Genomic DNA, 59,755 nt, shown 5'->3' with positions numbered 1-59,755 from the left:
ATTGTAGCCTCCACTTCTTTAATCCCTAAATGAACCGTATGACCACATGCAAACATAGATATCTATAAAATTATTTGTCTATCTGTCTATCTATTTATCAGTCTATCTGTCTATCTGTCTATCTGTTTATCTGTCTATCTGTCTATCTTTCTATCTGGCTATCTGTCTATCTGTATATCTATATATCTGTATATTTGCCTATCTACCTATCTATTTGTCTATCTGTTTATATCTATCTATCTACCTATCTATCTGTCCAACTGTTTATATCTATCTATCTATCTATCAGTATATGATAATGTTTCTGATCTAATTCATCTTTTGTTAAATACTTTCTAATTTCTTTACGTTCCATAATCCTAAACTTCCTCCTTTCACTTTCTTTATTTTTTCCTATCTTTCCTTTCATTTTCTTCATTTTTTCCTTACTTCTCTTTCACATTTTTCATTTTTTCCTTTCTTCCCTGTCACTTTCTTCATTTTTTCCTTTCTTTCCTGTCACTTTCTTCATTTTTTTCTTCCCTTTTCCTTTCTCTGTTCACTTGTCTCTCCTATTTTCTTTCCCTTTATCTTATCGATTAATTAATTCCATTTCCTTTTTTATAAATATTCTTGCTTTCTTTCCTTTTTTTACGTAAAACTTACATAACAGAATATTTTCATTCATATTTTGTTCTCTCATTTTAAATCTTGAAAAGAGACATTATATGTTTAGATATTTCAAATACAGAGCCCAGCAAAAAAAGTGTAAAACAGCACAAAAAGGTTGACTTTTAATAATCAGGACCTCTAATTTATTCCCATCTCTAAATCTGGTTTAATCTTTATTCTTTCTTCTCCTTATTCTTATTTTTTTCAGTTTTGCCTTTTCTTCATTCAAATAATAATTTCTAATTTCAGAAATGGTTTTCATAAAATGTCGACAATGACGATTAGGAAGCTGCAGCGACGTAAACGAAAATGAAGAATCGTTGAAAAATGAAAACTTGAACAAATCCTAAATGTCTTCCAGTTAGTAAAACACAGTTCCAAGATGGGGCAGTGTCTTTTAATAACCCTAATAATCCTACCCCACCTTTCAGGAGGTTTAGGGGCTCCTTCAGGGACCCCAATACAGGGAATAGGGGTCCCTACTGTAGACAATAAAGGGGCCTTTTGTGATAAAGATATTCAAAGAAAATACTGTGATGCATGGTAAGAAAGAAAAGAAATATTTTAATTTTGTAAAAATCTACGAACATTTTTATTTAGGTATGGCGGGGATTACCATTCCGCCTGCCAGTTCTGCGGGGTTGGAGGCCAATGCCCTAGCGGTCAAATAGAGGCCAGGGGTATACCTCCAGATTTCAGGTATACAAAACTTCATATGGAGGACGGGGTTGAGAACGTTAAAGGGACTGTAGACGTAATTTCAAGTTATCCTTTACAGTCCCTTTAAATTTAAGCTTTTGTCTGCACTGTAGTTGTGTTCTTTTTCAACTTGTACATTTTTGTAAGCATACATTAGGAGAACCGTTGTTCGTAAAATTCAATAAAAATTAAACTTTTGTAAACAATTTTGAACATTCATGTATCAAACCTGCTTTCTAGTTGAATCTCCTGAAGTTTTGAGCAGTCAAATCTAATATTACGAATGATTCAAATAAAATATTAGATATTTTTTTAGAAATGAAATCTTGTCTCGGCATAATCATTACAGATTAGACGCGAGTAGAGCGAGTAGTACAGTTCCTAATAAACAGGTAATTTGTTGCGGCATTCTGCTGTACATTGCTAAATGTCGTCTTTTTGGTTATTGTTAAAAGAATTTACAGTTTGTGAATAGTTTAGAATGTCTTTATCCATAATTTGTTATGATGTGTGGTACCTAAGACAAAATAAAAATATTAAGTAATTGGAGTCAGATTATGGTAAAGTTTATTTCAAGTGAAAATATACTTGAGCAAAGGGATTTTTCAAGGAAATAAACTGCAAAACGCCTTTAATATTTAATACAGTATATGGAAGGCGACATTCATACCTATTTATCAACTGTCATGTTTCGTGGGATACCCTGTATAATAATTTTTATAAACTGTTTTAAATCTATTAATTAATTCTTAATTTTATTCTAAACCTATCTTTTATGTTCATTGTCTATATTTTCAAAATATTCGCAAGAATTTGTTTGATAACACATAATTTAAAATGTTGAACATAAAGATGTAAAGTTTTTGTTGGAATTTTAAGTTTAGAACCTTTGGCCAAATATTAATTGATCAGCCTAAGGGCATACTTTTGCAAAGAGAAAATGTTTAAAAAATTTGCATTTACTCCCCCCTCTTTTTCCATTCTCCCCCTCATAGTTTCATGGGTTTATTACATATAACCCCCCCCCCCTACCGATCTCGTTTATCGTTTCATCTTCTAGATTAATTTGTCAGCAGAATCGTTCTAGAATCCACGAAAAATTTATCAATCTGACAAATCTCAATATTTCAATAGGACAAATACGTGATCCCAAACCCCCCCACCCCCCATTCCGACCCATAAGATTTTTGGGTCAATTCTTGATCTTTCCATTAGAAAACCACGAATGATGAAAATTATAAAAATAATAATAAATATTTTCATAATATTTCCTATATTTCAGCGTGCTTGTCTTCCACCGCTAGAATGGGACACAGAACTAGCGGAAACAGCTCAGGTAAGTGGAAATTTACAAAAGATTTTTTTTCTTCAAAAATCTTGATTTTTTTCTTGTTTCTCAGGTTTGGGCTGATCAGTGTGCCATGATAGTTTATAAAGATGGAGTTTATCCCAAAATATTTCATGAAAAATCTTTCCAACGTTCAACTAGCAGGTATTTAATGATAGATAAAAAATAATAATAATAATAATAATAATAATAATATTAATAATAACTATAATAATAAGAAAAATAGTAATAATGATAATAATAATAATAATCATAACTATGATGATAATATTAATCAAAATAACAAAACTGATAACACTAAAAACAACAATAACGATAATAAATGGATATAAAGAATTCAGTTTGTTCATATATTGTACATTTATAAATTTAAGTTTGATCTTTATGTCTTTTTATCAAATAGATATAGGTCGTAACTAAAATATAACTTTTTGTGGATAAATCTGAAATGGATGAATTAAATATTCATCAGGGGCATCCTCTAGGTACTAATATTCTTCCTAAATATACCCCCCTTGTCCTTAGGTTTAATTCTGCCCCAGGAGTAGGACAGAACATAGCCTGGGCCCTCACACAGGAGTTAAACCTTACTCAGATCATTGATGATCTCTGGTATAAAGATATCAGGTAAAATATTAAAAAAAATTTAACAATTTATTTTTTATCATTTTTTTCAAAATATAAGTCATCATTTCATCCTTCTCATCTTAAAATCACTTGTCAAGTTGTCACATATTGTGAGAATAAACAAAATGGAATATTTAACTTCTTTAAAATACGTATTTTTTATAAACAATCTAATTTCTATATCTTTCCGACCTTTGATAGATTATTTGATATAACAGAGTTAATACTTAGAAATATTTAAGATCTACAACATTGGGTTGCGAAGATTTACGTGAACTTTTTAGTATGTTTAGTATGTTGCGTATTTGAGACAAATTTTAGAAAAAAAAACTGAATAAATTTTTATCAATAATCTTTTTTATCTTAATCGTCAATAAGTTCGAAGCAAAGAATTATGAAAATTATGTAATTTTTTCCTGATTTATTCAATTTTATTTCTTCTTTTGATCAAAATAATATTAATTCTGAATGTGTATGCACTTAATATTAGATAAACTTGATTTTAGTTCAGTATTGAATTTTATGGTTTGTATTGATTACGAATTAATGAAATATGTAAAAGTATAATATATTCTCAAATAATTCAAGTTTCAGAATATAATCTTCTGTATCGCATGCTTGACAACATTTATTTAAATTTTAATATATTTATCAAATTTTTAAGTCTTATCTTAAGTGCTTACAATACATCATGCAAGGATTTCAAATATAACAATTATTAAAAATGTTAAGTTTTTTGATATTCATATCATACATTCATATTTATGAATATTGGATATTTGTTAACTATCAACTATCGCCATTTTTAATGAATTTTTGTGAATTATTGTGAATTATCTTACTATTTTCTGATTTATTCAAAAACCATCCTCAACAATTTTTCCGGAAAACTTTTCGATTTTGTTTGTTCATTTGTGTCTTCTGTGTATATATATTTATATCAATTTATTATTCAATCAAAAAACAGATAAACATCCTCATATATATATGTACATTGTGTTATACTTTCAATTAAACGCTTATTTTAAAAGAATAGCCTTTGTAGTCTTGAACAAATTTTTGTTGTTTGTAGTAAGTTGACCCCTGAACAGCTGGAGGATTTCCAGCCGGGTCAACTTGACCCTGACTCTCTTCTTGTTACGCAGATGCTCTGGGGACAAACTACGCACATAGGTAACATTAGCCATTGACGCATTATGACGTACTGAGATATGAACAAAACTGAAAGTTATATATCAAATACATATTTGTAGCCCTAGACATATGCATTTAAAAAAAGGATTGCGTTTGTTTCTAGGTGAGTTGAATAGGAGTAATTGAGAAAATACTGCTCGATTTTTGCGTGAGAGTTTACACATCTTGGTTTACAGTGCAGCCAAGAACTCCTTTAAAACTGAAGCTAGAAACAAGCTTGTTTAAGCCTAGAAATCTTCATATTTAAAGTTTTAAGTCGGTTCTATCTCATTAGTTGATGAATAATTGTTAAAGCTGTTCAGATTGATATCAAACATCAAATTTTCCTCTAAATTAAAGGACCATGAATTTATATAAACCTCATTTAAAAGGAGTGTTCACGAAGAATAAAAGGGGGTATAGGCTTACGGCGAAAAAAGGGACTGTCTTTATAATTTCAAGTAACCATTCTTTTAAAAAAGGGGCATGCCCGATTCCCAACGGTAACCTTTCAACCTTTATCTGAAAATCAATTACGCAGAGATATCACAACTGTAAATGATCAACTTCCAGATAGAAAAACATGAATATCTTTATCATTCTTGATCAGACTAAAGTTTACAGGGTACAGCTTTGAATTAGGCAACTCCATCTTTGAATGGAGGGTTACTTACAATTATATCGTACTCGTCCCTTGAGTATTTTAAAAGCATAATTAGATATTATTATTTAACATGAATTCAAATATTTCTAAAATTACTCTGTTGAATTTCATGAATTTGTGAATCTTGGAGTATAAATATTGAATATTGAATATAAACGATATTTTGATAAAATTACAGAGTTTAAATATAATTGTTGCAGGGTGTGGCTGGCTGCAGATTGAAGTTACAGAAAACAGGTAAATAAATAGCAGCTAAATTTGGCACACCCAATATACTATTGTTCGCCATTATTCTTAAATCTATACAAACAAATTTTATTTGAAAAAATATTTAAAAGATGAATTCACATTAATACACAAAGATGATACGAAGAATGAATTCTTTATTTATTTATTCGAACTTTTAAATGTAAGTGATCGACATGAAATTGCATGTACATGGTACATAAACATACATCGTCAGAATAAAAATGGAAGACGAATTTCAAGAAATAAGAAAAATTCCAAATGCATTTCTTTGATTTTTAAAATATACAATTCATATAGACAGGAAAATTCATAGAATTAATTAACAAAAAATATAGGAAAATTCACTTGTAGAGTTTTCTTAGATAATCCATTTCATAGACAAGACATTTTTAACAATTTCAAAACCTTTTTATTAGGCTAGCAGACAACTTTATTATATGTCTCGGAAAACCCTGTTCTCTCTGATTTATAAAATGTCCTGTCTATGAAATCTAAAATCTCTAAAATTTCCCATCTATGAAATAAAAAACAAAATATGACAATATTCCATCTTCTAAAAGTTCGATGTGGATTTGAAATGTCTATCCACTATTACAATGGAATGTCTATCCACTATTACAATGAAATGTCTATTCACTATTACAATGAAATGTCTATCCACTCTTACAATGAAATGTCTCTTCAGTATTACAATGAAATTTCTGTTCACTATTACAATGAAATGTCTATCCACTATTACAATGAAATGTCTATCCACTATTACAATGATGTTTATTCACTATTGCAATGAAATGTCTATTCACTATTACAATGAAATGTCTATCCACTATTACAATGAAATGTTTATTCACTATTGCAATGAAATGTCTATTCACTATAACAATGAAATGTCTATTCACTATTGCGATGAAATGTCTATTTACTATTACAATGAAATGTCTATTCACTATTACAATGAAATGTCTATTCACTATTACAATGAAATGTCTATTCAGTATTACAATGAAATGTCTATTCACTATTACAATGAAATGTCTATTCAATATTGCAATGAAATGTCTATTCACAATTACAATGAAATGTTTATCCACTATTACAGTGAAATGTCTATTCACAATTACAATGAAATGTCTATCCACTATTACAATGAAATGTCTATCCACTATTACAATGAAATGTCTATCCACTATTACAATGAAATGTTTATTCACTATTGCAATGAAATGTCTATTCACTATAACAATGAAATGTCTCTTCACTATTGCGATGAAATGTCTATTTACTATTACAATGAAATGTCTATTCACTATTACAATGAAATGTCTATTCACTATTGCAATGAAATGTCTATTCACAATTACAATGAAATGTCTATTCACTATTACATTGATGGAATGACGAATTCGAAAAAAACGAATATTTTGTTCAAAATTATTAACATAATGTTAAAGTGATATTTTCCAAATTTTTATAAATTTCTGCAATTTCGAAAAAAACGTTCATAATTTCGATATGCCATGTTTATTTGTTGCCCAGGTATGCTGATGTGTATGCCATGTTTATTTGTTGCCCAGGTATGCTGATGTGTATGACGGGAGATATGAGAATATATTCGTCTGTAACTACGGTATTGGAGGCAATGTTGTCGGTCAACCCGTATTCGAACACAATGATTGTTTAACAGGTAAATAGGGAAAGGTGTTAAAGGGATAAATTTATAAATATTTTCTTTCGAATCTTTTAAACCCTTAACAAAAACAACTGTTTAAAATTGATTATTGCCTTTACTGTCAGCCGAAAATACACAACTTTTCGTAATTTTGATGTAAAAAATATTGTATTTTTAGAACTGCCGACATATACTCCTTCTCCTCCTTCTCCTATTCTGAAATCCGGAGAACAAGCTAGTCCAGGTAGGCTTTAGAGCCCAGGTTCATGTCCGTCTAATGCTTCGTTCATGTCGATTTCATGCATCTTTCATGTGCATTTCATGCGTCTTTCATGTCAATTTCATGCATCTTTCATGTCGATTTCATGCATCTTTCATGTGCATTTCATGCGTCTTTCATGTCAATTTCATGCGTCTTTCATGTCAATTTCATGCATTTATCATGTCAATTTCATGCATCTTTATGTTAATTTCATGCATCTTTCATGTCAATTTCATGCATTTTTCATGTCAATTTCATGCATCTTTATGTCAATTTCATGCATCTTTCATGTCAATTTCATGCATTTTTCATGTCAATTTCATGCATCTTTATGTCAATTTCATGCATGCTTTATGTTATTTTCAGTGATATCATATCTACAGTGATAACCATAAAACTCTGGAATAGTCTGGAATAGTTAAACTCAGTTATGACTTTAAATAGTCCAATCAACTTGAGGCACACAAATTGAGCTGTGTAAACAGACCCATTCACTCAATAAGTAATTTGATAATAGTAATTTACTAGTAAAGCTATTTGTTTTGTAACAACATCAAATACAATTCAGTATGGCTGAAATGTCGTCTTACTATTTTACTGTTTTCTGGTTATCACTGTATTTTATTTAGTGCTGGTTTAATGTCAGTATTATGCCATATTAAATTCTGTTTTTGATTTTTCTTTCTCGCGTTTGCCACAAATTTGCATTGTCCTCCCTTTTTCTTAATAAAAAAAAAAAAGGACTTTATGGCACCATGGTAAAAATCTTTTTCGCTACACTTTTCATTTGGTGACAATTTTTTCATGTCTCGTTATCTCGTACATATATTTTTATTGTCTTTTTGCGACCGGTAAATAATGCATATTTGAATATATAAGTAATAAGTATACACTTGATCCATGCGTATTGCGTCCCTAACTGTCTGAGAGGATGGGCGTAAAAGAACCTAAAAAAAACTTGAATATTCATGTTTTTTTGACACTTTTTGTTACCGGGAGAGAAAACCTAAAACGCCTGAAGGAGAAGATACTAAAGTATATATTCAAATATCATGACACTAGACATTGTTGACATTTACATAGAAAACCAGACATGCAGAAATGTAGACATTTACATAGACAACCAGACATGCAGAAATGTAGACATTTACATAGACAACCAGACATGCAGAAATGTAGACATTCAAACATGCAGAATGTAGAAATGAAGGCACGATACAGACTGAATCATAGATAAATTTATGAACAGGCAGATACAAATAGCCTTCATTAAAGATAAAAAACAGATAATTATAAAAACAGATAACAGGTAAACAGATAACAGATAAACAGATAAATAGATTTACAGATAAACAAATCTATAGATTTACAGATAAACAGATTTACAGATAAACAGATACACAGATACACAGATACACAGATATACAGATATACAGATACACAGATACACAGATATACAGATATACAATATAAACAGATTTACAGATTTTCAGATAAACAAATTTACAGATAACCATATTTACAGATAAAATAATTTAAAAATAAACAGATTTAAAGATAAACAGATAATCAAATAAAAAAGATAAAAATATTAACAGATAAACTTCAGATTTTATCGGGCCATTGTTTCATTGTGAAAACTGAAGAGGTATCAAAGGTTAGGGGGGTCAATCTTTAAAGAATTAGGAAAACTCAGAAAAGACAAATTTAATAGATGTAAGGTGTGGCGGATAGAATTTGTGTACATTGTTTCGTATTTGGACTGCTCAGGAACTGGATGAAAGTAAACAATACTTTCTACCTTCCCCAAGAGAATTTAGAACTTTGTTTACAATATATTTGTTTCAATTAAACTAGCCTCTCCCGGCCATATTACTTCACATTAAATGTGTTTAAGAACCCTATCCCCCTAACCTTTAGTAAACTTATATTGGGGTATGGGTAAGCAGGAACAGTACAAAAGGCAGATTCTTACTTTTGTCAAAATAATTTTATAAACGAGTAAGAGATTGAGGGACTGCAGGGGAGAGCTGGGGAGAAGGTGTAAGAGAGAAGATTGAAGAGTGTCAAAGTTCAGATCTAAAATTATACACAGTGTCTACACTGTCTAGTATAATAGACAAACAACGGGTACCATAACTTGGCTTTCTCAGTATTATTTAGTTGTTTTTATTCCTACCACACAGGCGGAGTGTTTTCATTCATACCACACAGACGGAGTGTTTTCATTCATACCACACAGACAGAGTGTTTTCATTCATACCGAACAGACAAGGTGTTTTCATTCATACCACACAGACGGTTTTTTCCTTCATACCACACGGACGAAGTGTTTTCATTCATACCACACAGGCGGAGTGTTTTCCTTCAAATCAAAGTAAACAAAACCTGTATTTAGTTGACCGGAGCCGCCTAGCGAGCTGCCTAGACGCTATTCTCTGCCTGGAGGCTCCAAAGCTCTTGTCGGAGATTTCAACGGAGATTATGACGGTCGAAGTTAATCCAGAGACTGAAGAAAGTTGCCGAAAATATGCAGATCTTTGCTTTTATCCTTTAAATACTCCATCAGGTTAGATGAACACTTGAGTTCTGCACAGCTAGGGTGATCTTGAACTAAACTAAACACTGTGTCGATTTTTCACAATTATTTGTTGTTTTATGTTACGTTAAAATTATTTTGTTTCTAAGACTTATATATAAACTTGTCTTTCAAAATTTTCCTAATTTTTATTTTTAATTTTTTCATTAGCAATGTGATTAATAGCTTTGTTTAGTCCAGGCTTTCGTAGATGTTTTATTCAGGGTTTAGTAGATATGTGTTTGTGTTTTATTCAGGGTTTAGTAGATATGTGTTTGTTATTTTGTGTTTTATTCAGGGTTTAGTAGATATGTGTTTGATATTTTGTGTTTTATTCAGGGTTTAGTAGATATGTGTTTGATATGTTGTGTTTTATTCAGGGTTTAGTAGATATGTGTTTGATATTTGTGTTTTATTCAGTGTTTAGTAGATATGTGTTTGATATGTTGTGTTTTATTCAGGGTTTAGTAGATATGTGTTTGATATTTGTGTTTTATTCAGTGTTTAGTAGATGTGTGTTTGATATGTTGTGTTTTATTCAGGGTTTAGTAGATATGGGTTTGATATTTTGTGTTTTATTCAGGGTTTCGAAGATATGTGTTTGATATTTTGTGTTTTATTCAGGGTTTAGTAGATATGTGTTTGATATGTTGTGTTTTATTCAGGGTTTAGTAGATATGTGTTTGATATTTGTGTTTTATTCAGTGTTTAGTAGATGTGTGTTTGATATGTTGTGTTTTATTCACGGTTTAGTAGAAATGTGTTTTATACTTTGTGCTTTATTCAGGGTTCAGTAGAAGTGTGTTTGAATGTCGGATTGAGAGTATATTGTGTTCTCAAAACACCACCTGGGGAGATTGTAACACCAATCTTCAGGTAAATAAAGAAAAAAAAACTAAATTCGACTCTTTATCTTAAAAGGTGATTGTTAACAAAATATGAAGGGATCAAGTGATATCATGTCTCACAATATGAAAAACAATGACGTCTTTGAACTGAAACGGGATGAATTTTCTTGACCTGGAGGATTCAACACGTTTTTTTCGAGAAAAAAAACGATAGATAGAAAACTGAAAATATCTTATTTTATAATATTAAAATTTCTCTAGATAACGTTGGGAATCATTTCTCATTGGCTGTGTCCTGTCTAATTAAACTGAAATATAAAGTTTTAATTATAATCATGATTTTCTGTAATATAAGAATTTGGCTCTTTATGCAAAGCACTCTAAAAAGATCTAAGAGAGCTTTGCAAAAAACTAGAAATTCGTGTGAGACAACAAAATGGAAATTTAAAAATGTTCTTGCATGATACTGAGACACCTTGACAGGGTATGCAGCGTCTTTCAGATTCTTTATTATATTTCTAAACTGTACATTTTTCATTACCCTCCCCCCCTCCCCCAACCTGTCCCCCTGTTCTCCCACTACCACATACTATCGCATAACAACTATCCTACCATCTTCTACCAAGCAATAAACATGACATTGACCCAACCCAACTCACATAATCTAAAATACTTCCCTCAGGCCTCATAACCCTACCGGGGTTCTATTTTAAAGCAATAAATTACATTTGATTTGTTTGCAACCTAAACCCCAATCTGAATGTCCATGGAAACACGTTTTTATTAGTTGTTATGCTTTCATGGATATCATCTATCCACTGTCCAGGCTCAACCTAGTAAGTCTAGTCGAAAGTCTGACTTTGATTAAACCTTTCGTGATAAAAGTGAAAAACAACAATATGCATAGGAATACAAATATGGTTATGCATCAAATTCTTATTCCAGGATTGCATTCAAGCCTCTGAGAAAACTGTCGAGGGTTCAACAAAACCAACAGGTCAGCTCATCTTTATACAGGAGGGGTGTTAAATGTTGATCTTATTGTGCATGTCTTTCCAAGATTCATAAAAGACTTTCATTTACCTTTTCTCTTTGTTTCTTTTTTCTCTTTTTTTACTTTTTTTTTTTAATTAATTCTTTTTTATTTTCATGTTATTTACATTATTTATTCTCGAATACCACACCCATTAACTGAGTAAGCACCTTCTGTAGAGTTTTTCATTTCAAGTTTATCTTAGTAAATAATGGAGGTGTTTACATTTCACTTTAAAGCTCCGTTAAACCCATCCAGTAAGTAAATAAGATGACTTTTTGGTGCAAATGTTTAACCTGTTGAAAAATGCTGGTAGTGTCTACCTGGCTTTTAAACAAACACGCTTTTTGTTTATCTAGACAACTGTACAGTTGAATTATTATTCCGTTTGCAATTCTGCACCGCGGCAAAAATAATTATGTTGCGCATTTTGTCGGGGAAAGTTGATTGATGAATTTTCATCTGGTTGCAGGCTTGGAGTTTAGCGAGTTGGGCAGTGAAACATATACTCAAGAGGGGAGACAGACAACAACAGCTAGTTACCTTGTAACAGACAGGGTCACAGCTGTAACTGATAAAACTCTGTCAGGAAAAACATTCTTCATTTTTCAAGTTATCAATTATTTCTGAACTTAACTGATTTTAATTGGATTTAAGAAACATCACTAAATATTATGATTGAGTTTGAATGCTTTATTTCACTGCTTTCTTTTATTAACATGAAAATGAGTAACTTTTAGACCCTGTTCCCACAATTTCATCTTCAGCCTTTGAAGCTGTCTCTACCACGTTTAAATCTCCAGGCGTTGAAATAACCACAACAAATCCACTTTTTGCATCTAAAACTCAGCAAAATTCAGAAAGTTCAACAAACGGGTATGAAGTCACAACATGGGAATATTCCACGAGTGGCCTTGAGGCAACAAATTATGAAACTTCAATATCAGAAATTGCATCACCTGAAATTCCAACATCAGAATCTACATTGTCAGACACTTCATCAACAGACCCTCAATTCTTGGAAACAACTACAACAAAGTCCAATTCAGCTGAAGATGTACCATCAGACATTTCTCCCTTGGAAAACCCTGAACCTGAGATAACTACTATTTCCAGAGAACCATCTACCTCCAGAACTACTTCTATCTATGACACAGCTACTGAAACTGACAGTGTGACAAGAGCTCTGACTACTCCAAAAGTCAGTAACATATTAATTGATTCTAACAAAGATACTACCCATGACATTATCACTGGAAATGATAAAACTGAAGACGTATCAATAACAAGTCCAACTTATTCTTATGAATTTAATGATGATATCAGTACCTCTGTAAAATTGAAAACCCCCAGCTTAGATTTAGGTGACACTGTGTCTGAGGGATTTGATGAAGATACAACTACTTTTAATTCTGATGAACTTGATGGTTTTGATATCAGCAGCTCTGTATCATTGAAAATCCCAGTCATAGATTTAGCTGACACTGTATCTGAAGATTTTGACAAAGAGACAACTACAGATATGCCATCTAGTGTTGACTCCATTGAAGATATAAAACCTTTTATTACTGTCAAAGTTCCAGATATTGATATGGAAAACCTAACAACAGATTTGTCAAATGATGAAGAGTTGTATTTGGAAAATGTATCTACTGGCACTGAAACTGTTATTGGCACTGAAACTGTTACTGGCACTGAAACTGTTACTGGCACTGAAACTGTTACTGGCACTGAAATTATCACTATGATTCCAATAGAAGCTGAAACTGCTACTGCGAATACTTCGTACATCAATGATAACAATGATCCACTCAACTCTTCTGACTCTACTTTCCAATCTTTTGGGGATGACATCAGTAGTTTAGTAAATGTTAAGATTCCAGATATAATCTTGGATGATTCTGGAGAAGAGACTTTTGATGAGTTGGTGACTACTGTAAACTATCTCAATGATGAATCTGAGGTGGGTGTTAGGACTTTTGTTACAGCTAAAATACCAATTATGGACCTACAGGATATTACGATAGATTTAAACAAAGATCCTGGCTCCCAGACTTCTTATTCAGATTTGATATCCAACGTTTCATGGAACAATGAAACCACGGATGGAATTAAAAAGGAGGTACGCATAGAAGACTCCACCTATTCAATAAACACTCCTGATACTGATACAGTATCAGACATATCAATATCTTTACGCAATTCAACTGCTAAAGATGTAGAAGGAATGATTTCAGAAAATGAAGCAGACGGAGAAGTAAATTTTGACGGAGAATTGAATAAAAACGATCTTTCTGTGACAGAGAAGGTTGATCAGTTTAATAATGAGATAGAAGACGAATATGATGAATATTCTGAACCAAGTATGGAAACAAAGCCTGCATCCATCAGTCTTGACTTGTTAGATATTGATTCCAACAGCAGTACCAGTACCCTGCTCTACCCTACACAACTTCAGGCAATCAGATATTATTCACTTAAATAATTTTACAGCGGACCATAAACATTCTTCTATACAAGCCAAACTAGGCTTTAATTAAAGTTGTAAGCTTTACTGAAGATTCCATTCAGACCAATTGATGTACCCCCCCTGTGTTTTAAGACAACTCAGCTCAAAGACCAGACCACTGAAGTCGACCAGACCACTGAAGTCGACCAAACCACAGAATTCGACCATACCACTGAAGTCGACAAAACCTCAGAAGTCGACCAAATCCCTGAAGTCGACCAAACCACTGAAGTCAACCAAACCTCAGAAGTAGACCAGACCACTGAAGTCGACCAAACCACAGAATTCGACCAAACCACAGAAGTCGACCAAACCTCAGAAGTCAACAAAACCATAAAATTTAACACAACCACAGAAAACGACAATACCATAGAAGTCGACAGTACCACTGAAGTCGACAGTACCACTAAAGTCTTCCAGGCTACAGAAGTCGGCCAAACTACGAATGTCTACCAAACCCCAGAAGTCTCGCAAAATACGAATGCCGAACAAACCACAAAAGTCTACCCAACTTTGGGAGCAAACAGTTTAGAGAAGCCTAAAGAAGAAATCTCACACGTCAAGGAATATTAAATTTGACAAATCTCTGATCTCTGTTTTGATCTGTTCAACAATGATAAGAAAATTATTGAAATCTTCGCCCCACCTATTTTCTGAGAGATCGGGTCGTATTTTAATGTCTAAATTTTGGCGCTTAATGTCTAGAGGATAATTTTAAATTTTTGAATATTGAGCTGTCAAAGGTTTCAGGTTGAAACTTGAATATTTTCATAATTTATTTATTTTTTCAACAAGTTTTTAGGCCATGCCAGGCCTTGGAATTAGGTATTCATAATTTTCTGTTGCGTCTTTACGTCCTTCCGAGTTTCCAGTTCCGGGTACAGTTTACAATATAAAATATTCATGCTTGATGGCAACGTGAATATGACATACTAATTTTCCCATCCTTTTTAGATTTATCATCTTCCTAATATTTCCTTTCTTCCTAATATTTCCTTCCGTCCAAATCTTTCCTTCCTAATCTTTCCTCCCGTCCTAATTCTTCCTTACGTCCAAATCCGTCCTTCCTAATCCTTCCGTCCTAATCCTTCCTTCCTAATCTGTCCATTCCTGATTTCTCCTTATTTTTTTCCTAATCCTTCTGATCTTCCTCTCTTTCTTTCATTATCCCTTCCTTCCTTCCTTCCTTTTTTGTTCCCCTTCCTTCGTTCATTTCTTCTCATCCTTCCTGCTTAGTTTATCAATCCTATTTATATTCCTCTTTCCTCCCCGGCCCCTCTCCACCTCTTTTCTTATTTTTGTGACATACTTTCAGAAAGAAAATTTTGAAAGTGTCATTGTCGAAAGTTCTAGAACTCTTTCCGGATGTTTGTCCCTGGGTTTCATAAATAACAACTAAAGTAAATTCTTGAAATTTGTTTGTGAGATCTTTCAATTCATTCAAGATTCCTTCAGCATTTCTTACATTCATCCCCCCCCTTCGTCTCCCTCGTCTCCCTCCCCCTCCTCCCCCCAATTTTACTGATTTTAAACCGTCATGCATAGAGGTATTATGATCCTATAACACATTATATCAAAGGAATTGAGTTTTTGTCACAAACTCAAATTTTCTAATCTCTATATTTCTGTAACCGGATGATGTAAACCTTTAATATTTCAAACATAGATTATTTGATCTAACAGAATTCATAGTTTGAAATATTAAAGGTCTACAACTTAGGGATAAAAAGATATATTGATTAAAAATCAGAGTTTGTGGCAAAAACTCAATTCCTTTATTAAATTAAAAATCTAATAAGTGTGAATTATTTCATCAATATTTAATATAATATTTATCAGACTGAGAATAGTACTATTTGCAACAGCTCCATCTGCTTAGAGATAAGTCCTGATTTGGAGAGATTCATCCTTAATCTTTCCAACATATCTGCAGGTATTCATTATATTCATCCTTAATCTTTCCAACATATCTGCAGGTATTCATTATATTCATCCTTAATCTTTCTAACATATCTGCAGGCATTTATTATATTCATTCTTAATCTTTCCAACATATCTGCAGGTATTCATTATATCCATCCTTAATCTTTCCAACATATCTGCAGGTATTCCTTAATCTTTCCAACATATCTGCAGGTATTCATTATATTCATCCTTAATCTTTCTAACATATCTGCAGGCATTTATTATATTCATTCTTAATCTTTCCAACATATCTGCAGGTATTCATTATATCCATCCTTAATCTTTCCAACTTATCTGCAGGTATTCATTATATTCATTCTTAATCTTTCCAACATATATGTAGGTATTCATGATATTCATCCTTAATCTTTCCAACATATTTGCAGGTATTTATTATATTCATACTTAATCTTTCCAACCTATCTGCAGGTATTCATTATATTCATCCTTAATCTGTCCAACCTATCTGCAGGTCATTCATTATATTCATCTTTGATCTTTCCAACCTATCTGCAGGTATTCATTATATTCATCCTTAATCTTTCCAACCTATCTGCAGGTATTCATCATTTCAAAAGAACATTTTTGAAGTTTTGGTTATACATTTACACATACACACCCAATCCCGTCTCTCTCTGTCTTCTCTCTCTTTTCTCCCTTTTTTCTCCCTCTTTTTCTTCCTTTCTCTCCTTTTCTCTTTTTCTAGTTTTTTTTCTTTCTTTATAAAGTTAGTCGAGCTAGAAATCAATAATCCAGCTCTTTTTGTATTGTTAGTCGAGCTAGAAATCACGAATCCAGCTCTTTTTGTATCGTTAATCCAGCTAGAAATCACTAATCCAGCTCTTTTTGTATCGTTATTCCAGCTAGAAATCACTAATCCAGCTCTTTTTGTATCGTTAGTCCAGCTAGAAATCAATAATCCAGCTCTTTTTGTATTGTTAGTTCAGCTAGAAATCAATAATCCAACTCTTTTTGTATTGTTAGTCCAGCTAGAAATCAATAATCCAGCTCTTTTTGTATTAGTCCAGCTAGAAATCAATAATCCAGCTCTTTTTGTATTGTTAGTTCAGCTAGAAATCAATAATCCAACTCTTTTTGTATTGTTAGTCCAGCTAGAAATCAATAATCCAGCTCTTTTTGTATTGTTAGTCCAGCTAGAAATCAATAATTCAACTCTTTGTGGATCATTAGTCCAGCTAGAAATCACTAATCCATCTCTTTTTGGATCGCTTAGTTAAATTAATTTGTAGTGTATGCCACTAATGATGGTGGAGCTAATATATAAAATACTAGAAATTCAAGGCGCTTCGCGCCCTTCTTTCTAGCCTTAGAGGGCGCTTCGCGCCCATCTTCTAAATTAGTTGTAAACATGTTCTCTTTGTGTACATCGTAAAACTAAACAAAAATAATTCGCGGATTTTCACCAAAAATTTCGCGGATTTTCAAAATTTTAAAAAATTTAATGACGATCGAATTTTGATGGAGACAAATATTTGAAATTTTGATGATTCATAAACCTTCCCTGGGCTCCCTAGATGTCCCACAAAAAATTTGGGCCCGATCGGTTCAGTCGTTTTGACGTTTATTGGATACAAACAAACAAACAAACAAACAAACAGACAAGCCAAATTTATATATAGATATAGATATGTACGAATCGTTCTTTATTTGCGGATTAAAAACTTAATCAATTTATATCAAATGTTTCCTATGTGGATAATGAGCTTAGGCGTTGAAGATTAACGCTAATCCACATATAAGTTTCGACCTTAAAAAAATGATTGATATTTTGACATTTACGATAATTGTTGAAATTAACAATGTTTTAATATATTTTTTCCTAGACACTCAGCTCCTACTGAACGAAACATATAATCCAGAAAATATTGACAACGAGACATTAATTGTTTTCCAGGAAAGAGGGTGTTCGAAACATAAAAGCTTTGAAAAAATTTCATTAAAATGTAAATTTTTCGTTTAATCTTCAATAATTTTGAACACCCCCTGCGTTTCAGGATATATATTTGGATGGATCCGGCGGATTCAATGTTTCTACTTTATCAGATCAAGGTTCGAACCCAGAGCTGATTAATCAGCTAAATGAGGACACAATACTTGCTCTACTCAATTCCTTTATAGGTAAGGTCAATAATGCGTTCATTTATTAATTTATGCAATCATTTATGCATTCATTTATTCATTTTTTATGCATTTATTTGTGCATTTATGCATTTATTTATGCATTTATTTATGTATTTATTTATGCATTCATTTATGCATTTAATTATTCACGCTTTCTTTTAGAAATTTATTTATGCATTTATGCATTTATTTATGCAATTATGTATTGATTTATGCATTCATTTATCTATTCATTTATGCATTAATGCATTCATTTATCAATTTATTTATGCATTTATGCATTCATTTCTCTATTTACTTTGCATTTATGCGTTCAGTTATCGCTTATTCATTCATTTATTCATTTATTCATGCATTTTTGCATAATTTTTTCATCATAAAAAGTGTATTGTCAAAATTGAATCTAACTTAAAACGTATCAGTAAGTTAAAAGTAAATTTTCTTTATGGCAACCTGTAGAAATGTTTTCATTTCTATGCAATTTATTCATCTTCTCTCAATATATTCATAATTTCAAACGAAATCCTTTTCTGTATATTGCCTAAAACAGTTTAAATTAAGGCGGTGATTCAAGGGAGAAATGTGGAAATATATTTATGCGGGTATTTCGTGCATTTCGGAGAATTTTCAAGAAAGTATGTCAAATTTTATTCATCGATTTTTTCCACACATTTTTGAATATTTTGAGCTGTCGATAATGAGGTATATCTAGCACCCTTCCATCAGGATGAGAAATTAGTTGATTTCGTGCAACAATGTTTTCGGTCCCTTTTCTCTCATCCATCTCGTCCTTATCCTGTTTTTATACTCGTGTTATTTTGGGGTGCTCGGTAAAATCCACAATAAAACATAATTTGACACTCATCACGTTTAAATGCAGGAAACAATAAAACCGGATTGAACGAGTCTACGCGGATTTTTGGGATTTCCTTTGATGATTCTACGCAGCCGACTACGGCTGAGATATATTTTGATGATGCAGAGCAGGGTGATAATGAAGTATCTACAGAATCAGCTAAATTTGATGATTCTACGCAGCCAACTACTGCCGAGATATATTTTGATGATGCAGAGCAGGGTCTTTTTGTATTGTTANTGATGATTCTACGCAGCCGACTACGGCTGAGATATATTTTGATGATGCAGAGCAGGGTGATAATGAAGTATCTACAGAATCAGCTAAATTTGATGATTCTACGCAGCCAACTACTGCCGAGATATATTTTGATGATGCAGAGCAGGGTGATAATGAAGTATCTACAGAATCAGCTAAATTTGATGATCCTACGCAGCCAACTACGGCCGAGATATATTTTGATGATGCAGACCAGGGTGGTAATGAAGTATCTACAGAGTCAGGTAAATTTGATGAGAATTCTACTCTAGGTGAGATTCATTTTTTGCTGTTTAATTTCAACGATTTTAATTAACAAAATCGACGATTTAATATTTTATAATAAATTATGAAATCTGAAAAAGGGATTAAAGATTACGTGAGAAAATTTTTTTCCTTATTTAAGAATTTATGGATAAAATTTGTAAGTGCATTGCTGGGTTTTAGAGTTAAAAAGGATGAATTACCAGGGTTAGAGATTTATTTTGCATTAATATGCAACAAAGGCGGACAGAGGGGGGTGGCGGGGGGACATTCGCCACCCCCTGACAGATTCAGGGAGGGGCGTAGCCCCCCCCCATGAGATTTCGAAGCAAAAAATGTTCCCAATTTGATAAATCGTATGTGTCCTGAACAATCTTTTTATTGTTCCTAAATTCCTGTCCTAATCCTTTAATTTTGTTCCTAATTCCTGAACAATCTTTTTATTGTTCCTAAAAGATATAGATATGTACGAATCGTTCTTTATTTGCTTATCTGTCTTAATATACTATAATGTGCGAAAAGTTAAAAATCTAGTTATTTAGTCTTTAGTCATTAATTTTGACTCTTTTTGAGTCTTTTAAGTCACAATTTTTTTTCCCTGTGGCGTGAAATTTTGTTCCTAATTATCAATTTTTTTGTTCCTAAAAAATCTTGCCACCCCCTCACTTAAATCCTGTGTCCGCCCCTGATATGCAAAATTATTGAATCTACTTTGTAGAGGGATCCTATTAGGCGCTCATAATAAAAAATTCCATTTCGATTCTAAATAGTGATACACACAAGACAATAGAGGAACATTTATAATCATCAACAGTTTGATTAATGGCTTTTTCAATATCATTTTGCACTGTTTAATTAAGGAATAATCAGAACTTTGAAATTTATAAATCACAAATATTTTGTTAGAAAATAAGAAGAGAATATATATATATATAAAAAAAGTGGAATATCACTTTTCTTTTCAAAGTTTTGAACAAAATGTTCGAAATGTTTTCTGTCCTTTGATTTTACAAACAAAATGTTTTTCTAACAGTTTTATAGTTTTGCGTGCATATACATACAAACATGAAGTAAAACTAATGTTTTTGATGTAAAATGATTGTGTGGTTTCTAACAGTCCGGAACCCCTGGATTAAAGTCTGAAAAGAATCCGTGAATAGAAAATAAGACATTGGACGTTTAGGATGAGATAGCTTGGGAGTAAAGGGACTGTATCAGTGACCCTCCATGCAAAGATGGTAATTTGTAACGGTACCCATTGATCTCCTAATCTAATACAAATTGTGGAAGATACTATTGTTTTTCTGACTCGAACAGTCTTTACTTCTGTGATTTTCTCCATTGCTTCTTATAAGCAAGATGTGCGCAGAGAAACCGTAAATGAACATTAACGGTTTAGATGAACAAAAACATTGATATCTAATTCATACTTAATCAGACAAAGCTTTTAAATCGGGCATTGTCATCTTTGATTGGAGGGTCACTTGAAATTATGCTGACAGTCCCTTTAAGACAGGGATGATAAGGGGGATAGGATGAGAATAAAAAGAATGAAGGAGTGAGAGCTGGATCTCAATTAAAACCATACCTAGTTCTCAGATTCTAGGGTTGTGCCGAAACCAATAGTTTCTCTGTGGTTAAAAAGGGTGTTTCGATTGAATTTTCGATAGAACCCTAGTTAGAAGAAGAGCATAGAATTAAGTATTTCTGTGAAGGCTGGTCAATAGCCATGAATAAAGGTGCGATGAGGGAGGAAGGGGTAGAGGATAATGCACAGGGGTAGGAACCCTCAATGATCTTCATACAATTATTTTGGAACCCTCATTGATCTTCATACATTTCATCTGGAAACCTAATTGATCTTCAGACATTTAGTTTGGAAACCTCATTAATCTTCATACGTTTAGTTTGGAAACCTCATTGATCTTCATACAATTAGTTTGTAAACCTCATTGATCTTCATACATTTCATCTGGAAACCTAATTAATCTTCAAACATTTAGTTAGGAAACCTCATTGATCTTCATACATTTAGTTTGGAAACCTAATTGAGGGGCCATGATCTCCGAGAAGATTTATTTTTATTTCTATTGATATTCACACATTTAGTAGAAAATCTTATTAAGCTCCAAGAAGATTTTGGAAACTTATTGATCTTACATTTAGTTTGGAACCAAATTAATCTTTAAACGTTTAGTAAAGAAAACCAATTGATCTTCATACATTTATATTGGAAACTTAATTGATCTTTCTACATTTATTTAGAGACGTAATTGATCTTCATTCACTCAGTTTAAAAAACAACTTAATTGATCTTTCTTGATTTATGCTTTAACTTCAATAAATACTTAAATATAAAATTGTTATCAAATTGTCAAATTGTCAGATTATGTGTTTAAATAATTTAGAATTATAGTAATTTGAGTGCTTTGTACAATTTTAGAATAGGAATTTGTTCAACTCTCCTCATCATGCATTCTTTATAGTCATCTAGATAGATAGATAGATAGATAGATAGATAGATAGATAGATAGATAGATAGATAGATAGATAGATAGATAGATAGATAGATAGATAGATAGATAGATAGATAGATAGATAGATAGATATATAGATAGATAGATAGATAGATAGATCGATAGAAAAGTGCCAATAGGAAGATATTTACAACAAGGCTTTGATTACCTCCTGATCATTATAATTTACTCTGTGATATCTCCCGTGTTCTAGCATGCAAGTTTCATATATAAGTATAGTACAGTGTACAGTATACATCAATTTGATGCAAATCCGATCTAGTATCATGCTTAAACTTAACCTACAGCTAACAGGATTTTAAACTTATCGTAAAAATGTCTAAAGTTCAATTCTGAATTCGATCTTGACGTATATTATTATTTTTAGGAACTGAAGAAGTTTTTACTACCTTGGGTGCCCTGGATACTACGGATACTAAGGATGTGTCGGATGTAGAAGTTACCGGGTTGAAATCTCCGGTCACTGAAAATCCGCAAACTCAAACTGAGAAATCCACCAAAAAGTTTGACGTCTTCGAAAACCCGCCAACTACAGTTAGAACTAATTATCCTAATGATGATGAAGATAATAATGCTGAAGAAGACACGGATAATTTAACAACTGGAAATCTAGATATTGATGAGAATACACCCAGGGAAGAAGTTGATCCCAATGATTACAGAGAAAAGGAGGAAGAGGGATCAGGGTTCAGCTCTCCCAGTAGGACGGAGCAGAGAGAGTCAGACGAATCCTTGGTTTTGGCTCAGGAAAGAAACTCTACGGAAACCACAACAATCTTGTCAATCTCAGGAGAAATATCCTCCTTATATCCTTCTTCAACAATCCCAACCAGTAGCTTAGAAACTACATCTAAAACAACTAAGGGTGGTTTAGAGACTACATCTAAATATACTCAGGATGGTTTAGAGAATACATCTAAATATACTGAGGATGGTTTATTGACTACATCTAAATATACTGAGGATGGTTTAGAGAATACATCTAAATATACTGAGGATGGTTTAGAGAATACATCTAAATATACTCAGGATGGTTTAGAGAATACATCTAAATATACTGAGGATGGTTTAGAGAATACATCTAAATATATTGAGGATGGTTTAGAGAATACATCTAAATATACTGAGGATGGTTTAGAGAATATATCTAAATATACTGAGGATGGTTTAGAGAATACATCTAAATATACTGAGGATGGTTTAGAGAATCCATCTAAATATACTGAGGATGGTTTAGAGAATACATCTAAATATACTGAGGATGGTTTAGAGACTACATCTAAATATACTGAGGATGGTTTAGAGACTACATCTAAATATACTGAGGATGGTTTAGAGACTACATCTAAATATACTGAGGATGGTTTAGATTCTACATCTAAATATACTGAGGATGGTTTAGAGACTACATCTAAATATACTGAGGATGGTTTAGGTACTACATCTAAATATACTGAGGATGGTTTAGAGACTACATCTAAATATACTGAGGATGGTTTAGGTACTACATCTAAATATACTGAGTATAGCTTAGCAAATACATTGATACCCTCTGATGATTCTTTTACTGAAGCTTTAAATGAATCTAATCCTTTTAATGGAATATATGAGGATGAAATAGATGGAATAAACACTGAAGATGCTACTACTGTATCAGGAGAATCTGTGGATGATGCTACTGAAACTGGGGGTGTAAAATCTGATGATACTTTTACTGAAACTGGAAGCATTGTATCTGAAGGTGTAATTACTGAAACTGAAATTGTAGTATCTGAAGATACCACTCCTGAAACTGGAAGTGTAGTATTTGAAGATACCACTGCTGAAACTGGAATCATAATATCTGAAAATACTTCCACTAGACATGGAATCGTTGTATCTGAAGCTACCACTACTGAAACTGGAAACGTAGTATCTGAAAATACTACCACTATACCTGGAATAATTGTATCTGAAGCTACCACTTCTGAAACTAGAAACGTAGTATTTGAAGCTACCACGACTGTAACTGGAAATGTAGTATCTGAAGATACCACTCCTGAAACTAGAAATGTAGTATCTGAAAATACTACCACTAAACCTGGAGTTGTTGTATCTGAAGCTACCACTTCTGAAACTAGAAACGTAGTATTTGAAGCTACCACTACTGAAACTGGAAACGGAGTATCTGAAGATACCACTCATGAAACTGGAAATGTAGTAGCTGAAGATACCACTCATGAAACTAGAAACGTAGTATCTGAAGATACCACTACTGAAACTGAAAACGTAATATCTGAAGATACCACTACTGAAAATGGTAGCTTAATATCTGAAGATACCTCTACTGAAACTGGAATCGTTGTATCTGAAGATACCACTACTGAAACTGGAAATGTAGTACCTAAAGATGTAACTACTGAAACTGGAAGCATATCATATGAAGATGTAACTACTGAAACTGGAAGCATCTTATCTGAAGGAACCACTACTAAAACTGGAAGCGAATTATATGAAGATTTAACTACTGAAACTGGAAGGGTAGTATCTGAAAAAACCACTACTGAAACTGGAAGTGTAGTATCTAAAGATGTAACTACTGAAACTGAAAGCGTAGTATCTGAAGATGCTACAGCTGAAATTGGAAGTTTAGAATCTGAAGATACTATGGAAGCTGATGAAGATCTAAAAATTTCCTGGGAATCCACTGAAACTCCTGAAGGCAATTACACTGTTACTGAGCTGAGCTTTGGATCAAAGTATTCAGAGATACCCCTGGGTGAGTAGTAGAGTGGTAGATATTCTAAAATATGAATCTTTGATTTTTTAATCCAGTTGCCAGTAGCTAGAACCTTTATATAATCTAGTTGCCAGTAGCTAGAACCGTTATATAATCTAGTTGCCAGTAGCTAGAACCTTTATATAATCTAGTTGCCAGTAGCTAGAACCTTTATATAATCTAGTTGCCAGTAACTAGAACCTTTATATAATTTAGTTGCTAGTAGCTAGAACCTTTATATAATCTAGTTGTCAGTAGCTAGAACCTTTATATAATCTAGTTGCCAGTAACTAGAACCTTTATATAATCTAGTTACCAGTAACTAGAACCTTTATATACTCTAGTTGCCAGTAACTTGAACCTTTATATAATCTAGTTACCAGTAACTAGAACCTTTATATAATCTAGTTGCCAGTAGCTAGAACGTTTATATAATCTAGTTGCCAGTAACTAGAACCTTTATATAATCTAGTTGCCAGTAACTAGAACCTTTATATAATCTAGTTGCCAGTAACTAGAACGTTTATATAATCTAGTTACCAGTAACTAGAACCTTTATATAATCTAGTTGCCAGTAACTAGAAACTTGTGAAAAAGAAGATGAGGAACTATTGAGCTTATTGAATTGTAATTAAGGGATGGGGGGGGGAGAGGGGAGGGAGGGCTATAAAAAATGTTGCTTGTGCGTTCAAGAAGATCGGGTAATTTAATTTTATCATCTTACTTTATATTTTCTTATCTGACAATGATATCTATCCAATTAAAATTGTGAAACATCTCCATCAAATCAGACCAAAAAATCTAAAAATTGCACCCCCCCCCCTCCTCCTTAGAAAGTATCTATGTATCTATGTGTTTTAACAATGTCCTGTGTATGGATGTTTCATACAATTAAGAATTGTTCCTTTACTTAAAAATTCACATAACACCCCATTTTCGAAATTATTCATTACATCTCACTTCTCAGATCTGTCATAGGGCTAGAATGATATTTTCAGTCATGAAAACCATTGCATTTTTTAGATTTAACCGTGAGCAGCGTTTTTTTCATTCATAACTTTACGATTTTGTATTAATATGTAACCATTAATAAGTCAATATGGCTCAAATCTTTTTTTCCTTAAACATCAAAGATCAAAATCTTAAAGAATTTGAAGAAATTAATCTAATATTGAAGATTATAAGTATGGGATGGATGGGATGGATGGGATGAACGAAATAAATGGAAATAATGATTATATTCTCTAATTTCTTCTAGACGAGTTTGAAACTGAGTTTAGTTCTCCAGCTTCGGATAATGAGGTAATTAGTGCTGGGGTGTAAACTTAAGAGAGTATCAATAAACGAAACTCTGTTTTAATATAGTGTTAAGTTTTACAAATATTTGGTAATTTTTATCTTAGAAAGCGAAATCAGTAATGAGAAACAATTCCAAATAATATTATATATTGAAAAAAAAGATTAAATTTTCCATTAAATTTTTTAATTTCTTAAACCTGGTTTTGTTAATTTGAAGTTTCGTTAAGTTTTAGGATCAGGGTTCATCACTTAACCGAAATCAGATATATCAGAACATGCCTTACTAGACACAATCTTATTATACTACCCCTCCCACCCCTTCATTCCCCCCTGCCCTTACTAGACACAATCTTATTATACTACCCCTTTATATAAAAAATGTTGTTTAAGCCCCCGTGGACACGTTTGACACCCATTTAGATTATCCAAACACCTTTCTTATCCAACTTCTTTCACCGCAGAACATTTCAAAAATATATTTTTTTTGAAAAATAATTTGGTTTTTAAATCTTGGTGACAATTTTCAGAAAAAAACCCTCTAAAATTGTTAAATATTTTTTTGTAAAAAATATTTTTTTCCATATTCCCGACACCTTTTTATAATATGGGGGGGGGGTCTTTTTCAGTTCTTTATACGACAACTCTGGTTTTTTGGTGGATTTTTACCCTGGGCATTCTTGACACTTGGGTGAATTTCTATCTAGATTTCTTTCCGTGGGTGGATAGTTGTAAATAAGCTTGGCGTGGGTTAGGGGTTGGNGGGCTATACACATTCATTTCATGTATTACATAACTCACTAAGTTTGAGAATTTTGTTATGTTTCTATATTATACAACTTTTTATTGTTATTCTTTTATTCTTGTCATTCTAAACATCTTTTCTACAAACCTTAAACTTATTTTTTTGTAGAACCGCGTTTTTCCCATTAATTTGCTTGTTCTGCAGGCTACTGTAGGCGAAGCTGTGTTTTAAAATTAAGAACAATTATTTCATATTTGGATTTTGATACTGCAGAAAACTGTGTAGTGTATCAAACAAAACACACAGATCAAACAACAGACAACTCCACACACAAACTTACCATTGTTCCGTTATAAGGCAGTCTATGCAGAATATATAGGCACTATAGGCAGTCTAGGCCTACACACAGTAATGGGCTTGGTTAATATATGCCTTAACTTAGAAATATACTTTACGAAACTTTTAAATCAACATTTTTTTACAAAATGAAATTTGAAAGACTTAAATAATTTAAAAACTTTTTTTTTATTTCAGCATCCCTTGTTATTCGGTCCACCACTTAATATGCATTTAAGGAACACCAAAACTGGAATTAGGATGTAGAAAGGGAAGAAAGATTAAATTTTTTTTTTTTTAATTGTTGTTTTTAGGATTTTGGTTCGGATACAATAATTTCAAAAACATCAACAGCAATCGATCTTGATGTAACAGCAACAACACCTCCAGATCCAACAGCTGTACAAACCACGACAACAGCCTTAGATCCTGTTTTTAAAGAATTCACATTTTTGAATGAAAGCATATATTACACATACAGTAGCAATATATCTATCAGGTATTATTATTATTATTATTATTATTATTATTATTATTTATTAGGTTGATCCTGGCTATATGCCTGGAGGGTATACGGTGTAACCCTAAGAATGATTTAACTAGATGTCAGATTCTGCACAAACGGTAAATATTTTAGATATTTGAGAGACAGAGGTTGCGTGATTAAGAAATATCTTAAACTCTAAAATCCTTGCATAATTTTGCTAAGATGGACTACAGAAATTTAATAATGATGCAAACTTATTGTTTATTGTGTTTTTATTAATTTTCATTAAACGTAAATAAAAAGATTAGATTAGATGAATATTCACAAGCTGAAGCAAAATCAAGATTTTGCCAAATACTTATTGAAAACTAAAGCCGGAGGCAAGCTCAAAATCTTCAAATCCAGGGCTATAAAAAAGTGCGTTGGTTTGGTACTTTTCAGTTCAAGGGTCAAAATGGGCCTAGTCTCAAGTTTACAAATAATTTGTAATGCTGTGTAAATCGTTGTGGTTCATATGTCTACATATATTTTAATATTGATTTGTCTAATGTCTGTAAAACAAAAGTTTAAAATGTTTAATAATTTTTAAAAATTCCCTTTTAACGGATTAAACAGGGGCCAGAAGCGAGAGTTTGTTAAAATGTGACTATATGCGCGTGTTTCTCTTTAACAATCTCAAACTTTATAAAAGTCTTAAGAATGTTTATTGCATCGTTGAAATCAGACTTTAAGATGGAATCCAATCCATATTTGGGACAAGGGAGAAATTTAAAACCCCAATATTTGCGCATTTAATGTTCTAAACAAGAGAAATTCTCCAAGTTTAGAGTTTACACCCTTGTATCCCCTTTAAATCATTCTAAATCTTATCAGGCTTATCTTACACTTTTTTCCCATTATTTACTTTCGTGCATTGCAGTGCACAGTTTATAAAGTAGATCGCCGTAAACATTTTGGGGTTTAAACCTTTGCTAAATTAGCACGTTTATAATGTATGAAAGAGGAATGAAGGGCGCTTCTCGAAGCCTAATTTTCAAAAGATATCGCAAGATATTTGACTCGTAAATATATTTTAGGTGTAATTATCACGTAGATACTAGTGGTTTAGGGTTTCCTACCCGCGTAGAACTATCTGAATGTACTGTAGAGAACATACTTTGTGGAATAGGACATAGAAGTCAGAACATCAGGTTTGAAATCATTTCTTTTCTGTGAGAAAGTTATTTTGTTTAAATCATATTAGAAGTCCAAATTTTATTAATTTTCTCAATTCTTCTTAATGTCTCTTCAAAAGAGTAGATATGATTTAAAAACAAATTGTGATTCTAATCTGTCATTAAATTTATCTGAATTTGATGTGTTTAGGTGTGATCAAACATTTGCTGAGTGTGCTTATAACTCTACGCAGCTCACCCTTCCCTCACTCCGCCTCCCCCCAGATCAACTCATACAACAACTTCTTACCAAGAACAGGAGAAATATTATTCATTTCCATTTTTCATAATCTTAGAAAAAAAATATTTTTAAAGTTAGTGACTTAAATTTGTAATCAAAAGTTCGAAGCAAAGATTTTTTATAGAATGCCTTTTTTATGTATTAAAAAGGGACCCAAGGTGTTATAACAAGTGACCCTCCATGTTCGATGATTCACAACGGTACACTGTAAATCTTATATTTCCTTATTTTTTATAATTGTGGCTGAAAAAGTGATTTGTGGATTTGTGAGAGTCAATGAAGAGTCAATTCTAATAATTTAACTCTTAACTCTCTTTAAATAAATGACGATGTCTTCCTCACTTTTACTCAGATCGAGGTTGAGATGATACCGTTGTAAATCGGACATGTCACTCTTTGATTGGAAGGTCACTTGAGATTACTTCTGCACTTTACAGTCCCTGTATGATATCTTTTTGTATGGGGTTAATAAAATCTCATTACAATAGGTTTAAATCAACATTATTCACTACATTGTTATATACAATTTGAGTTGTGAATTTATTTACTCAATATTATATCATATTTATAAATTTTGTGAATAATATTAATCCCTAAACAGAGATCTGATTGAAAACATTCTCAACCCTAAACCTAAAGAAGGAGGTTTGGATGGAGCTAAAACCCCAGAAGTTGTCACTGAAAACATAATTGAGGAGACACATGAGAGGGAAGAGATCAAAAACAATGTAGAAACTGAAATTGATCCGACCCAGCTCTTGAACTTGTTTGCAGGAAACCAAAAGAAAAAATTACAAAAATACTTATCTTTTCTTATAAACTAACAAGAATTTTCAGTAATAATAGATAATAATTAAAATATTACAACTAAGAATTTTCGCAAATATTTCTGTTAATGGCAGATTTCCAAATTTCTTTTAATTGAAATTATTTCAAAGTTTTGTTGACCTGCCATAAAACTTCTCTAAATTCATTTGAGTTACTGGAGAAAAAAATTGGATTTAATCGTTCTAGTCCCTCTGCTGTTAATTGGATACTAACAAACATACAGTCATGTTATATTTGTTCTTAATTTTTTTTTATTTTCTTGGTTTGTACAGGAGGAATTGGAAATGAAAGTATTCTGACTAGTATTCAAGATGGTATCTTAAAGGATGGTTGGATAATTGGAACCAACACATCCGACCTATTCAACAACGGAACTATAAATATTGACAATGAGACTCTCCCTATCTTCCAGGATTTTATCCTTGTTCTAGACTCCGACCTGGGGAATCTTAGTAAACCGGGGGAAATCACCCTCGAGAATATACTCAACAGTATGAAGGGGGAGAACCCAGGAGTTAAGATTGTATTTGATCCAGACAGCCTCGTATTCGGGCTCCAGGAAGAGGTTTCGGATACCGAGGCGGAGATCCTAAACTCTATCAAGGATGAGATCAACACTGCTGTGCAGAAGATCGCTGAGAGCTGTGGAGGACAGCTGTGTATTCAAAGTGTAACCAACAACAGCACAACAATCAACGCTGTAAACATTACTCAGCTATTTTCTATTGGAGAATCGTCCAAACCTATTGAAGCCCCGGGACCCATAAAGGATAATGATACCCGGGTGGTTATTATCGAGCCAAAGAATGAGGTTCAGGCCCAACTAAGTTTTTGCCTAAATGCAATACAGTGCATTGACCCAGTACCGTGCATGTTTGCACAGAGTAAATGCCTCCAGGTGTCTGGTATTGAACTGCTGGAAGAGAACAAGAGAAGAAAACTATTCGAGTGTCAGGTTGATTCTCTTCTCTGCTCTCTCCAATCCTTGTCTATATCAGGACAAATGGAATGTGAGAGTATGTTTAAGGATTGTGGAGTAGAGCTTGGAATTGATATAGTTGATGGAACCATTGTCAGGGTTCATGATATACAAGATACTGATCTGCGTCCTGAAACACAAACCGTCCCTGCTGTGCAAACCAAACCATCTACTGGAGAAACTTCTACAGCTTTCAGTTTTGACAAGATTGCATCTGATTTCTCAGATGGAAGTATAACACAGGATAGTTTATTAGAGTTTACTTCAAAAACTGTTAGTTCAGATGCTTCCTCTCCAAGTTTATCAAGAGCAGGAGGAATAACAACTATTTTATCTTCTACTACAGAAGATTCATCTCTTACTCTTTCTACTGCAGTGGATACAACTCCAACTTCTTCTAGTTCAGATGATGCAACTCCTACTCCTTCTAGTTCGGTGGATACAACTCCTACTCCTTCTAGTTCAGTTGATACAACTCCTACTCCTTCTAGTTCAGTGGATACAACTCTTACTCCTTCTAGTTCGGTGGATACAACTCCTACTCCTTCTAGTTCAGGAGATACAACTCCTACTCCTTCTAGTTCAGGAGATACAACTCCTACTCCCTCTAGTTCAGGAGATACAACGCTAACTCCTTCTAGTTCAGTTAATACAACTCCTACTCCTTCTAGTTTGGTGGATACAACTTCTACTCCTACTAGTTCCGTGGATACAAATCCTACTCCTTCTAGTTCAGTTAATACAACTTCTACTCCTTCTAGTTCAGGATATAAAACTTCAACTCCTTCTAGTCCAGTGGATACAACTCCAACTCCTTCTAGTTCATTTGATACAACTCCTACTCCTTCTAGTTCGGGATATACAACTCCAACTTCTTCTAGTGCAGTAGATACAACTCCTATTCCTTCCAGTTCAGGAGATAAAGCTCCTACTCCTTCTAGTTCAGGAGATATACCTCCTAATCCTTCTAGTTCAGTGGATACAACTCCTACTCCTTCCAGTTCAGTGGATTCAACTCCTACTCCTTCCAGTTCAGGAGATACAGATCCTACTCCTTCTAGTTCAGTGGATACAATTCCTACTCCTTCTAGTTCAGTGGATTCAACTCCTAATTCTTCTAGTTCAGGAGATACAACTTTTATTCCTTCTAGTTCTGTGGATTCAACTCCTGCTCCTTCCAGTTCAGTGGATACAACTCCTTCTCCTTCTAGTTCTGTAGATATAGCTTCTACTACTTCCAGTTCTTTGGATTTAACTCCTACTCCTTATAGTTCAGGAGACACAGCTTCTACAACTTCTAGTTCAGTGGATTCAACCCCTAGTCCTTCTAATTCAGTGGATTCAACTCCTTATCCTTCTACTACAGTGGATACAACAATTTCACCTGCTGACCAAGGAGAAACCATCTCTCAATATGATGATACTGAATCAAATACAATCTTTGCAGATGACTTAACAAAAACAGCAAATGATATGGCAGCAAATTCTGCTGATGAATATCTAAATCAAAATGATCAGGAGATTATTAATACTTTGATAGAAAACATAACATTAGCTCTGGATACTCACCTTGTTGACACATTTGATGTTGTTCTTGACAATGAACTGGTTGGGGATGAGGATAGAATTAATCTATCTGAGCCAAATGTTGATGAAATTGTAAATATTGTAAAGGATTCACTGACTCTGGGTCAAACTACAATACCTCTATCCATCAATTCATCATCTGACTTTGAAGTCAACCTGCCTAAACTAGGATTTACAATATCTATCAGAGAGGAGTATTACGATAATATAGAAGATGTAAATGAAACAAACACTGATTCTGAAGAGTTTGGTTTGTCCTACCCTGACTTTGGATTCAATGTGACAGCTGTCAAGGACATAACTCAGTGTATGGTGGAAGGTGTCGTGTTTGATGATTTTGAATTCATCCCTAGTACTGATCAGTGTGAAATATGCCAATGTATTGTTGGTAAGATTGAGTGTTATGTAAAGTCTTGTGATACTCAGATTCCAACTGGAAACTGTATTTCAAGACAGGAGCCAGGGAACTGCTGTCCTAATTATGTATGTCACGAGGACCAAGAGAACCCATTAGATCAGTTGGATCAGGATGAACAAGACGACCTGGAAAATCAGAAGAATAATCTGAAAGAGGGGATTTCAGAGGGTTCAGATTTGTTTATTACAGATGAAGATTCTCAAGATAACATTGAGGATGGGTTTGAAGGTTCTGGAGGGGTTGAAGACCCTGAGATAGGTTTGGCTTCAGCTCCGAGTACAGGTCTAGGCAGACAGGAGGAGTTACCAGTGAATATTGATGACGCAAAGGATATTCTAAACAGTGTTAAGACAACAATCATGGATATATTTGCCAACGCCACCAGCATCTTCAAGGACATCAATCTTTCATCTGAGGTTGACACTACACCAACTAACACTACAGACAGTGAAACAAACAAAAATAACAACGCCTTAGAAGATTTGAATAATGGTAAAAACACTAGCCTTGAAACTGCTGCGACAAATCAAGAATTCAATTTGACAGATGCCACACTTACAATGGAATCAGTAACCTCTTTAAACATTCCTGAAAATACTGTTAAACCCTTTGAAGAAGTTACTCTCCCTTCCTTTGATGTTACTCTGCCTGTAAACCACTCTGATACTGATATGAAGACAGAAAAAGAGGCAGAATCAACAACTGGAATATTTAATGATATTGGGATAGATTTGGCAGAGAATGAAGATGAAAAACTAAACACCACTGAGACAGATTACTCTGATGATATTTTGAATGGATCTAATACCACTGGAGCAACTGGAATTTATGAGAAGGTTAACGAGGTAACCACAGTGCAGACACAAACTGAATTAGCCACAGATGATTTAAAACCTGAAATAAGTGATGTTGACAACCAAATTGAAGTCACTGACAAATCAGACATCAAATTTAGCACAGTCAAAGAAGATGAGTATTTTCTTAAAGTGACTACAACAGAAAAAAGTGATTCATTCATGTCTGAAAACACTGCAACAATAGCCAATAGTGTAGTTATGGAAGAAGCTATTGGAAAAAAGGATGTCAGAGTATTCTTAAATTTTACTTGGAAAGGGGACAATTTCCAAATTGAAGAAGTATTTGATGATGACAAGTTTCAAGGAAACATCACAGATAAACTCATGAAGATCTTGAACCATGGTGTGGGATATGTGATTGTTCCAGATGGGGAGTTCCCTGAAATAGACACCAATAACACAGTTGAGCTGGTACAAACTATTCAGCTTGACTTCCAGGACAATATTGTGATTGATACTATGATACTTGGAACCCAACCAGGCATACTGCACCCGGAAGATTTAAAGTACATTTCAAACATTGAACAGAAGACAAAAGATATTGTTAAAGAGATATTTCAAAGTATGGAAGATGAGATTTTGCAAACAACAGAAAGTTCTTTTGACTCCAATGAAAATGCAGCCAATTTCAGCACAATAGAGGAAACAACTGATATCCCAACAACAACATCTCAAAATGATCTTCAGGCTATTAAAGATGCAAATACAATGTCAACAGATTTGAAATTCTTATTTGTTACAATGAAATCGATTATTGAAAGTGATTCAGCAACAACACTTGATGCTACAAGTACAATAGGATCTTCAGATAGCCCTTTCTTCAACCCAGAAGAAATCTTTGAAGATTTTGCAAGTAACTCTAATCCGAGAACAGCGGATATCATTAGAATAGGACAAAAAGTAGATGCCGACAACAATGCCTACTTTAAAATTCAGATTCACCATGATATATTGACGGCGGATCAGGCCAAGAAAGCTAAGAACATTATCATTGCCATCTTAAAATCATCCTTCGGAGAGAAGGTGGAGATTAATGAATCTGACCTCAGCTTTGAGTTCATAGACAAGGCAGATCTCAAGCAGATTATAAAACTACATGAAAACACAGTTCAAACTTATATCAGTGAACTAGATGATGAGCAGGAAGTAGTTTACAGAGAAATCTTTGATAAGATTGAGGCACTCTTGACAGAGGAAAATGAAGTCCCTTCGAATGAGAATACACCCAAACCATCAATATTAAAATCTGAAACAGTTGCTATAGTTTCAATTCAGTCGCCTTTTGATATATCACCTGAGGATCTGAAAAATCTCAAAGTCATTATCAGGGAAAATACAGGGATCAATTCAGAACTTTTCAACAATCCTCCACCAAAGGTTTTACTTTCTCAGTTGAACACCAAGAATAATTCAATTTTCATAGATACAAAAATAGATAAAAGAGGAAATGTGAACAGTAACTTTTTCCAGAATCAAATCTCTTACAATAGCCTGGAGGATGAGAAAGATGGTGAGGATGAGGTTGGATCTCTGGGAGTTCTTGTGAGTGAGGAAATAAAGAAATTCATCAAGAATAGAATAATTGAAGGCCCACCTTCCTCCGCTACCATGGTCCCAGTTCCTCCAAGGTCCTCATTAAATTCTTCTGAAGAAAACACCGGTGATGTTGCAAAAGCTACTCTTAACAAGGATTTTGCAGGAAATCCTCTCATTAACAGTGTGAATAGTTCTCAGGAGTTAGAAGATATATATAGTACAGACTCAGTCACAGGGAAATATGAACAAACGTCTTTTGAAAAGAAGGAAGAAAATTATATCGCTGATGAAAATGAAGAATCCATGGAAATCTTTACAACTACTGAATCTGTCTCCTATACCATAGGAGGAAGTTTTCTTGATGAAATAATTGAAGATTCTGCAATTCAACTAGTTATGAACACTGAAGATCCCATCAATGTATTATCAGAAGTTCAAATGAAAACTTCTATCCCTGCAGAAGTTAAAGACAGTACCACTGTTGTGGGAATAACAGAAAATGTAAAAGATAACAATGTAACTGGAATAAAAGAAAGTACCACTAGTAACGTAATAGCTGGAATTGATGAAAGTTCTACCACTAACAGTTTAGATGGAATCGATGAAAGTACTTCTGAAATTAGAGTAGCTGGAATTTTTGGAAGTACTACTAACCGCATTTTTCCTGGAATTAATGAAAGTACTACTGATAAAACTCAAAATGGAATTAAAGAAAGTACTGCTGATAACGGTTTAGCTGTGATTTATGAAAGTACTGCTGATAAAACTGAAACTGGAATTGAAGACAGCACTACTGATAAAAGTTTAACTGGAAAAAATTACAGTACTACTGCAAACAGTTTAGCTGGAATTAATAAAAGTACTACCGAAGGTAATGTAGCTGTAATTGAAGAAAGTATTTTAGATAGCATTGTAATTGGAAGTGGAGAAAGTACTACTGATAACAATGCAGCTAGATTTAATGAGAGTATAACTTCAGATATAAACATAGCTGTAATTGAAGAAAGTGGTACAGACAGAACTGTAACTGTAACTGATGAAAGTAGTGTAGCTGAAATTAAAGAAAGTACTGCAGATAGCATTGTAATTGAAAGTGGAGAAAAAAATACTGAGAAAACTGTATCTGTAAGCAAAGAAAATGATACAGATAGCAATGCAACTGGAATTGGAGAAAGTAACACTGATGACAGTGTAGCTGGAATTGTTGAAAGCACTGCCGATAACAGTTTAGTTGGTTTGGTTAAAAGTACTACTGATATCAGTGTAGATAAAATACAACCTAGAACTACTGCTAAGAGTGTAGTTGGAATTAATGAAAGTGCTACTGATACCACCATAACTAAATTGAATGAAATTACTACTGATGACAGTGTAGCTGGAACTGATGAAAGTACTACTAATAATATTGTTGCCAGAGTAAAAGAAAGTGCCACTGATACCAGTATGGCTGAATTGGATGACAGTACTACTGGCGACAGTGTAGTTGAGTTCGCCGGAAGCACCACTGATAATAGTGTAACTGGAAATGATGGAAGTGCTATTGATAACAGTGTAGCTGGAATAGAAGAAAATACCAATAAAAACAGTTTTATTGGAATTGAAGAAATAACTACTGATAACATTGTTACTGGAATTAACGAGAGCACCACTGATACCATTGTCACTGGAATTGAAGAAAAAACTACTGATAACATTGTAACTAAAATTGGAGAAAGTCCTACTGCTTACGGTGTAGCTGGAATTGATAAAAGTACTACTGATAACAGTGTAGTGAAAACTGGCGAAAGTGCTACTGATAAAAGTGTTGCTGGAATAAAAGAAAGTTCTACTATAGCTATTACTGGATTAAATGAAAATGCTGCTGAAAACAGTGTTGCTGGAATTGATGAAGGAAGCACTACTGGTAACAGTGTAACTAGAAATGATAATAGTATTACTGACAACATAGTAACTGGAATTGGAGAAAGTACTACTGATAACAGCATATCTGGAATTTATAAAAGTACAATTGTTAACAGTGTAGCTGGAATTGAAGAAAGTACTAATGATAACAGTGTAGCTGGAATTGAAGAAAGTACAATTGTTAACAGTGTAGCTGGAATTGAAGAAAGTACAATTAAAAACATTGTAGCTGGATTTAAAGAAAGTACTATTGATAACATTCTATCTGGATTTAAAGAAAGTACTACTGCAAATATAGTTAATGAAATGAAAGCTAGTGTTAACATTGGTGAGGAAGTAGAAGAAAGTTCACCTGAAACCATTTTGTCTGGTGCTAAAGAGAGTGCTGGTAATAATAATGTAACTGGAATTGATGAAAGTACCCCTGAAACTTTTGCAGCTGGAATGAAAGAAAATACTATGGATGAAAAAGAAGAAGATATCAGTACTCTAAAAGCTGCAAATACAGATAGTAAGAAAACAGGATCTGATGATGAAATTTCTAAGGTGTATGATGATGATGTATCATCTGATTACAATGATAACATTAAAGAAGACACCACAGAATCCCAAGATACAACAAACCCACCTGCCAACCCTGAGTTTATTGATGAAAATAATGAAGTGTCTGTTACACAAAAAACAACAACTTCCAAGGTGTTTAACTTACAGACAACCATCAAGCCCCCAAGTGATTCAAAAAAGATCCAAGAGAAGATCATTGAAACACTCGCAAAGCTGTTTGTAAAAACTCTTGATTTGTCTATCAAGATAAAAAGTGCCATAGATGAAAATTCAAAGAATAATATCCTAGAAATTGTATCTCGAAAGGATGAGAACGAAACTCCCCCTGAAAGTTTTGTTGTGCCAAATCTGATCAAAATTACTCCTGAGGATGCAGTGGAAATCAGAAATGATCCGGTAGAGACTGAAGGGGAAATTAAACCCATTATCATCCTCATCGAGGATAATAACAACCTGATCATCAATGATACTAATGGAAATGTTCTTGAACTTGACTTCTCTGATCTACCAACTGATCCTGTGGATCGTGAAAACATAATTAGATCAAAGATAAGAGATCTTCTTCAAGATGTGTTCATCACGCCCGAAGTGCCTGAAACCTTCCCCAAAACATCATTATCTGATGAGATTATTAAGAATATAACTCAGATCGTTCTCCTAAAAATGGAAGAGAGTCTGAGCTCTCTACCAAACTTGAAAAATGTAGTTTTGAATCAAGACAAAATGGCCGACAATGGAAGTAATGACAACTTCAGTATTCAGTTGGAGAATTTCTCTAAACAAGGTAAACTTAAATTGTCACTTACACTGAGCAGTTTTGCAGATAAACATATAAACAATTTTTTACTTGTACAGTTGTACAGTTTTACCAAATGTGTTGTGCAGTTTTTACTAATTAATTATACGGTTGCACAGTTTTACCAAAGATTTAAAAAATAAAAAATACGGCTTTCAGTGAGAATCACAGAACTTTGAAATAGGAAGACGACATAAAAACAATAATAATAAGTGTATTTGATGTTGTTACAAAGCAAATAGTTTTTAAAGTAACTTATTAAATAATTATGAAATTGGAATGGGTCTGTTTACACTACATAATTGCTGTTTCTCATGTTCATTTGTCAATTTAGTCAAAACTAAAAGTCGGCTTTATATTCAGAGTTTTCTGGTTCTCATCGTATGTATATACATTGTACAGTTACACCATTGGAAAGTAAAATGCAGCGCACAATGAAGAATTGAAGAAACTTCATTATTTTGTTTATCTCGACATTAAACTCTATTGTTCTCAAGTTTAAGATCTTATCCAACCTAATCTAATCTTATCCTCACATTTCATATTTTATCAACTTTCTCTTTATCAACATTTTTTAGACTTTCATGGACAATTTTTAACTGCAAGTTTGTAACAAAATGTGCTCGAATTGGCACAATAAGATGTTTGTTAAAGGGTAGAAGGGGGGGAGGATATGTAGAAGATGTAAACCTAATAAAAGTATGTGTTCTCGTTTTTTCGTTTGTTTCTTGTATAGCATAATTAAATATAATATATAAATGTAGATTTAGAAATTTCAACAGTTATTGAATTCAGACTTATTTCAACTAAATTTAAATGGTTTTTCGTTAAATTTTAAAATAATTTAGATTCTGGTGAAACATCAACAGTTTTAACAACTTCTTCAGGAGAATCTTCAGTTTCCATAACAACACCAACAACAGCAACTTTTCCTTCATCATCTACATCTACCATTTCACCGCAGGAGTTTGAGAAGGAATCCACAAGGATCATCAACGAGGTTCAGAACACTATTTCTGGAATCATCAAGGACGTCGTCGCTTCTAAGCAGAACGAGAGCAAGGAGCAGAATCTTGATGATGTTATCCGTCTAATCAACGAAGCCATTCCTGAGGATGTGGCATTGAAAGCCCTAAAGGTTGATGAGAAGGAGTTGAAGAATAAGATTGTTGAAACTGTGGGGGGAATTCTGACTAATCAGGAGATTGAAAGAGTAGTTCGTCTGAGGAATAGGACCCAGGAACTAGATGAGACGATCAACCTAGTGGATATGCCACTTCTCAATGATAGGGTTACAACTGTATCTTCTCTACCCTCATCTCCTGCTCCAACTCCAGCTAGAACTACAGCTAAGATCCTCTATGAGATAGATTTAACCAACATAGATGGAATTGAAAAGACCGAATATGACTCTAGCATTCTGGACCAATCAGAGGTTACAACCACAGTTTTCAACAAGGAGAGAAAGGAATATGTTGAAATACCAAACATCACAGAGAAATTAAGTAAGGAAGTTCATCATTAACAGACATCTTTAAAAAGTAATGATAAATTATATTGGATAAAAAACTGGATCAAAGTTAAACATAAAGTTTTAAAAATGTTGTTCGTAAAATTTTGAATAACTGTATTTTCTTTTTTAAGGATTTACATGAAATAAATCCTAATTTTTATTTCAGATTGAAAAACTGTAAATCTTTTGATTCCAAGCATTCTAAAAAATAATAAAATATTTTATTAAAAAGAATTATTTTTAGATATTTTTGCAACAATACCGACTGATCTCAGTAAGGAATCTTCAGCAGAACTTGAAAATTTGGTTGATTCTATTACATCAACATCAACATCAACACCAACATCAATATCTTCGACAATATCTTCAACATTAACACCAACTATAACGTCAACTTCATCTTCAGAATCAACCATAAGTTCAACATCAACACTAGCAACATCAACAACACCAACAGCACCAACAACATCATCAATAATAGATTTTGTAGACAGAAATGATAAGTTAACAATGGAAGATGATAGGTTAGCCGTTGAAGATGAAAGGCTAGTCATGGAAGATGAAAAACTAGCCATTGAAGATGAGAGATTAGCCATTAAAGATGAAAAGCTAGCCGGGGAAGATGAGAGATTAGCCTTGGAAGATGAGAGATTAGCCATTGAAGATGAAAAGCTAGCCGTGGAAGATGCAAAGCTAGCCGTGGAAGATGCAAAGCTAGCCGTGGAAGATGCAAAGCTGGCCGTGGAAGAGGATAAATTAGCCGTTGAAGATGAAAAGCTAGCCGTTAAAGATGAAAAGCTAGCCGCAGAAGATGAAAGGCTAGCTGAGGAAGATGAAAAACTATATGAGAAAGATGGACAGTTAGCAAAGGAAGATGAAGGGTTAACCGTGGAAGAAGTGAAATTAGCCGATGAGGACATAAACTTGGATATAGAGGCTGAAGTGAGCGTGGTCACTGCTGAGGTTGAGGCTGATTATGAAGATGAATCTGAGAATGAAATCGATGATGGTCCTCCATTGATATTCCTGGATGCTTCACAAGATAAATCAGATGATGTTCAGAATATAATACAGGTAGATCACATATCAAATAATATTTTTTGAACATCTTAATTTTGTCTTAAAAAGTGATCAATTCTGCCAATTTTCATCGTTTTCTTTGATCACAAACCTGCTCAGATACAGTTTTAAAGGGTACCGATGGGAATCGCGTGTGAAACTGTTCAGATAGAAGATCACTTAAAATTGCAGGGACAGTTCTTGAAACAGATAGGCCCATAAAACGATAGAACAGGAAGACGACAATCGTATTTTTGATGTTGTTTTAAAGTAAATATATTACCACCAATCAATTATATATGTGAAATATTGTTCAATTGCGCATTTGCTATGTTATAAGTATATTGGTTTATCTAAATCAAAACTTTTTTCTCACCAGTCGTCTTTCTTTCCCACAGTTTTATGGGTTCCGTTGTTTTAGATGTTAAGAATATACTTTGTTAGGAAATGATTAAAATAAAAAAGGAATTCAACATTTTTGTAAATTGATTTGATTATATTTGTTTTGTGTAGGATGGAGGGTTGTTTGCAGATACATCTAACTCTGGTGTAGTAAAAGCTACGGTTATAGAAGATACTTCTTATGCCAGGTATTATAGAGGAAGGCAATCTGAATTCAAATACACCTATAATCTGTTATTTTATCAAATTTATTTTAATAAATTTGAAATATTTATTATCAAACGTTTTGCGTGATGCGTTATGCATATAAACGTTGTTACGTTAACAGTACATAAAAACATAACCTTTAACCTTGATGTCATTCATAAATCTGTTCTTTGATCTATACAAAATACACTATGCTTTTTTCTCCATAGTTTAAAAACAGTTTGCACATTATATAATATACATTTGATATATTAATTTTTAACAAATATTAATATGTTTTACATTCATTTTTCAAATATTTAAGTTCTAGATCTGTAGCTCAAATTAAGACAGGTTTCGTTGAAACAATTTATTTCTATTTAGATCTATTCGCCCTCCATCTGTTGGTATTGCAGCAATAGTATCAATAGTTATAGGTGAGTTTAAAATAGTTAATATTTTAAACTTTTTTATATTTTTTTGACATCATAGAAATTTAACTAGTTATTTCAATTGATTTGTTAAAAACTAATCTGAAAATTGAAACTTTTGCTTATTTTTGATTTTTTAATTATAAAAAAAGAGCTTTTCGTTAATGATATTTGTTAGCTATAGCTGGCCAAACGGCTGGGTCATGTAGGCTGACATTTTTTTAGGAATCCCTGGGGGTAACATAGGTTGAAAATATATTTTTTTAAACTTTGAACTTTTTTCTCCAGTTTTAAAAATTACAGGGGAAACGCCGGGCTCTTGAGCTAGTTTGGCTTATTTTTATATTTTAGTGTTTGATGATCTACAAAAAATATATTTTTCAAATATTTTAGGAACATTGGCTCTACTCTGCTTCTCATTAATGGTTTTCCTCACAATGGCCAGAAGACGAAGGTAAGATTTAGTTCGCAAAAATATGTGCTTGACAAAAAATCCATTTTTTAGAGGCGAATTCTTGATCGTCGGAAAAGTAATTTTGAAGTTATTAACAAATAATAAATAATTTTCTAATTGATTAAATACAAAAAATTAAATAAAAGAATAAATAAATGTCTAAGTGCATGAATAAATAAAAAGATGAATAACTGAATAATTAAATAAATAAATGAATAGGTGATTGAGTAGGTGAATGACTAAGTAAATGAATAAATTACTAAATAAATAAATATTTAAATGAATAAATAAATGAACAATTTAATTAATAAATAAATGAATTATTAAATGAAAAAATAAATAAATAATTAAACTAATAATTAGATTAATAGGTGAAGGAATATTGAATAGGTGGTATAAAAAGGTGAATAATTAGGCGAATGAATGACAAAATGACTGAAAAGATGAATGACAATAGAATGACTAAATGAATGACTAAGTGTATGAAATAAATAAATATTCAGGATGCTAGAAGAGACGACATCTCAGACAGCTTACACATCAACCTCAAGATATACTCCAGAGGGAACACATTCATTCGTCAGGGGTGTAGTTGGATAATTTAAAACAGGCCTCACCCCCCCCCCCCAAAAAAATCTCTCTTCAAATTGAATTTTCTTATTTGTTCACCATTGAGACATCAAAAATGCTGTTTTTACAATTTACTCAAAATTTGTTTTTTAATTCTAAATTATGGCGTCAAATTCCTACAGGAAATCCATGGAATCTCTCAGCAAAGTTAATTTATCCAACTTCACAAATTCAGTGATTTGAAGCAGCCCTACGCTGCGGAGGAATATTCTCCCAATGTTTCAGCTTCAGAAATTCACAGGAAACGGTCAAAATGTAGTTGATTTTTCATAATATGCTTTAATTGTTATGATCAGAGAGTTACTTATAAAAACATTTATTCCTGTTTCGAGGATTTTTGGTAATGGAGACGACATTTTCATATTTTCCAGGAATGTTTGAAAACAAGTTGTAAGCTAAATATTATTTTAAAAAACAAAATCAAAAATAGTATGAAATATTAAATATATACAAATGTGGCGAAAGATAATCGATGACTATAGGTTGTAATATCTGAATGATTTGTTTGAAATTAAATTTATTTTTTTACGGTCTAAGTCGTATGTTGCAATTTTCTCAATTTGTATGGACGCTAAGTTATTCGGTATGAGACGTCTTTAACAATTTTCTCCTTATAGAAGCAACAGATAGAAGTAAGATTAGTAGCGATCAAAAGCTCTTTTTTATCGCATTAAGCCTATCCCCCCTTTAATTTTTTACGAACACTCCCTTTAATTTGAAATGAGTTGACCGTTTTTAATACAGGGATGATGTTGTTATCCCAGTTGACGGTCATCAGACTATAATTGGTGAGTTTTTTTGTTTGACGCGTTTTTAATAATTTTTTATGTTTTTTTTGTTGTACAGGATCGTTCGAGGATTTCCTTGAAGTTCCAGCCAGTTCAAGGCCCAGTATTCTCAGCTCTCTTCCTCCACCCCCAAATTCGGAAAACATTGTCAGGAAATAATCCAAATAAAACCATTTTCAAACGTTTAATTAACTTAAAGGATATTTTGTTTCAAAATTTTTTTTTTCGTTTGATAAAAAAAAAACAATAGTACGTTAACTTTATTTCTTGGAGAGAAAAAATAATATTTTTTGCTTTTAAAATCTTTAAGATCCTATATAAAGAGATGGGACTGGGATTTTCTTTATAAGAATAGGCGAATTACCCATTAGGGCCATTACTGGTTTAACCACCTCTATTTTCCGAAATTCCCAAATGTTTACGCTTAAATCTAACTTTTGGACATTAGATTTGACATGAGAAAACTAAGACTACTAATCATTAAATTATTCTATAAGAAAACTAAGCCTACTAATCATTAAATTATTCTATGATGATTTGATTGATTTTTATTTGAATTGATTGATCAGACCAACCCACGAGATGAAGGAATCAGAGTACAGCTTTACTCCACGAGGATACAACGCGCTGGTCTAGCCTGTACAGTACACTGTACACTGTACAGTATACACTGGTCCAGTGAGAGTCAGCTGTTTTATATACCAAACCGAAACCAGAATATATTGTTGATTAGACCAAAAAATGAGCGCCATTGTTGTAAAATGGCGAATTAAAATATAACAAAGATAACTAGGCATTTAAAAATAAAGTATTTGTTGTTATAGTTAGGTTTATAAACCTAAACCAATGCCATAAAGATGAAAGTTAAAGATTGCAAACTGCATGCAGAGTGCAAATGCAATAAGATGCAATCCCAAAAAAATCAAAAAAGGAAATTTTTACTTTCTCATATTTAAAACATTTAGAATTTAAATAAAACAATTTTAGATACCCTTTTAAAGTACAACCTTAATGGAAGTGTTTGCGAAAAATTAGAGTGGATATTGGCTGAACCCGAATTGAATTCGGGTTTGATCGCTACTAATTTTACTTTTATAATCTATATATGTTGCGTATATAGGGAGAAAATGGTTAAAACACCTTTTAAACAAAAGACTGGAACCATTTTCTCCTTATATACGCAAGAGATTGAAGTAAAATTACTAGTGATCATACCCGAATTCAATTCGGGATTATCTTATACCACCTTTCATTTTTCGCGAACACTCCCTTTATAAATTGTACTGTGAAATGTACTGCCAATATTGTTACAACCAGTATTAGAGTGTATATATATAATATTGACATGGTCTAGTCAGAGATTTTTGATTTTTCCTTGAATTAGAAAACTTTATGAAATGGTGCTCTTCCTTAATATAGTAAACCTGTAACATGAACCAGTGTGTGATCAAATATATAATTATGTGTTATTATTTCATGTTTTTTTATTTTTATAAAAAGTTGTACAAAATTATTTTAATCGAGTTGCAGTATTCCCTTTATTATTATTTCCCGCTTTCTCATGCCAGACCAGCGCCATTTCCTTTCCCTTTATTCTTGTTCCCTGGTCTTTGCAAAAAAACTCAAATTTTTATTATCTTTAATTTTACCACGCTGTAACATTCAGAATTTACTACACCACTCCCCTCTATGTGCAAATAATTAGTTTTATATATTAAAACAACATTTAGATAAAACGATTTTTTCGCAAGTTGAATGTGCAACCGGAAACCAGTTTTTATGAAATCTAAGTCGAATAATTCACTAATGAAAGCGAAAAAAAAGCTTTTTCAAAATACATCGAGAAGGGTATCTAAAGAGCTGCCTTGAAACAGGGGATTCTGAAATCTTGAAAATCCATTGATAAGGCAACAAAAGTCCAAGAAAAGTTCTTTGTGCCGTGTATCAAACAATAAAAGCAATATTATAGTATTCACCGGGAGCATCTTTTTTAGACCATTTTTGAAATATTCTGAAGACTTTCTTTACTATAATGACTTTTTGTGGATTTTTGAAATGATACGATTGTGGTCATGCTTTTTATACCTAAAAGCCTGAAAATTGTCAAAAACTCTTGTTTTAGAAAGCACAGAACATGTTAGGGAGAGGGGGGGGGTTCCAATTCTTAAAAAAAGTGAAAATCGATCCCTTATAGTGTATACATATTTGATATTTATTATTTTAAATTTTAAATTCTCTTGGATAAATTATCTAAGTGCACCATCAAACTGCAAAGATATGAGAATACAAAATTAGTGCGTGTGGTGATTGTTAATTTTCAGATCCTTTGTCAACAAATCATTATTAAATTTCTTTAAAATTTAGCATTTTCAAATATATTTTAAAAGTTTAGCTGCCCCTTGCTTCACTTTGACATCATATATCAAGATATATGTATTATGTAATATACATGTAATAAACACCTACTCCATAGCAATTCCTCGAACAAGTATCTATCCAGGTACAATTCAGTTTCACTTAGCTATCAATGTTTGAACCCGGATACAATCAATATCCCTTGCTTCACTTTGACATCATATATCAAGATATATGTATTATGTAATATACATGTAATAAACACCTACTCCATAGCAATTCCTCGAACAAGTATCTATCCAGGTACAATTCAGTTTCACTTAGCTATCAATGTTTGAACCCGGATACAATCAATATCCCTTGCTTCACTTTGACATCATATATCAAGATATATGTATTATGTAATATACATGTAATAAACACCTACTCCATAGCAATTCCTCGAACAAGTATCTATCCAGGTACAATTCAGTTTCACTTAGCTATCAATGTTTGAACCCGGATACAATCAATATCCAATATCCAATAATAATATCAATATCCAATCGGAACCTCTGAACTATCAATGCCACTACCACTGGGCGCGATTTAGTTTGCTATGTCAACCATCGACAATAGCGATCTATTGATCAATGTCTCAAACATGACACAATCCACACATATGTTTCAATGAAAACCAAATTACTCTACACTGTAACCAAAGCAGAGTTTCTGTATCAACTGATGTATTTGAGGTTTATATGTTACAAGTTAATGTTAATATAGACATAATTACAATTCCTACGTCGTTATCTACAGGGTGTCCCAATAAACATGGGAATTCAGTGACGAATTCAATATCGTCTTGGCAAATAATTCTTTGATTTAGTATAGTGATACCTACTGAGAAAGCTGTAATCTGTAAGAGTTTCGTCTGCTATGTTCACATTTTGTTTGTTTATGTTTTGACTTCATATGGTTGTACTTAGTAAAACAAGAAAATTGCAGTATACAAACTGAGTAAACTTGTCCGTATTCACTGTTCATCTTGCGGAGACATTATAGACACATCTTTGAATTATTTTACCCTTTTCATAAAATAAACTCTAGCAGACATAATAATATTATAGCTTTTGAAATTAGGTATTACAATGCTAAATCATAACAAAGACGATATCGAATTCTTCACTGAATTCCCATGTTTTTGGGACACCCTGTATATCACATGATTAAGGCAATCCTGTTACGTATTACAGCACAATTGAAATAAGCGCAATTAAGATGTGCGTCATTATATATCACATGATTTAAGCTAATCATGCTACGTATTCATTTGAAACGCAGTTCCAATAAATAATGGGTTTTACGTAAAAATTTACAAACTTAGATTGTTAATAATTTACAACATTTAAAATTCGGTGATGGTAATAGACCACACCTCTGTAGAGTAAAAGAGTAGATGTTAGTTCCACATTTATTGAAAATATATTTCGGTCTGGGTTGACCCTCGTCAAATTGGGCTGTCAAATGGACAAAAGGGAAAAGAACTCAGATCATGAAAGGGAAAAAAGGTAATTTGCAAATATTATCATTAATATTATTTTTATTATTATTATTATTATTATTATTATTATTATTATTATTATTATTGTTATTATTATTATTATTATTATTATTATTATTATTATTATTATTATTATTATTATTATTATTANAATGAGAGGATATAAGGCCAAACGGCTGGACCGAATTGGCTGATTTTTTAGAAAACTCAGGGGTACCCTAAGGGTAACGTAAGCTTATAAAATAAAAATAAAAAAATTCTTCAAAAAAAACATTTCCTAAAAATTTAATTTTTTTAACGAGACATGAGATCATAGAAGGGAACGAGTTAAAGAAATTACATGAAGCTGATGAAGTCTAGAGGGAACTTATCCAATGGGTCCTAGAAGGTAAAGCAAAACAGATGCAAGATTTAAGAGGCAAGGTGCAGGAAGTGATTAAAGTTATACAAATATTCAATCCTATGCTGTTTGTGATGCAAAACGGTGTTTCTTGTTACATCAAACACATGGATCCAACGAAACCATATAATACTCTTCGTATATGGGTTCCAGAAAAGAATTTGTCATGAAGGGACAATGTCTAGACATAGAGGTGTAAACAGTACTTTAGACAAGCTTCAAAGAACTTTATTTGTTTTATCAGCTTGAGACAAAATTAGGAGATTTGTAGAACGTTGTGATATCTGTCTAACCAAAGAGAGAAGTATCAAATCCAAGATGGGACCTCATGTACCGCGTACAGTGGGAAACATAGGTAAGAAAGTCTTCATTGATCTGGTGATCCTGTCAGAAACAATGAGAAATTGAACTGTTATTTGTTGACAGTCCAAGATGGAGTCACAAGATTCGCCAGTGCTGATCTGATTTGCAATAAAGAGGCAGGTACAGTATCAAGAGTTCTAATTCGTGAACAAAAAGGAATTGTAACCGTGTGGATTGTGTCCTGTTTGAAATTCATAGCGGACGGGTTGTAAATGGACTGATACAGTTCTGGACGAAGTTTTTGTAGTATGGTATTTACTACAGATATACATTATTTGTATTATTATCATTTTATTATCATTATCATCATACATACTTTCAGTTTTTAAATATTTAATATACCAATTCATCAATTTATAAATCTATCAGTTCATTAATTCATCAATTCGTTCATAACCAATTCATCAATCCATTAATCTATCAATTCATCAATTCATCCATAACTAATTAACAATTAATTAATCTATCAATTAAACGATTCATTAATCTATCAATTCATCAATTCATCCATATTAATTTCATCAAATTATTAATCTATTCATCAATTCATCCAAAACCAATTCAACAATTCATTAATCTATCAATTCATCAACTCACCCATAACCCATTCATCAATTCATTAATCTATCAATTCATCAATTCACCTATATCCAATTCATTAATACATTAATCTATTAATTCATAGCTATTCATTCATAACCAATTCACCGATTCATTTTTCTACCAATTCATCTATTCATTCAAAGCCGATTTATCAAATCATTAATCTATCAATTCATCAATTCATTTATAGCCAATTAATCAATTCATTAATCTATCAATTCATGAATTCATCCATAACCAATTAATCAATTCATTAATCAATCAATTCACCAATTCATCAATTCATCAATTCATCAATTCATCAATTCATCTATTCATCGATTCATCGATTCATCCTCAATTCATAACTTCACTAATCTATCAATTCATCAATAAATTAACCAATCCATTCATTAGTTCATAACCAAGTTACAATCTATCAAACTACCTTTTTATATTATAAGTTTATTTTTCCAGGGCCGGGAGTGGAGGGGGTGGGGAATGAAATAAACCTTATAAGACACTTTTCCATCGGGAATCCCCCCCCCCTATGCACTAACATATTTTTCGACCTCTAAAATCCTTTACAATCATAGTTTTTACGTTTGGTTCATAACAAATTCCAAAGATCCAAAGGGTAGAGAAGCCATAGACGGTGGGGGGTTCCTGGTGCTAAACATTAGACAATGACATGCACGGGGGGGGGAGGTCAGAAGTGCTCTAGGAAGTGTGAAAGAATGAGTTTGCTGTCAAAGAACTAATGAAATTTAGGAGATAAATGAAATTTTGAATATTTCTTGAATAATAATGCAGGGAGTTCAGCCCTGGCCCTCAACTCTAAATGGATAGAAAATACAGTAAACTAACAATTAAATTGGAGGGAGGGGGGAGGGGAGAGAAGGGCATATTTGTTGAACTATACTTATATAAAAAATGAAATCTTGTAAAACTTTTATAATCGCAATTGCTCCTTATTGTAATTTTAGACACAGAAATTAAGACCGAATTAAAAGAATTTGAGCTGCGTTGCTTAAGTTTAAGATTAAGGAAGGATTTTAAAACTGTATCCAATTATACTAATCTTGATCTTAGTTTAGAATTCAGAATATATCTAAAACAAAATATAGAGGGTGGCCCAGAGGCGGATTAAAGAGGGGCTTGGGCCCACGGCCCCACCCCCTGAACTCCTGGAGGCCCCCCCCAAGGAAATTCATGATATGAAATAAAAGCATCAAGGGATGAAAAATACAACGAAAACAGAATTAAATAAATGAATTAATTAATTAAATAAATTACAAATTAGAATTTATTTTCTCATCTTATTATCTAATTATTACAGAAGTATATCTCTCTCAAAAATGCTCAAATTATTCAAAACAAAAAATCATGGTTAAAATGATTATTTATTCTATTTTCAGTAATTTTTCTTTCTTATCATTTTAAACACCAGAGACACCTTTTTATTGTTTAATAAAAATATGTTCTTAATTAAGCGTCTGATGCAATGGTTATTATTGTGCTTGGGGAGAAAAAGAATCCTTAAGTTAAATATTTCATAAAAATTCAAAAAAACCTAATGAAAACAATTTATCATACATTACCTTTGATAAAATAGTTAAAGCTCGAAGTTTAATAATGAGGTCTGTTGTATGTATGAGCCAACATTAGAGCCGAGGGGTGAAATATCAGTTTTCAATAAACAGTTTTTCGTACATACGTGCTTATCATGTTTAACCAACATTTAAAAAAAATTATTTTAAAGGCCCGGCTTTACTTATGGATTTAGGCGTAGAGATAAAAATGATAACTCAGAGTAATTCTTCATATTTTAGATTTTTCGCGAACACTACTTTTAATTTAAATTCCTCCAGGATATGGTTGAAGAGGCCTGTAATTTTCTCTGGGAAAATTTCTTCGTCGACGAACCAATCAGCAAATCTTTGGAAATCCATTTAAAGGGACAGTCGACGTAATTTTACAATAGTATTCTTTAAGCCTATTTCTGAGTAAAACTGAGGAATATATATACTGTCGTCTTTCTGTCTGGAGAATATTTTTTTCTTCTAATTTCAATCATTTTTTTCTGCAGGAATTGAATGAAATCGCGCGTAATTGAAGGGCTCGCAATTGCGCGCAAATAAAATCCACTAGCGTTGAAAACCCTTTAAAAATCTAAAAAAAAGTTTGATTTAGACGTTCCTACAGCACAAATAGGGTTTCCAGCGAACGAAACGTTTCTTTAAAAAAATGCGAAAATTTGCGGTCGCATTTCGCAAAAATAATGAAGCGAAAACGAAGCTAAATTTTGAGAAAATGCAAAATTTCGAGAAAATTTTGTAAAAACCATGAGTTTTATACCTGCAACAATTTGAAGTGCAAGAACTTGTGGAACTCCTTTTCCTTGGAAAATTAAGAAATGTAAAATTCTGAATGTATTAAATCTCGAACATTCTTAGTTCTGGACGATTTTGACAAATAATAACATTCCTGGAACTTTGCTTTCATTTGTCTTCCTGTCGATCAAAAGGGTCGCTTTTTCCAGACGAGAACTTAAATGACTTAACATATCAATGACAATATCCTAAGCTTTTTCTAAAAAGGAACAAACTTACCCACAAAGGATGAGTCTTCAAAGACGACTGTACAGATTTTTTTCAATCTTAATCTTTTTTTTAAAATCCCAGCAGCGGCAAACTTGTTATCTTTGTCAGATCATTTGATATGCAGTTAACATTATCATTTGAATACTTTCAGTTTAGTGTGAAATCCAACCTTCAGTCAATCATGCTTTAGTTCTTACTAAATCTCTTACAATTACACATTTAATTCATTGTTAATCCATTCGCAGCTATGTTGTTCAACTGAAACTCAATATTTTCAACCTCCCTAACGAAGATTAATCCGTTTGTAAACTTAACCCTTAAAGGGAGAGACCTGCTAGTCATGGTAATTGAGCTGGGAATACAGTATTGTAGAGAAATTTTTCGGGATTCATTCGAGGACCTACGAGACGTGTTTACTGTGCATTATTGTTCATTAAGAGAATCTAGTTTAAAAATTGTTCAATACTGAAAAATCCTTTTAAGTAAACATGGATAGATTTGTGATTCCGTCTTAGATATTTCGTAATGGTACCTCAGTAAATCATTGCCCGATGAAATACTATTTACAGAAAATGTTTATCCAACAAAAATAAATAATTTTAAAAATATTGCCAGCCAGCAAGAGGGAAACATTGACTGAATGTCATATTTAATTGGAACTCATTTTTAAAATGAAAATTGCATTAATAAATATACAAAATCTTTTAAATTACAAGTCTCTTAATGTAAAATTAAACAATATGAAAGAAAATGTATATTTCCAATGATAAGAATGTGGTATAAATATTTATGTTAAATTGAGTAAATAAAATACAAAATACTATTGAGAAAATTGATTAAATGCTGCTAATAAATTTTAAACATGTACAATGTGTACACAGTACAAGTCGGTTAAGGATTTCAGAGTCAAGTATTTTTATTTCATTTTCACAATTTTTCTTGACTCTGTGACACACTAATAAAGACATTAGACAACACTGAAAACCTAAACTATGCAATGAAAAAGTTTCATTTAAGAAGTTCAATTCTAAAATAAAGAATTGTCTTAAAGGATACTTTTTGCCTGTTTTACATAAGAATTTCAATTATTAAATACATGAAGACGAAAGATACTTGAGCTAGTATCATGTTCATAAACAGAACTACTACTAGTGTCTAGTGATACAGTATCACAACTACAAATAGTGTCTACTGTTTCTTGAACTGTGTATCTAGTATCTAGTATCTACTATTTCTACTAATGAGTACGAGGCGAGACAAGTGTCGAGTAAAGCATACGTTGGATCTTAAAGCTACAAACTCGTTCAAGGAGTTTCAAAGAGTGTCAATCAGCTTAGAGCTCCTTACAGGACATAAGAAGCTCTTAGCTCCTTATTAATGCTATAAGTAGCTTCCGGCTTCTTACAGATTTCAGTAGCTTTTAGCTACTTAATGGTCTCAGTAGCTATTAGCTCCTTACTGATTTCAGTAGCTTTTAGCTACGAACAGGTTCAACAAGCTCCTAGTTCCTTACAAGTGTAAGTAGCTCTGAACGGATTTTAATGGCTCCTAGGTCCAAGTAGCTCCTTATCCTGCTCTAGTATCTCTGGCTCCTTGATCAAGTCCATGAACTAGTCCCTGGATTCCATTCTTGAGCTTGCAGATGTTCCTGCCAACCTTACCAGACTTCTCAACAAAACCATCACCCTGGAGAACAAATATAAAACAAAATGAATTATTGCCAGGAGTCAACTTATTTAGTGGGAAGATAAGACAAATTAAGGGGTAAACTGCATCAATTTTTAAAGATAAACTACCAATTTTGAGGAAAAAATAAACTTGGCTACTGTGGAAATCTACCAAATTTTAAAGATATTCTACAAATAAAAGGGTACAATTTACAAATTTATAAAATATACTACCAATTTTGATGAAAAATGCACCAGTTTTGGCGGAAAATAACCAATTAGTAAGAAATTCTACCAATTTTTAGGCGGAAATCTGCAAATTTGAACTTTATGAATGTAGATTTAGACCTTATCTACGTATAAGGAAGAAATCCCAACATGGATTAACGAAAAACTATGTTTAAGAAAAAAATTGAATTGAAAACACCCACCTGATCTTCTAGAGCAGCGGAAAGCGTAAGTCTAAGTGTAGGAGCTAGCTCAGTTTGCGTAAAACCAGTTACTTGCGTCATCTCCTCCGACCAGGGCTGACCCAAGACACAGCCGGCAGCAGCAAGACAAGCTGACGCAAGCGTACTTGGTTTCTCGCACCCATACCAGTCCTAAATATAAAGTATGAAATCTCTAAATCTTGATCTCACATTTTTACGAGTAAACTTTGTTAAATAAGAAAAGTAAAAAATCAATCAATCACTTGTCAATTTTAAAAACATTCTTATTGCAGTAAATAAACAAGTCGACTTAAACTGTAGTTGTAATTTCAAGTGATCATTTATTTTAAGAGGAACCAATTCACAAAGTAACTTTTTTAAAACCTTCATTTGATCAAAATTGTGGAAGATGTTGTTTTCCTAGAAAAACGATATTTTCCCAACTGTTAATTAGATAAAGGGAACCGTTGAGAATCAGACATGTATCTTATAATTGGGTGTGACTGGGTATACCTGGAGTAGGCATAAGTCTAGGATAGCTCGAGCCATCCTAAACAAAGGTTTTAAACCTTTCCCACATAGGTCAGAGTAGAAGTGAAGGAATACAGAAGCTGTAGTCTGTCTAATCTTCCAGTTCAAAGCCTAAACGAAAAAAATAAAATCACTAAATTCAAAGATGTTCCTTTCCTTAAGCATATATTTTCGTCCCCCCCCCCCCTCCCTTTAAAGACAGAAAAATACCCCAGAAATATGTTTCCCTTGGAATTCCCCATATTTGACATTTTTACCCCAAATCCTTTGACTTTGAGGATAGGAGGAAGAGTGGAGAGGTGAGAGTGGGGGGGGGAGGGGTCCTACTACTTTGAGGATAGGAGGAAGAGTGGAGAGGTGAGAGTGGGGGGGGGAGGGGTCCTACTACTTTGAGGATAGGAGAAAGAGTGGAGAGGTGAGAGGGGTCCTACTACTTTGAGGATAGGAGAAAGAGTGGAGAGGTGAGAGGGGGGGAGAGGGGTCCATCTACTTTGAGGATAGGAGAAAGAGTGGAGAGGTGAGAGGGGACCTACTACTTTGAGGATAGGAGAAAGAGTGGAGAGGAGAGAGTGGGGGGGGGGAGAGTCCTTCTTTGAGGATAGGAGGAAGAGCAGAGACGGGAAAGGGGGAGGTGGAAAGGGGGATAGGGAAAGAGAAGGGGAAAGAGGGGAAAAAAATTTCCAACCTGCAAGAGCTCCATTTCGATTCTAGCCAAATCTTCCTTGGCATAGATATCCCCTGCTAGTGGTAGGAAAAGGGCGGGGCCGGGGGGCGTGTCCTCTTCCATCTTAGCAGCTAGCTGAAGAGAGGCGAGGGCAAGGAGTTGAACCTCCTCAGGGTCCCAGTCTACGGTGTAGAGAGCAAGGTCCATGGTGGCAACAGCAGCATGGAGACAGGTGTCAGCCAAACCCAGATATTGTTGAACCTACACAATCATAATATTAAAAAAGTTAAAACTGAAACTAGAATTAAAGTATATTTTAGTCATATAACCATAGACGTTTAAAATGTTTTAAGTATTAGAAAACTTTCCTTAAAAACAACCCTAGATCATAATGAAAATTTAACTGATTTATGCACAGAAGGCTGTAAATTTTTATTAAAAACCATCCGCCCTGATCTTCTCATGAAGGTAAGCAATGTATTATATAAATCAGTGTATTGGGGGAAAAACGAGTTTAAGGAGAAACGAATGAACTATTGGTCAAAAGTATCAAAAAAGGGAAAAACTTGTCAATTGATATTTAATTTGTAATGTTTATCGACGTTTTGTATCATAAAATTAGTTACTATAATAATTGACCTGAATGAGAGGATATAAAGTATTATTGACCTGAATGAGAGGATATAAAGTATTATTGACCTGAATCAGCCAGTCCACAACACCAGATCTGGATTGTTTACTTAAACAGGTGTTGTTCAGCCAGCCAGCCGGTAGCCAACTGCATAATTAAATTAATAAAAATAAATATCAAGTTTATAGCTTTATTAAAAGCTATCATGATTTTTTTCCCCTACAAAAACAAAGTGAAAATTATCACTTTGTTTTTGAAAATGAATTGAAATCTATCATTACTTGTCATTATCATAAGTTATTCTAATTTTTAGAAAGAAATTGTTCTCTTGGTTTTCTATATAACGACTCGTGGATATTTTAATACCTTTCATCTTGTTCTGGCATCCGCTTGGTACAATCTAAAAGTAGTTTCGTCTCCATTTTGTAGAAAAGTTATAAAAATGAAAATAACTGAAAGTGTTTTAGTCCCATGAAAGGGGTGGCGACTCGATGGCGCTGGTCGCTTAATTCACTCACTCATTCATTCATCCATTCATACTTTAGTTCCATTATATGCATAACGGAGAGAAGGGTTTAGATACAGTAGGAATTTTCTTGTTGGTTCAACTAGACTAAAAAATCACTCCTCAGGTTCCATCAATTAACCTGAAACATATTTTGACAAATGTAAATCTAAACAAAATAATATGTTTACTGGAGAAAGAACATGCTATTCGAAATCAAGAATAAATAGGAAAAATTGTATGGCGAAATAAAAATAGCAAAACGTTAATTTCTTCAACATTATGATAAAAAGGAAACCTAATTAAAAAATTTCCAATTTAAAACATTTAATTTTCAAGTTAAATAAAAGGGGGTGTATAAATCTCTCCCCGGCCCCGGTCCGGGGAAGAAAAGCAAAGTGGGAAAGGGAAGGAAAAAGGGAAGACACAACTCTAATAAAAATAAATAAAAGAGTGATCAGTAATTTTTCCCAAAAAATACACCTTTAAAAACAATTCGTGCTACGCGCATAAATACATTCTAAAATATTAAGAAGTACAACTGTAGACAAACCCCAATTAAATAATGGATGATTTTCATGTACATTCATACCCCTTGACTGACAAGTAATCAAACCCAAATTCTTTTGGGTATTATCTATTATTAACAAAAATTTGGCAGGGGGGGGGGGGGAAATAAAAAAATGGAATTATATACACCTATTAGAAACTATTAGAAAAGGAATCTGAAAAAGAGGTCACTAATCACTAATATAGAATTTTTCAAGTCACCATATCAAATTTTCCCTGAAAAAAATGCATGCATTGGTACTTTCATGAAAAACTATACCCCTATGTTATAAAAAACTTACAAAAACTGTTCAATTAGGTGGGTCCTCCCAACAATAATTAGGTAGGCCCAACCAGGCAGGTCGGGCGGGGACCGCAGGGGCCATAGCAGATTTATATTCAAGAAACGCCAGTTTTAATCTAAAATAAACAAACAAATATTAGATTTGCAGAACCGTTCTACTATCTCAGAAGAGCATATGACAATTCTATGAAATAGTTCAAGACAGTGCTTTGGATCCGCAAGATTTTGGCTTCCTGGATCCGAATCCGCAAAAATATGCGGATCCACGGATCCGGATCCAAGGAGTAAAATATCAACCAAAAAACTGAAAAAAAAACTTTTATAGTCCTAACCCCCAAATCTGAACTTTTGAGAAAAAGAGAGATTATAAAAATTTTCTCATTTCTGAATGACTCATAAAGTTTTAGGATAAAACCAAGCGAAAAAAAATAAAACAAAAAATTTAAAATTATTTTATGTTAAAAAAATCCAATAAATCTTAAAGAAATGACCTGGATCCGGATCCGGATCTTTTTTTCCATGTGCGGATCAAGGATCCGGATCCTTATCAAAATTAAATGGATCCCAAGCACTGGTTTAAGGGCTTATAGAAATATAAAAATTATTTGGCAAGCATTTTTTAAATCTGTATGCAAAGACTTTTTAATTACTATAGCCAAAAAAACTCCTAATATTGCATAAACCCTTTTTCATTGAGATAATATGCACTCCTTATTTGAAAATTGGTTAGATTGATTTTCAACAATATTTTGCTCAAGATTAGGTCACTTAAAATAAGACAAAAAAGAATAATTAGGTTTACATTTGAGCTCAGTAAAAAGTTATATAAATGAGGAAATCAAATGATTTAAAAGTAATCGCGATGAATTCACACGTCCCAACAACTGTTTAGCAGTTAACTTAAATTACTTTTTTGTTCACTAGATGGAGTTGCACTCTGTATAAGCTTGATTGTACGGTGTACAGTTGCAGTACAGTACGTGCTGGGTCCCACGGTACACGAGGGGCAACTAGTAACTGCAAAAAATGGTTAAGAAACAAATTCTTAGCTGGCTGATGACACCGGATCGAATTAGTTTTTTGTAAATGAAAATAAATGTGTTAAAACTAAAAATTGAGTTCTTAGTTATTATTATAATTGATCAGGGGCGTACACAGGAGCGTTCAGGGGGCCTACTTCTTATTCTTTCGTTGGGGCCTGAAAACCCCCTGGAAACCCTAATTCACCTAAAAGCCCCACCCATCACCCTGTGTCCCCTGTGTACGTCTCTGGTTGAAGTGTCAACGTTAATTGATAGAAACTGAAAACATGATTAAACTGCAATTCCAGAAATGTCAATGGAAAGTTTTCAGAAATTATGGCAGAAGTACGACTAACTTTATCCACTAAATATATATTTAAAATATTAATATGTACAGTCTTTTTTTCGTACGATCTTCAAAATAAAGATACAAATTATTGAAGCACTTTAAAAACTTGCCACAATATAAAAATATTAATCATCAGCTTACGATCGATTTTATGTAGATTTAAAATAATATTTAACAGATGTAAAACTTAATACAATATGAAATAGTTACCTATTTTGTATAATGTAGTATAAAACCACGTAGATTCTGGGATCTACGTGATATTTGTTATGATCTGAATTGAACCCTAAAGGCCTAAAGATTTACGGTTGCTCGATTAGGCCAAGCTCTCACACAAAGCACTAAGCAGCAGGANGGGGGAGTCCTCTGAAAGGTGGATATTTGTAGACACTTTTTTTCTAATTCTTTAAGTTTCCGAAGTTTAGGAAAAATTTTCAGAACAAAATTTCAAAAAAAAAATTAAAAGTTATAATCTTCAAATTGTCCCCTTTTTTTGGACCAATAAGAATGATGAAGGAGGCCTAGTTAGAGGGTAAAGAGCCCCGAAATCGTTAATTTTAATCAATATTTGGGAAATCCTAGCCTCCTCCGTATTTAGACTTTTTAACCTTGGCCTAATAATAATTTGGAGTTCGTACCGGATCAAAAAAAATTAATTTGTTGAAAATTAAGAATTATTTATTAAGTCAATGCGGTAATGTTGATCCGCTCTACTCCCATCCGCTATACTGCCCAACCGACCATACTGCAACATCTGACCTACATAGCTGTAGGTCAGATGGGCATATCTTCTTGCCCATCCGACCTATTCAGCAGCTTTTGTCATATCCCAGCTAACATTAAATCTTCGCCAGAGTTGGTTTTCCGCCGTCGTAAATGCGATGGCGGAGGGTACACTGTACCGCAATAGTATATAT

General features: G+C 33.0%; 2 protein-coding genes across 3 annotated transcripts; one reads left to right on the top strand and one right to left on the bottom strand.

Moving 5' to 3' along the window:
* Positions 1–904: 904 nt before the first annotated feature.
* Positions 905–45,852, top strand: LOC111702892 (uncharacterized). Its single transcript, XM_023474689.1, has 39 exons — positions 905–1,194; positions 1,252–1,350; positions 1,667–1,742; positions 2,633–2,686; positions 2,751–2,842; positions 3,224–3,325; positions 4,398–4,498; positions 5,363–5,399; positions 6,986–7,095; positions 7,259–7,324; positions 9,741–9,911; positions 10,708–10,796; positions 11,714–11,765; positions 12,274–12,390; positions 12,542–14,259; positions 14,404–14,874; positions 16,150–16,243; positions 18,120–18,190; positions 18,291–18,414; positions 19,298–19,380; positions 19,545–19,776; positions 22,700–25,090; positions 26,349–26,392; positions 27,782–27,966; positions 28,011–28,091; positions 29,031–29,144; positions 29,320–29,427; positions 30,011–30,183; positions 30,510–38,864; positions 39,725–40,381; positions 40,634–41,463; positions 41,962–42,038; positions 42,421–42,473; positions 42,861–42,921; positions 43,425–43,505; positions 43,727–43,792; positions 44,296–44,339; positions 44,398–44,491; positions 44,909–45,852. Exons 1-39 carry the CDS (start codon positions 1,034–1,036, stop codon positions 44,973–44,975), a joined length of 17,601 nt encoding a protein of 5,866 aa, XP_023330457.1. The 5' UTR covers positions 905–1,033; the 3' UTR covers positions 44,976–45,852.
* A 7,543-nt stretch (positions 45,853–53,395) lies between these two features.
* On the bottom strand, positions 53,396–59,186 carry LOC111702888 (cyclin-A2). Of its 2 annotated transcripts, XM_023474682.1 has the most exons (9): positions 59,049–59,186; positions 58,377–58,484; positions 57,466–57,583; positions 56,476–56,756; positions 56,178–56,256; positions 55,500–55,739; positions 54,797–54,925; positions 54,284–54,454; positions 53,396–53,871 (listed from the first exon to the last, which is right to left on the bottom strand). In XM_023474682.1, exons 4-9 carry the CDS (start codon positions 56,529–56,531, stop codon positions 53,752–53,754), a joined length of 795 nt encoding a protein of 264 aa, XP_023330450.1. In that variant the 5' UTR covers positions 56,532–56,756; positions 57,466–57,583; positions 58,377–58,484; positions 59,049–59,186; the 3' UTR covers positions 53,396–53,751. The 2 variants fall into 2 exon arrangements, with proteins under 2 accessions (XP_023330450.1, XP_023330451.1); XM_023474683.1 differs by lacking the exon at positions 58,377–58,484.
* Positions 59,187–59,755: the final 569 nt, after the last annotated feature.

The sequence above is a fragment of the Eurytemora carolleeae genome, unplaced genomic scaffold (assembly GCF_000591075.1).
Source record: "Eurytemora carolleeae unplaced genomic scaffold, Eaff_2.0 scaffold313, whole genome shotgun sequence".
NCBI lineage: Eukaryota > Metazoa > Arthropoda > Copepoda > Calanoida > Temoridae > Eurytemora > Eurytemora carolleeae.
This window is presented reverse-complemented; position numbering and strand designations above follow the sequence as displayed.

Coding starts and splice junctions, on each gene's coding strand:
- LOC111702892 (XM_023474689.1), top strand. CDS start 1,034: ATGGGGCAGTGTCTTTTAATAACCCTAATAATCCTACCCCACCTTTCA. Junction 4,499..5,362: donor GGGACAAACTACGCACATAG/GTAACATTAGCC, acceptor TAATTGTTGCAG/GGTGTGGCTGGCTGCAGATT. Junction 19,777..22,699: donor TGAAGTATCTACAGAGTCAG/GTAAATTTGATG, acceptor TATTATTTTTAG/GAACTGAAGAAGTTTTTACT.
- LOC111702888 (XM_023474682.1), bottom strand. CDS start 56,531: ATGGAGACGAAACTACTTTTAGATTGTACCAAGCGGATGCCAGAACAA. Junction 54,926..55,499: donor TCGAAATGGAGCTCTTGCAG/GTTGGAAATTTT, acceptor TTTTTCGTTTAG/GCTTTGAACTGGAAGATTAG. Junction 53,872..54,283: donor CCGCTGCTCTAGAAGATCAG/GTGGGTGTTTTC, acceptor TTTGTTCTCCAG/GGTGATGGTTTTGTTGAGAA.